The sequence below is a fragment of the Tripterygium wilfordii genome, chromosome 21 (genome assembly GCF_013401445.1).
Source record: "Tripterygium wilfordii isolate XIE 37 chromosome 21, ASM1340144v1, whole genome shotgun sequence".
Taxonomy (NCBI): domain Eukaryota; kingdom Viridiplantae; phylum Streptophyta; class Magnoliopsida; order Celastrales; family Celastraceae; genus Tripterygium; species Tripterygium wilfordii.
In genome coordinates, this window is record NC_052252.1 from 2,889,336 (window position 1) to 2,959,053 (window position 69,718).

At 36.6% G+C, this 69,718-nt stretch overlaps 7 protein-coding genes and 1 long non-coding RNA gene across 29 annotated transcripts in view; 5 read left to right on the forward strand and 3 right to left on the reverse strand.

Annotated features, from left to right (window-relative positions):
• The first annotated feature begins 1,865 nt into the window (after positions 1-1,865).
• LOC119987701 (lysine-specific demethylase JMJ25-like) lies at positions 1,866-12,820 on the forward strand. The gene is given in 16 exon segments (XM_038832621.1): positions 1,866-2,348; positions 2,435-2,550; positions 3,265-3,312; positions 3,314-3,365; positions 3,461-3,602; positions 3,930-3,993; positions 4,111-4,817; positions 4,820-4,863; positions 5,892-6,221; positions 6,430-6,568; positions 6,633-6,728; positions 10,818-10,924; positions 11,242-11,314; positions 11,405-11,490; positions 11,759-11,878; positions 12,701-12,820. Coding segments are annotated over 16 exon segments (2,481 nt in total). The 5' UTR covers positions 1,866-2,087; the 3' UTR covers positions 12,797-12,820.
• A 2,500-nt stretch (positions 12,821-15,320) lies between these two features.
• Positions 15,321-20,990, forward strand: LOC119989998 (E3 ubiquitin-protein ligase DA2-like). Its single transcript, XM_038835799.1, has 10 exons — positions 15,321-15,507; positions 15,668-15,701; positions 15,863-16,289; positions 16,644-16,695; positions 16,780-16,825; positions 16,947-17,028; positions 17,133-17,280; positions 17,403-17,505; positions 18,118-18,184; positions 19,981-20,990. The coding sequence occupies exons 3-10, from the start codon at positions 16,098-16,100 to the stop codon at positions 20,563-20,565; spliced, it is 1,275 nt and encodes a 424-aa protein (XP_038691727.1). The 5' UTR covers positions 15,321-15,507; positions 15,668-15,701; positions 15,863-16,097; the 3' UTR covers positions 20,566-20,990.
• A 1,970-nt stretch (positions 20,991-22,960) lies between these two features.
• Positions 22,961-43,958, forward strand: LOC119989885 (putative callose synthase 8). 8 transcript variants are annotated; one of them, XM_038835624.1, is made up of 41 exons: positions 22,961-23,380; positions 24,160-24,260; positions 24,682-24,803; positions 25,029-25,116; positions 25,234-25,344; positions 25,504-25,623; positions 26,783-26,875; positions 26,963-27,054; positions 27,288-27,414; positions 29,368-29,472; positions 29,577-29,653; positions 29,768-29,930; positions 30,630-30,755; positions 30,836-30,953; positions 31,483-31,808; positions 32,006-32,058; positions 32,142-32,202; positions 32,501-32,582; positions 32,670-32,719; positions 32,982-33,068; positions 33,163-33,300; positions 33,430-33,524; positions 33,609-33,693; positions 33,779-33,939; positions 34,107-34,230; positions 34,329-34,423; positions 34,499-34,646; positions 34,951-35,102; positions 35,872-35,978; positions 36,060-36,182; positions 36,307-36,375; positions 36,550-36,715; positions 36,810-36,921; positions 37,564-37,683; positions 37,760-37,875; positions 39,508-39,591; positions 39,767-39,879; positions 40,013-40,242; positions 40,820-41,668; positions 43,059-43,244; positions 43,560-43,787. In XM_038835624.1, the coding sequence occupies exons 1-41, from the start codon at positions 23,161-23,163 to the stop codon at positions 43,785-43,787; spliced, it is 5,823 nt and encodes a 1,940-aa protein (XP_038691552.1). In that variant the 5' UTR covers positions 22,961-23,160. The 8 variants fall into 8 exon arrangements, 6 of the variants coding, with proteins under 6 accessions (XP_038691552.1, XP_038691551.1, XP_038691553.1 ...); XM_038835623.1 differs by having other exon boundaries at positions 23,004-23,380; positions 29,368-29,505; positions 43,560-43,958; XR_005465902.1 differs by lacking the exons at positions 43,059-43,244; positions 43,560-43,787 and adding an exon at positions 40,623-40,726 and having other exon boundaries at positions 22,998-23,380; positions 29,368-29,505; positions 40,820-40,961.
• An 850-nt stretch (positions 43,959-44,808) lies between these two features.
• LOC119989888 (C2 domain-containing protein At1g53590-like) lies at positions 44,809-53,240 on the forward strand. Its single transcript, XM_038835645.1, has 12 exons — positions 44,809-45,107; positions 45,200-45,274; positions 45,554-45,697; positions 46,144-46,236; positions 46,357-46,488; positions 47,984-48,136; positions 48,300-48,341; positions 48,551-48,602; positions 50,993-51,085; positions 51,194-51,377; positions 51,675-51,822; positions 51,936-53,240. The coding sequence occupies exons 1-12, from the start codon at positions 44,982-44,984 to the stop codon at positions 52,956-52,958; spliced, it is 2,265 nt and encodes a 754-aa protein (XP_038691573.1). The 5' UTR covers positions 44,809-44,981; the 3' UTR covers positions 52,959-53,240.
• Positions 53,241-54,294: 1,054 nt separating this feature from the next.
• Positions 54,295-59,322, reverse strand: LOC119987702. The gene is made up of 3 exons (XM_038832623.1): positions 59,180-59,322; positions 58,784-58,799; positions 54,295-55,806 (listed from the first exon to the last, which is right to left on the reverse strand). Exons 1-3 carry the CDS (start codon positions 59,320-59,322, stop codon positions 54,295-54,297), a joined length of 1,671 nt encoding a protein of 556 aa, XP_038688551.1.
• Positions 58,945-67,544, reverse strand: LOC119989886 (putative disease resistance protein RGA1). 15 transcript variants are annotated; one of them, XM_038835638.1, is made up of 6 exons: positions 67,301-67,544; positions 66,737-66,933; positions 66,163-66,204; positions 65,874-66,009; positions 63,707-65,747; positions 58,945-61,941 (listed from the first exon to the last, which is right to left on the reverse strand). In XM_038835638.1, exons 5-6 carry the CDS (start codon positions 63,840-63,842, stop codon positions 59,456-59,458), a joined length of 2,622 nt encoding a protein of 873 aa, XP_038691566.1. In that variant the 5' UTR covers positions 63,843-65,747; positions 65,874-66,009; positions 66,163-66,204; positions 66,737-66,933; positions 67,301-67,544; the 3' UTR covers positions 58,945-59,455. The 15 variants fall into 15 exon arrangements, with proteins under 15 accessions (XP_038691566.1, XP_038691564.1, XP_038691563.1 ...); XM_038835636.1 differs by having other exon boundaries at positions 65,874-66,040; XM_038835635.1 differs by having other exon boundaries at positions 66,163-66,353.
• Positions 62,060-63,608, reverse strand: LOC119989892. The gene is made up of 4 exons (XR_005465904.1): positions 63,351-63,608; positions 63,164-63,234; positions 63,019-63,061; positions 62,060-62,383 (listed from the first exon to the last, which is right to left on the reverse strand). It is a non-coding gene; the product is annotated as an uncharacterized LOC119989892 (long non-coding RNA).
• Positions 67,545-67,682: 138 nt separating the features above from the next.
• Positions 67,683-69,718, forward strand: part of LOC119989889 (mitogen-activated protein kinase 19-like) — a 6,143-nt gene continuing 4,107 nt past the window's right edge. Inside the window, exons 1-4 of the mRNA XM_038835646.1 lie at positions 67,683-68,107; positions 68,743-69,151; positions 69,359-69,486; positions 69,571-69,630. Of these exons, the coding sequence (XP_038691574.1) occupies positions 68,063-68,107; positions 68,743-69,151; positions 69,359-69,486; positions 69,571-69,630 (642 nt within the window). The 5' untranslated portion in view covers positions 67,683-68,062. The remainder of the gene's footprint in view (positions 68,108-68,742; positions 69,152-69,358; positions 69,487-69,570; positions 69,631-69,718) is intronic.

Below are 69,718 nucleotides of genomic sequence, written 5' to 3' on the forward strand. Positions count from 1 at the left end.
TTGAACAAAACAGTCATGCATAAAGGTTGCAATGGACTATGTCTCACCTGAAAATGTCAGTGAGTGCATCCGTCTGACAGAAGAATTCCGTTTACTTCCCGAGGGCCATCGAGCTAACGAGGACAAGTTGGAGGTATGCTGTCACCTACAATGCATTTGTGTTGTTACTTCTTAATTAGTGTTTCTTCAGGGATAAGCTTTAGATAAGCTTTGGCATGGTATGACATTCACTTGTAGAGTTTCCATGCCATTAGTAAAGAGCATTACCTTCTGTGTTAAACTAGACCTTACTGCTTTCTTGTTTGTTGAAATGTATTTTGCTCTGCATTTGCTTCTTCTGGATGGTAGGAAGCTTTGGTTTATCATCAATTTTCTGATTTCCAAATCCTTCTACTTCAGTTTTGTTCCAAGGAATATACTCTCCTCTTCTGTAATGGATAATGATGTAGATACTTCTAAGAGCTAATAAAGCTATTGTGCTTACTAGCTGCTGCCCTCTAATGTCATGTGAATTGTAGTTTCTGTTGAACTACCCATAACATTACAATACATAAATGAAAATTTTCCTGCTGTTTTTGACATGGAAATCTGTTATACCCCTGTGGATGCTTATACAGTTCATTCGCTATTGCATACAAGCTTCTTGCATTTGTTTTACTTTTCTGAAATTTCACTGTAGTAGTGTACTAGCTTGACTTAAAGCTGCTTGTTTTTGCTAATGGCTTAGGACTGGTCCGTGTGGAAATGTTTAATGGACTTTCTTTGGATTTAATTATGTTATGAGATTCTAATTGTGAGGCGTGCATATTCTGATCTTAATGTGGAAGTTTTTTCATCTCTACTTGACAGATAAAGAAAATGACTCTTTATGCAATGAAGTGGGCATTGAGGAAGTTGGAGCCAAATGCAGGGTGAGTTTTTTTTCTCTTCGTCTTAACATTTTTTGGTCGAGGTTTGAAGTATTTGATTGCATGTACCTGTTGCATATGCTCCAGTTTTCCCGGTTAATCATCAATAATCGACAACATTAAACTTATTGATATTCAGGTCAATGACATCTGATGAGGAAGAAGTACTGAAGAAGAAAGATCGAAAAGGCAAAGGTAAGAAGAAAGGTAGAAGAAGTAAAGCTAAAAAGGCATAGACTGGTTTCAATATATGATTGTCCTAGTCATTTTTGGTTGGACTGCTCATGAGGCATTTCTGTATTTTGGCATCTACTAATTTTACCGTCAAGTGTCTTTTACTCAGCAGCAGCTGATATTAATTTGTATTTTGTTCAAGTTTTGTTATTTTGAACGAACTGACTATTAGAACAGGGAGATTTGTTAGCAGCTGTGGTGGAAGTATTTATTTATTCCACATTTTGCCCCAATTTAATCAATTTTTGATTTTTTGGTATTTTGTAAAATATAATTTTAATATAAGCAGTCTACCTCTTGTTTACTATAGTAATGCAAGGCTCATGCATTGAGCACATAGCACTAAAGAGTATAAAGAATTTAAAAATACAAATAAACATTTTATATTCGTACACAATCCTCACTGGTTAGTGGTTTGGGGCCTTGACTAGTGATTGTACAATCAATTCATTCATCTTTCCTTGAAAAGTAAAAGACATTTTACTCAAAAAACAAAAAAGACAGTTAATTTGATCCTTATTGTCTCACACTTAAGTTTGCCGGGTATTTCTCATAATTGTTTATGACAAGTTATTTTACTAATTAAGAGCAACGATGATACTCGTTTTTGAGTTTTTTAATTTATATTTCGATATTTAGGAATCATACCAAAAAGAAATTAGTATTGTTTCAAAAATATGGTGTCAAACTAAATCAATTGTTTGATGGGTCATTGTGAAATACATGAGTCTGAAAAATTGAAAAAATCAATGGAATCGTAAATAATCGATTGATTAAATTTATTAAAAAACCGATCGACATCTAGGAAAATCTTCAAATCATGGCGCCACTTTTGAAATCCACTACTTTCGAGAACCCTCAACTCCCTCAATAGAAAACCCCTCTAACCTCTCTTTCTTCTACGAAATATTTTAAGTACGACTACATTTTTCTAATTGTGTTGCGATGGATCGGCCAAGGGAGCAAGATGATAGTGTATCAAAGGAAAATGAAGAGGTTTCGGTGGCGAAGGCAAGTCGACGCGGTCGAAAGAAGGATGCCCAGGTCATTAAAGCTCGAAACCCTAGTGATGTTGGAGGTGATGGAGTAGCTCTAACTGCGTCAAATGAGAAAGACAAGATTTTGGAGGATGATATTCAGAAGAAAAGGAAATCTTCAGGTTACAATGTTTCTGAGGAAGTTAAAATCAGTAAGAGGGATCCCAAAGTGAGTACATTCTCTACTTTTCTTGTAATATTTATTTTTGTTTAATATGGATTTAGTTAATTAATTGTTTTTTTTCTTACCACCAGTGGGTAGCCGAGGAATCTTTAATGTGCCACCAGTGCCAGAGAAATGACAAAGGCCGGGTTGTTCGATGTCGGAAATGCACCACCAAACGATACTGTATCCCTTGCTTGACCAATTGGTAAATATTTTCACAATAAAGATCAATTTTTTTTGTTCTTTGTTATTAATTACATTTTTGCTATTTTTGATGTTCTCATCGTTGTTTTGTTGAGTCTGATGTTTTTCATATTGCTTCAAATCAATCATTAATGACGCAATTTTGTTTTGAATTTTGTGACTCTTGTTTGGGGTTGATTTTATTGATTTAGCATGTCTTGTTAACTTCTTGCTGAAGCTAACTGATGCTACGCCCTATATGGCATTGCATTCACTTAAGGATCAATAGATATTGCCTACATGTTTCCTGTTTGTGTTGGTTTTAGTTACTGAAATTTGGAAACAATTATTTCTTAAATGTTTTCCCATCTATTTAAGAGTTAAATTTACTGAGAATGTTAATTGAATTTTGTTCTATTTTTCTCTTTCCATTTTATTTGTTTTAAAGTTGGATACATGAGAAGTGAATGACTTCCTGATTAGAATGTTGTGCGCATGTGGTGCTGATAGATTATGTAGCTACTATATGCTGAATTTTGTACTTCTAATATTGCACAGGCTTGTTTAGCGTTATGGGGTTGGAGTCTCTTTGTCGTTAGATACATTTCATGTCATATTAGATTATTAATAATCCATGAATTACATTTCCCTTACATACTCATGTTTCCTTAATTGTGGTTTGATTCCACTTTTGCCTTTTCAAATAGTGTTAGTGATTACCTCAATCATGATGTAGGTATCCTCAGATGATAGAGGATGAAGTTGCTGTAGCTTGCCCATTTTCGTGGGATTTGCAACTGTAAATCGTGCTTACGTCTGGAATATGTCCCAGTAGAAGTCAGTTTACTATACTAGCTCTCTGACTCTGGGTTGCATGCTCAGTGTTTTCGTTGGTGGCCTTTAATGCATATGAAACATTTTTTTGACTGTAGATTCTAAAGAATTCAAATTGGAAAATTAGTAAAGACGAAGAAGTTCAGCATTACAAGTATATAGTACAATCGCTTCTTCCACATTTGAAGCAGTTAAATGAAGAACAATTGATGGAGACACATATCGAGGCTAAAAGACAAGGTATTTTCCTTAGATTTTTTTTAGTTGAATCTTTATTTTGACTTAAAGGAACTCATGACTAGACCTTTTTATTTCCAAGTTAGTTGGTATCTCTTAGTCGATAAAGCTTTACTAAATGTTACAATGCTAAACAGGTAAGTTTTTTAGTACTTTTCTTTCACTCATTTTAGATGGTTAAGTTCTGATCTTTCCTTTCACAAATTAAACTTGAGTCTCAGTTAAAATCAAGTCAGGCAATTGGTTGTTCTTAGGGTTACAGAGTCACCTTTTCTTTTACTTGGGCTTGTCCATGAGTTTGAGCATGTATGTGTGTGCACTATTGGGCAGGGATATCAATGTCAGAGTTAAAGATAACAATAGCTGATTTTGACATGGATGAGCGTGTGTACTGGTAAGTCCCTTTAGTATACTAGTTACTTATTTTTCCTCTGTTTATTTATACTGAGAGAATTCTATTTTCTTCTTCTTTTTTTTTCCTTTTTTTTTTTCTTTTTTGTTTTGTGTCCAGTGATATATGCAGAACTTCGATATTTGATTTCCACAGAAGCTGTTCAAACTGCTCCTGTGACATCTGTCATATTTGTTGTCAGGAAATCCGTGTTGGAAACTTGTGCTGCGGCAATCAGGAAAAGGTGATATTGAAGTATGCTAAGGTGGGGATTCAATATTATCATGGGGAGGACATTCATGTTGAAAATGAGGCTGAGGTTGAATTGGCTGATGAGGGAAAAGCTCAATTGGCTGCTGAAACTTGCTCTAGGGATGATGTAAGGTCAGCGTCTAATTGGAAAGCCAATAAAGATGGAAGCATACTGTGTCATTGTGGTCATGGGATTCTAGAATTGAAGAGTATGTTCCCTGAAAATTGGGTTTCAGAGTTGGTAAGGAAAGCAGATGATGTTGCAAAAGCTTACAAACTTGTGGACACTGTTAGACTTCCTGGGGCGCCATGCTTGTGCTTTGAAGCAAATGGTGATGCTAACTTGAGCAATAATAAGTTACTAAAAGCTGCCACTCGAGAAGATTCTGATGACAACTATTTGTATTGCCCAGCGTCCAAAGATATCCAACATGAAGATTTGAAGCATTTTCAGTACCACTGGATGAGAGCTGAGCCTGTAATTGTCAGAAACGTGCTAGAAGCCGCATCTGGTTTGAGTTGGGAGCCAATGGTCATGTGGCGCGCCTTTCGCCAAATGAAACATGTCAAATATGACGGCTTTTGAATGTGAAGACCATTGATTGTCTGGATTGGAGTGAGGTGTGTATAATCATTTTATTTGTTGGTTGATGTTGACTATAAATCTATCATACCAATGGTGCTGACATCTAATAGAAAATCTAGTATTGTAGCTTTGTTGGCTATTAGTTCGAGTATTTTCTTGTGTTTTCGAGGAATGTTTATTAACATTCTTCAAAGAAAAGGAATTGTCATTTTTGCGTATTGATGTTGTGATGATAACCTGGAATTATTGTTCTTGATACTGCTTCATCAATTCCTCTGTATCTACCATTACTGGAGAACATTCTTAAATGGCTTGGAAGTTACGCCATTTTAGCTTTGTGGCATCTAATTTTTGTTGGAAAGTTCAAACAACTCAAGTTGCATGTTCCTAATCTTGTGAGATAATCGAGTAGTAGTTTTGTTTCTATCACAAATGGCTTGGTTTGTGGATGCTTTATTAATAGTCATGAACATTGGTTATTTGAGAAACTACTGTGAGAGTAAATGAAATTTGTTAATAAACCGTATATGAACTTGTTTACCACAGGAAAATTGTGCGAATCTTGTGAGTGACTACTATATGGTCATTTTCCCTTTAAATTTTTGTTGCATATTTTCTACAGTAGACCTTCCTTCCTTTTTTCCCCCTTAAAACCACAAAATTTCTTCAAATTCATAATTGTGTTATGCAGCAGGCGATAAGGAGGAGTTTATATCTAGTATCTTATTTTTCCACCTTGTTTCTAGTGTTAAACAACTATAGCTAAGGTTATTTTTGTAATAATCTTGTATAGGTTTTTTTTCTTCCTAACGTTAAATTTGGAGTTCTTTAATAATTAGCAATTTAACTTGTTTTCCCGTGTGGTGTGCCTACGAAAGTATTTACGTCTTAGGATTTGAAATGTCTGTTCTATTTTCTATTCAAATAAGAGGTCTTTTAGTTCACTTGCAGCACCAAGGTTTAGTGCAAAGAGGTATAATTCAAACAACATTTGTATTTGGTCTATTTGTTTAGAAAATTTTAACTGCTGGTAAAGATCTAAACTGAAAATTGTTATGTGCAGTACGAGATTAATGTCCACCAATTCTTCACTGGATATTCAGAAGGTCGATTTCACAAAAACGATTGGCCTCAAATACTGAAATTGAAAGATTGGCCTTCTTCAAACCTATTTGAGGAAGTCCTGCCTCGTCATGCTGCAGAGTTTAAATGCTGCATACCTTTCAAGGAGTATACACATCCTACAAAAGGTGTTTTAAACATTGCTATTGCATTGCCTGATATATGTTTGAAGCCTGAAATGGGGCCAAAGACATATATTGCTTATGGAGTTGCTCAAGAGTTTGGGCGTGGAGATTCTGTAACCAAGCTTCACTGCAATACGTCTGATGCGGTATGCGTAGCCTTTATTTTTCATTCTCAAGTTCAACCATGGGTCCCCCTTGGTTTTGTAGATTGTGTAATGTTCTTCTGTCTGAAATGTGATGGTATCGTTTTCGCCATGAAACAATGAATTAATTTCTTGTATTCAATGCATGCATGCTTAAGCCTCCCATGCACCCCCTTTTTACATGATCTCAGCACTTCTGTGCCCATTTCAGGTAAATGTTTTGACACATACTGCTGAAGTGACCTTTTCTCCTGGACAACTTGCTAAAATAGAGAATTTGAAGAAGCAGCACTTTGAGCATGACCAAAGAGAAATTTTCGGAAAAACAGAGGCTTTGGATGTTAAAGTTTGTTGGTGTGGCAACAGTTCTGAAAATGGTAAGGAATTTAATCTGAAGTTTACGACTAAAATAAGATTGTATTCGGAATGAAATTGACTTTTCAATGATTCTAGATATGGATAGCAGTAATGATGGTGGAAAGTTGGTCGGGGTGGAATATGACGAAGGAGGTGCTGTAATGCCACGTGCCAGTGCCAGACCCGGGCCCCACTGCACACGCCGACATTACAGGCTCCATGGGCCACTACCCCCAACCCCTCCCTCTCGGTCGGACTTTACCACGCACCCCGAGAGTAGGTTGTTGCTAGGATTCGAACCCTTCACCTAGCCTTTAACATAGTGCCCATGGCAACCTATGCTACCAACTAAGCCATGGCCTAGTTGGTAGCATAGGTTGCCATGGGCACTATGTTAAAGGCTAGGTGAAGGGTTCGAATCCTAGCAACAACCTACTCTCGGGGTGCGTGGTAAAGTCCGACCGAGAGGGAGGGGTTGGGGGTAGTGGCCCATGGAGCCTGTAATGTCGGCGTGTGCAGTGGGGCCCGGGTCTGGCACTGGCACGTGGCATTACATAAAAACTGCCTTTTTATAAATTTCCCCTGCCAGACACGGGCCTCAGGGTACTCTCCAGGATCCATGGTCCAGACAGCCCAACCCATCACCACACTAGAGCGGACGCACCGACTCAACCTAGTACCTGGTAGGTTGTTGAAGGTAGGAGTCGAACTCCTCACCTCCCTTTAACATAGGTCCTATTACAAGGCACCATATGCTACCAATCGGGTGACTGTGAAGAATAAGTACCCATTGCCGAGAATCAATGATTTGTTTGATCAATTACGGGGTGCAAGACACTTTTCTAAAATTGACTTGAGATCCGGTTATCATCAGTTGAGGATTAGGGAGTCAGATGTGCAGAAGACGGCTTTCCGAACACGGTATGGGCATTATGAGTTCCTTGTTATGCCTTTTGGACTCACTAATGCACCTGCGGTGTTTATGGATTTAATGCAGCGTGTACTCCGACCATTCTTGGACCGTTTTGTGGTGGTATTCATTGATGATATATTTGTTGTATTCACCCACGGTCCAGGAGCATGAGTTACATTTACGGGCAGTGTTACAAACGTTACGGGAGCATGAGTTGTATGCAAAAGTGAGCAAGTGTGAATTCTGGGCGAGGGAGGTGAAGTTTCTTGGACATGTTATCACACAAGAAGGCATTGCGGTGGATACGTCCAAATTGGAGTCAGTGCTGAAGTGGGAAAGGCCGAAAAATATTACCGAAATTCGGAGTTTTCTTGGCTTGGCAGGATACTATCGACGTTTCATTTGTGACTTTTCCGCGTATTGCTGCACCAATGACGCAGCTTACACGGAAAGAAACACCGTTTGTATGGTCTGAGGAGTGCGAGAAGGCATTTGAAGAGTTGAAGCGGAGACTTACATCTCCACCAATATTAGTTGTTCCGAAAGGAATGTGGGATACCAAGTCTATTGTGATGCTTCTAAAATAGGCTTGGGATGTGTCTTAATGCAACAGGAGAGGGTAGTGGAGTATGGTTCAGCGGTTATTGAAGCAGCATGAACGGAATTATCCGGTTCATGACTTGGAATTGGGCGGCGGTGGTGTTTGCACTTAAACAGTGGAGATATTACTTGTATGGAGAGAGGGTTGAGGTGTTCTCTGATCACAAGAGCCTCAAATATCTCTTCACACAAAAAGAGTTGAATCAGAGACAGCGAAGGTGGATGGAATATCTAGAGGATTATGATTTTGCATTAAATTATCACCCGGGGAAGGCGAATGTGGTGGCCGACGCTTTGAGTAGAAAGAATACCATTGCGGCAATTTCTATGCGGGAGTGGGAAGTTTGTGGAGTTGATAAATTCGTTTGGGTTGGAATTGCAAGAGCGAGAGGAGAAGTTGTATTTGGAATGTGTTTCTGTTCGGCCGGCATTGATTCAAAAGGTGCTAGATGCACAAATTGAGGATGCAACATTTGATGTGATTGAGGAGGAGTCCGGATGGATTAGAGGTGGAGAGGGTGGTGTGAGATTTGAGGGTAGGTTGGTGGTGCCAAATGATGAAGAGTTACGGGAGGAAATTCTGCGGGAGGCACAACCATTCCCGGTTTGCCATGCATCCCGGGGGTAACAAGATGTATCAGGATTTGAAGCGTCAGTTTTGGTGGCGTGGAATGAAAGTTGATGTGGGTAAATATGTGGCTAGGTGCCTCACTTGTCAACAGGTGAAGGCGGAACACCAAAGACCTGCGGGGGTTGTTACAAACCGCGTTCCGGTTGCTCAATGGAAATGGGAGAATATCACCATGGATTTTGTGACAGCACTACCATTGACACCGAAGAGGAAGGACACCATTTGGGTGATTGTGGATCGGTTGACGAAGTCGACACACTTTCTTCCAATTAACAAGACAGATTCACTTGAATCATTGAGTAGATTGTATGTGCCGGGAAAATTGTGAGGCTGCATGGAGTTCCGTTGAGCATTGTATCGGATAGAGATCCGCGTTCACGGGACGTTTTTGGGAGAGTTTACAAGAAGCGTTGGGTACCAAATTGACTATGTCTACTTCGTTTCATCCGGAGGACCGATGGACAAAGTGAGAGAACGATCCAAATAATTGAAGATATGTTGCGGGCGTGTGTTATGGATTTTGGTAGGAGTTGGGAAGATTACTTACATTTGGCCGAGTTTGTTATAACAACTCGTACCAAAGTAGTATCGGAATGGCACCTTTTGAGGCTTTGTATGGGAGGGCCCGTGTCGATCACCTTTGTGTTGGGCGGAAGTTGGAGAGAAAGTGGTTGTCCGGGCCTGAATTTGTGAAGGAGGCCAAACTCAAGGTACAGGAGATTAAGAAGAGGTTGCTTATAGCCCAAAGCCGACAAAATCCTATGCGGATAGAAGAAGGAGACCATTGGAGTTCTCGGAAGGTGACAAAGTGTTTGTGAAAGTAAGCCCTAGGAGAGGAGTGCAACGTTTTAGCAAGCAAGGTAAGTTAGCACCAAGATATGTTTGGGCCTTTTGAGATCTGGAGAGAGTTGGGGAAGTGGCATACCGTTTGGCATTGCCGCCAAAGTTGTCGAATATGCATAATGTATTTCACGTGTCAACACTCCGAAAATATGAGCCGGACCTTCACATGTATTGGATTGGGAGACATTGACGGTAGAGGATGATGGAACCTATTTTTGTGCAACCAATGAGAATTCTGGATAGGCAAGATAAGGTTACGAGGTCAAGCACAATACCATTGGTGAAAGTGTTATGGATGCATCATGGAACCGAGGAAGCAACTTGGGAATTGGAATCCGAAATGAAGAAAAAGTATCCACATCTATTCGACTTCTCAGGTATGACTTAAATTTCGAGGACGAAATTTAATTAAGGGGGAAAGGATGTGAAAACCCAAAAAAAAAAAAAAAAAAAGTGAAGTGTCCGGACACCCAAACAAGGGTCCGGACACCTCGAGCAGTTTTTGAGCAGATATGCAATCTGTCTCATTTTCTTCACAAAGTGTCCGGACACTTTATGAGCCGTCCGGACACTCGACGATAAATTTCAGTTTAAAACACATTGGGACAGTTTAGTTTTAATTCTTTCACTGGTTTTGACAGAGAACGCCGAGAGAGAGAGAGAACTAGAGAGAACAAGGATTTTGGTGTGAATCAAGGAGAAAGAAGCTTGACTTGAAGATTTTGGACTTTCTAAAGCTTGGTTTTCAAGATTTCTTCAAGATTGAGGTAAGATTTCCATGGATTTCAAGCTAGGGTTTATGGGTTTTGTGGGATTTCGTGAAATTAGAAGTTTTGGGGTAAAAGATTGTTGAGTAATCAAAGTTTATGTATATTAATGCTAGATTTGAGCTTGGATTGAAGTGGGGAGATAGGAGGAGAGGTGGTTGTCCTAAGGTTTGAAGATTTGGGCAAGGTAAGTAGTTACCTTCAAATTTTGAGATAAATGTGAGTAGTTGGTTTGGAAAATAATAATTTTGGGATGTCAATTGAATTGCAAATGCGTGTATGGTGTAGGTTATTGAACTTGGAAGATTGGTGGCATAGTGTGCCTGAGGGGCCTATGTCAAAGGGATTTGAGGTCAGGGGGTCGAGGCCTGCCTGACGCATTTCCAACAACCTACTCTCGGGGTGCGTGGTAAAGTCCGACCGAGAGGGAGGGGTTGGGGGTAGCGGCCCATGGGCCCGGCCGGATCCTTCGGGATGGGTCGTTACAGGTGCTCTCTGGGATATTTTCCGGAGACAGGATGTTCCTAAACTACTGAACTATCTTAACAAGCACTTCAGAGAATTTCGGCATACTTATTGTCTTCCAGTGCAAAAGGTAGTCATGCGCTGTAAATTAAATATTACACTACTAGGTTGTATGGTATTAAAGGATTTCTATTTGATTCATATTTTGTAATAATACAACTCTATTTTCTTTGTCTGAGAGACAATGGAAGTATACTCAATGACATGTTGGCATGGCCCGGCCGCATGGGTTATCACTTATCAGCCATTTTTGGAAATACTGTTGTCAATTAAATGAGTATTGCTGGTTGGCTGCAGGAATTTTGATCAAGGCACATATTTGCAAATTTCCTTGTATTGTCAAAACTGTTTGTGCTGCTTTAATTTACTCATATCTTTGGTTTGTAGGTTTATCACCCCATACATGACCAGACATTTTATTTGACTCTAGAGCATAAGAGAAAGCTGAAGGAAGAATATGGTCTGAGTCATTTACATACTTCTGGCATTGATGTCATATTGTATGTGTTTTGTCTAAGAGCAGATATATATGCTATGTGCTATGATGCAGGCATTGAACCATGGACATTTGTCCAAAAACTTGGGGATGCTGTCTTAATTCCTGCTGGCTGTCCTCATCAAGTCCGAAATTTGAAGGTGGAGTGCAATTCCTTCTGTTTCATCTTTCTAGTAGAATGGTGAAATGCGAATATTACCTAAACAGTGGTCCAGTTTAATATTGACTGTTACCCTTTTGTTTCTAAAGTTCTCTATGACATTGTATTTGCCATTTAGCCTTTTATTTTTATTAATTTATATTGTCTTTTAATTTTATTCTACTACATATCAAAGGAATTTATGACTAACTGTGGCTGTTTGCCTTATCAATTGGTTTGAAAATAACTTAAATAACTGTTTTATACAGTCATGCATAAAGGTTGCAATGGACTATGTCTCACCTGAAAATGTCAGTGAGTGCATTCGTTTGACAGAAGAATTCCGTTTACTTCCTGATGGCCATCGAGCTAACGAGGACATGTTGGAGGTATGCTGTGACCTACATTGCATGTGTGCTTATGTTACTTCTTAATTAATGTTACTTCAGAGCATAAGCTTTCGCATGGTTTGACATTCACCTGTAGAGTTTCCATGCCATTAGTAAGAACACTAGCTTCTGTGTTACACTAGACCTCACTGCTTTCTTGTTTGTTGAAATTTATTTTGCTTTGCATTTGCTTCTTCTGGATGATAGGATGCTTTGGTTTTGTCATCATTTTCTTCCTATCCTTCGACTTCAGTTTTGTTCCGGAGAATATACTCTCCTCCTGTAATGAATAATGATATGGGTGCTTCTAAGTGCTAATAATAAAGCTATTGAGCTTACTAGCCGCTAATGTCATGTTAATTGTAGTTTCTGTTGAACAACCCTTAATATTCCAATGCATAAAATGAAGTTTTTCCTGCTCTCTATGACATACAAATCCATTATCCACAACCGCTAATGTCATGTGAATTGTAGTTTTTGTTGAACAACCCTTAACATTACAATACATAAATGAAGTCCTTCTTGCTGTTTGTGACATAGAAATCCGTTATACCCCTGTAGATGCTTATGCAGCTAATTCACTAATGCATACAAGCATCTTGCATTTGCTTTACTTTTTCTGGAATTTCACTGTAGTGTTGCACATTTGCACTAGCTTGACTTAAAGCTGCTTGTTTTTGCTAATGGCTATGGACTGGTCTGACTTCTGGGCAGAAATGCTTAATGGACTTCGTTTGGGTTCAATTATGTTATGATATTCTAATTGTGAGGCATGCGATTTCTGATCTTAATGCGGAAGTTTTTTTCATCTCTACTTGACAGGTAAAGAAAATGACTCTTTATGCAATGGATCGGGCATTGAAGGGTTTGGAGCCAAATGCAGGGCAAGTTGTTTTTTTTTTTTTGGTTGAGATTTGAAGTACTGGATTGCATGTGCCTTTTGTTCCAGTTTTCCCCGGTTAATCATAAATAATCGACAGCATTAAACTTATTGATTTTCAGGTCAATGATACCTGAAGAGGAAGTAGTACTGAAGAAGAAAGTTCTAAAAGGCAAGGGTAAGAAGGCTGGAAGAAGGAAAGCGAAAACGCAGACTGGTTTCCAATTATATGATTGTTCTAGTCATTTTTGGTTGGACTGCTCACTGATATTAATTTGTAGTTTGTTCAAGTTTGTTATTTTAAATGAAGCCCGAGTAGTTTAGTTGGCGAGCGAGATCATATGTAATCTTGAACCCCGAATTTAGGCCCCATCCCTGCTCATTTATTCTCTTACTTAGTATTAACTTGAACATCAATGTATCCCGGACTGGGAGAAGTTGCCTCATCTTCTTTTGTAGGCCTTGAAGGGTCAAGCTCCAATAGGATTCTTGATTGGCAGATGTTGATTAATTAATTGTGTGAAAAAATTTCGACAAATATACAATCTATTAAGATCGTATATATTATTGTAAATCCACATTTCCATACACACTAAGAATATTGTTGTTCAGTTTTGTTTCTTCTTAGACCTAAACAAGAAAATTAAGCTCAATTCGTTTAAACCTAGAAAATGCATTGTTGATGGTTAAGGAGTGAGCTTGTTAATAAGACATTACTTCCTACATCTTTCGATTTGGGACAACGTATACATTTTTTAATTTTTTCATCACAACCACAAATACCATACTAGCATGAGTGATTACTTCCCATAATGATTGGTTCACCCTCCAAAACCAAATCGGTTGAACCATACCAACCTCTTACATGTACGATGTGTATTTTTTAAAGATACTCCTCACTTGGTTTAAAATATAATAATGTGCATTTGTACGTTTGAACTTGTCTTCTTCTTTTTTTTTTAGATAATAAGTTGTATTGAAAAGAGTAATAAAATATTATGATGCAATTCTTCTTATATTTGGTGTTAGACCAAAGACAAGGGTCACATATTCTAGATTTTCGGTCAACCAAATTAAACAACTCTTTTCCATGGCCCATTCAAAAAGATTACCACACTACCCACTCCAACCCCTGAAACCCTTGAATCTTGATGCTATACACAAATACGTATATATACACAGATAGATACATAAAATTTTTGGTATAGAATCAGGGCAGATCCAAAAATTTCAGCCATTTGGGGCACACATTATGACTTTTTATATAGTTATTTTTCTTTCGACTTGTGCATTTTTTCCTAGATTTTGGAACGTTGTTTAGTAGAGACATGATGGTGGCCTAGTGAGATTTGAGTTTAGCTATGTAATTATTGGATATAATTATTAGACGCTAGGTGATTATCGAGGCTATTGGGAGTCTTGAAATAAAATACTAGAAGGCTGGTATATTTTTCTGAAGTTATTGTCCAATACCATTTCATTTGTTCATGATTTAGCTACATATGTGTAAAATTTGATTAGAAGATAGTTAGACACGTTGCAAGGGGTGGAAACACCTTTTGAGTAAGGGGATAAGTATGTGATTGAGAGATTGATTCGTCTAGTATTAACTCTTCCTATTTTTATGGCGACTACAAAAAGAATATTTTCGGCTATGATTTTTTTAAAATAGTCATAAAAAAATTGTGAAATTTTTTGCAAGTCTATAAGAAATTGGAATAAATACTAAAATTTGGGTTTCAATGAGCATAAAATGCTATGAAATTGTAACAAAGTTATGTGACATGATATATGTAATCGGATCAGATAAGTATTCTCTAATAAATTATTAATCTTAATTTATTGAAACATTAATCATGAAAAACTCGATAATTAGGAGGGCAACAAAAAGTTATAGTCCACAATTAAAGTAAAATGTATAAAAAGTAATGATTAGACTAAAAACGACGAAAAGGACAAATGTGAAAACGACATCATTTTGTTCTCCTATCATCCCTCAAAATTCTTAAAAAAAGTCAACCCAAGAAGGACCAATTCTGCGAGTAAGGAAAAAAAAGTCGGACTCGCGCGGATAAGAGTCGCTTGCCTCAAACTTTACATATTAAGAATGATGATGATGTATAAAAAGGTAATAGTGAGACTAATAATAATTAAAGGAATTTAAGTGAAACATGTGTAGGCAAGAGAAAGGATAGAATAGAAATAATTAGCGATTAATCCAAATCAAACAAAACAAACATTTTAATCATCACTAAATTTAAATATGGATTAATATTTTTTTTAAATCCAGAAAATGAATAGAGCGCTTGACCAACACGCGACTAAACACCGCGTGGGAAACTCTAAACACTAATATTTGATATTTAACATTTGTAAAAAAAAAAAAAAAAAGATTTGATAATGATGATTCTTTCCTCGCCTGCTACTCCACCGTTTCGTGCCTTGCTGACTCTGCTCTCTCTAAATTCCAAAACACCGAAAGAAATTAAGGAAAATAAAAAAAAATAATTTAAATGAAAACAAAATTTAGTTAATTCGAGACAAAAACAACAAGAGGATGCGAAAACGTATGTACACGCCTAAAATAGAAAGAAAGCGCTCTCTCTCTCGCTCTATCTCTGGGAATCATTGTTGAAGTGGTGAGCATACCTTTCGATCTTTAGTTTCTCTCGTTCGGGGGGAATCCTCTGTCGCTTCTCGAAGAATTCCAGTCTTTCACTCGCTTCACTGCCTCGGCCGGCCTTTCAAGGTTCGTTCTTGATTTGAAACTATGACTTCTAGTTTATTTTTATTGCGCTTTGATTTACTTTCGGGCAGTGGTAGGTTTCTTTCAGAATTGTGTGTCAGCGTGTCATTTTCGATTCTTTGCATCTTCTTTTGGCTCAATCTTGGATGAATGTCTTTTGCAGGGCTGTGGGAGAATCTCTCTTCAGCGGAATTGTGGTGAGTTCAGCTGAAAATTTTGATTTCTTGAATTCGTAGGTTCATTCTCCAAGAATTAGGGTTTAATTGACGTGAATTGGTTTGTAGAAGCAGTTTTTTGGTGAATATGGACGGTAAATTAATTTCGATTGTTTGTTTTGATCTTTTCTTTTTTCTTCTAGGTTGCTTGCAGGATGTGTAATCTTACGCAGTTATGCTGCAGCGGATTGTTTCAGATTGAGCTGGATGCAATTCTGGTTTGCTGATGGCTGTTGAAGCACTGGAATTAGGGTTTAGATACCGTTCATATGGTTTTAAAAATTTGTTACCAATTTGAATTGGGAGCCTCTAAATGACGTCAGCAAAAGTTTTTAATTAAAGAGGACTACGGTTTGATATTATTTTTCTTGTCATTGGATGGGTAATAAGCTGGGAAGGAGGAGGCAGGTTGTGGACGACAGGTTTACTAGACCACAAGGATTATATGTTCACAAAGATGTAGATCATAAGAAGCTTAGAAAGCTAATACTTGAATCTAAGCTGGCTCCATGTTATCCCGGGGATGAAGAGTGCTGTTGTGATCTTGAAGAATGCCCAATTTGCTTTTTGGTATATGTTTCTGCTGCCGCCGTTTCTCATCAATTTCTTTTCATTTTCAATTTGTTCTTGGATTCCTTTTTCCTTTCCCCACTATTTGCTACTTAGAAACTAGAAAGTTGAAACAGAACAAGAGGACTTGTTGAATTTGAAAGGTTTGAAATATTTTATGGGCTGCCTTTCTAGTTTTATTTATATCTTTATAAACTGAGGAAGAAGATTATATTTCAATTTTTCATCTTACCTTTCTCTCTGGTTTTTCCACAAACAATAATAACAGAGGCAGAAAAAGCAAAGTTGAAATTACATATTTTGATCGACATGCTAAAGCGTAGTGCAATTCGTTGATGTTTTCTCTTATTGCAGTATTATCCAAGTCTCAACCGATCAAGGTGTTGCTTGAAGGGCATATGCACAGGTTATTGTTGTTTTACAAATCTTGTTGTTCATTTATGAGGTTGTAAATAATTGAATGCAACTTGCTTTGTTTTCCTTGCACCAGAGTGCTTTTTGCAGATGAAGAATCCTAATTCTACCCGTCCTACGCAGTATCCTTTGTTATTGCATCAATGCTGTCCCCGGATGTTGGAGTGGACTTTTCTTTTTGACTGCTAATTCTTTTCTTCTTTGTTCTATCTTTGCTATGGTTGTCATACTTAACTTCAGAAGATGTCCTTTTTGCAAAACCTCCAACTACGCCGTGGAGTATCGAGGTTTGAAAACAAAGGAGGAGAAAGGCTTGGAGCAGATAGTAAGAATTAACAGTCATATTTCACTTTGTCATTTGTTGTTATTGCTGTTTTGCATACATGATCTGCTAAGGAAAGATAATGTTGTGTTACTCAAATTTTGAAGGAAGAGCAACGTGTCATAGAAGCAAAGATTAGGATGCGACAGCAGGAAATTCAGGATGAAGAAGAGAGAATGCAGAAAAGACTACAATTTAGTTCATCTGGTGGTGCAAGTATTGCCTTGGGTGAGATTGAGCAGAGCTCAGTAGCAGGTATATTTATGGAAACTCTAGTTTCTAGTTTCATTTTACTTTTTGTTTGTCCTTTTAGTAGTGAACTTCAAGTTGATGTTTAATTTTCCCCCTCTCTTTCTTCTTCCCTCCCCTCGTGACAGCTCCATCTTACGGGCCTCCTATGGAAGATGTTGAAATTACTTCTTCCCAAGATTCAAGTGCTGGCCCCATGTGCAGTCAGCCTTCACAACCTAGGGCCAACCGGTATTGTCTAATTCTAATTCCCTTTCCTACTCTCTCCTTCATTTTGACTGTTCTGCCATCAGATAATGTGTTCAGTTTGAGGAGTTGTGTGCAGTGTGGTCATAGGATAGACATTCTGCACTTTTACATGCCATAATGTATATCTTAGATGTTAACATAAAGTCTTTAAGGGTTGATGCGGTAAGATGAAAGGAGACAGGAAAAAGATGCTGTCAGCTAACAGATGTATTCAGTTTTGCCACATTAAAAGCACGTCTCGTAAGTCATGCTGTGTTGGATTTTTTTTTGCCCCGTCATACTAAATGAGTAGAGAACAGAACCTTGAAGGAAGCAATTTCTTTTTTCTTTTCCAACCCATATTCTCCATCTCTTCCACTAACACGTAAAGGCATTGTGCATGGGAGATGTTTACCTTTTTCTACCGTTTGTGAGGATCAAGGATATATTTCTCTTGACAACTGCTTTATGGATATGTTGTGCGTCAAATATGATGTTTTGTTGAAATCACACTGTATGTTTTGTTATGTTATTCAGGGACGACTTCTAGTTTCATATCTAATTTTTTTTGAGCTAGTTATGTCTTAATTGGTGTATATTAAATACTTATTGTAGGGATGATGAATTTGACCTGGATCTTGAAGACATTATGTTCATGGAAGCAATCTGGCTCTCCGTCCAGGTAAATTTCTGAACTTATTCAGTCAAACTATATGATGGCAATATAATGTTTCCTCATCAGTATGCAGTTGTTTTGGATGTTGATATCATCTACCTAACATAAAATTGAATGTCATAGTCGGAAGCTAGAATTACAGGTACATAAAGACAATGTGATTTATTATGGATTGGCTGTTTGTTTTTCTCTTTGGTGTCTGTGCAAGTCCTCTTTTAAGATAGGAATTGCAACAGTGGATGACCGGCTCTTTATTTGGTTGAATGACCATAAGCAGATTAATGATTGTTATATGTGGTTAAAGCTATGAACATTTTGGGTCGGAGTTGTTTGGTCATTGTTGGGAACTTATGGTTGGACACAACTTTTTGCATCAGTCTCTTTGAGTGTGAAAAGGTTTTATAAGCTATTATATACTTGGGGCATGTTTGGAAGTGCTTCTGTTTTATGTTTCTGAAAATGGTTGAATGTGTTTACTCATGACTCTCATCAAATGGGTACTCATCTATACAAATGGATCACAACTTCCACACCGATTACAATCAATTAGGATTTGAAATCATATTTTGAATTTTTAATACTTAATAGCTTAATAGGTTAGTAAACTTAATGTTAAGAAAACTGTCAAGCAAATGTCATGATGCCAGAATAACCATTCCTCTTGGATTGACCATAAATATGTCTGTAGGGTGAAAGTGTGAAACTATGTTTAGAGGGTTTGGATGGGGGTTATGATAATCTTTAGAGCAAGTTAAGAATAGTGAATTCTGCTTGATGGTTGAAAGAACCTCTGAGTTATTGTGTTGCACGACGGCGTCGGCTTTTAACTTGCATGCCTCTGATTGAATACCCTTTTCAAGTGCAAAATTGACCTTGATTTGAGGCTCAACTGAGCGATTTGAGATTCATTTATTTGTATGTCATATAAAACTAGCTTTATGTATAGAATGATGTTGACATAGGAACATGGTTGTTAGTTGCATTCAACCTGTAATATGTTTAGCATGTGAGGATGGCGCGCCAAATAAATGTTATGAACTCTCTGTTCAGTTATCATTGTTATATTGGGTGTAAGATAATTATTCTGCAATTTATATGTGAATGTTCGCGGATCTTTCTGACAGCTCTGAGCCAATATGGAGCTTGTTTTAGCAGGTTGGTAATTGGAATTTAGGTGGTGGATACAAATGATAAACCTATAGGTTTTGTTTGCGTTAGTTATGATTCTATTTATACCCTTTGTCCTAGGTTTTGGCATGTCAAACACTGCTCTGCATTACAAAGCACGTCATGTTTTTATTGGACAGCTACTTGAACGAGTTCTTGCTTTCGAGCTGTGTTGAACTTGAAATATTTTTGGGGAATTATCGTGTATGTAATGCTTTCTAGTTGTCCATGTGACGACTTCCTATATTTCTTAGATATGTAAATATGGGATTTGCTTTTTCCAGACATTCACAGAGGCTTGATGTATATTCATACTTGTTTCTTTGAATGAGTTAGGAATCTAAAATAGAATAAAAAAAGCACATGAAAGGATAAACTAGTTCAATGAAACTCTCTCGTAAGTATTGACTGTTGGTTGTCGTAAATGTAATTGATGTTTCACACCTTGCAATTCTTATTTTATTACTTAACTTTTAATTTAGTTAATTGGGTTATTTCTTTATTGGGTCTCTTCAGATTAGGCACTGGAATTGATATTACATATAAATTGACTTGGAAGCTTCAAATTCTGTTTACTACTGATTTTTGCTCCTGGTAAAAGTGATTTGAAGTTTTCTGGAAACTGTCACCTACAGGATAATGGCAGGCTGGGAATTCCAGCATATGGTGATGCTGCTCCTGATGAACAGCATATTACAGAAGATCGCTTTGTCTCACCGACCTTGTTGCCAGTGGCTGTATCATCATCTTCCCCTTCTGGGGGACTGGCTTGTGCAATAGCTGCCCTTGCGGAGCGTCAGCAGATTGGTGGAGATTCATCTACCAACCACAATGGAAGCATTTCAGCACTCAACATGCTTCCAGGCAGTAGTAGTGCATTTTACAACAGAGTGGGAGCAGATGGGCAGACCTATCCTCCAGTGGATAGCTATGTTGATTTGTCACATCACAGGGGAATGGCAGTGACGAGGAATGACGATGAGTGGGGTGTAGATCATGGATCGGAGGTGGCTGAAGCAGGGACTAGCTACGCAAGCTCTGATGGGACAGAGGAAGCTGGTGGAGCATTACCGTCAAATGCTGGAATTGTGAACAGTTTCCAGAATGCCCCAGGAGCAATAATTCCCGAGAGTTATGAGGAACAGATGATGCTAGCCATGGCTGTTTCTCTGGCTGAAGCTCGTGCTGTGACAAGTGGATCTGGAGTGAGTTGGCAATAGTTCTAGGTCAAGCTTGGTGAATGGTCTTTCTCAAAGGGATGGTATCGGCCATGGTTGATTAACTAGCTGAGCCTCGAGCGAGGGCAGATTGAGAACGTAGTACACGCAGCTTAGTTCAATAGGTTCATTGTAGTGATAGTTCTCTCCTTTCCTTGGAGCCTCTAAATATATGTTAGAAGGAGAGGGAAAAAAAACTGGCTGTGCAATTCTTAACCATCTGTCTGTATCCGCTAGCTTTCATTTGTTTGCGCGCACAATTACATGGTGGGGTAATGAGAAGTAAAATGTTGGATCTCAAACTATTAAGTGATAGGATTTATGGTCTGAGGAATGGTGAGGTGGTAAATTCCTGGTTTCTAAATGGGGCCTTTGTGTATCAAACATTGTCCAATAAATTTGTGGAAACTGTGCAATGCTGCACTCGACTTTCTACCATCTTCAGTGCATAAAAAAAAGAAACGATCCTTGGTCAAATTCTCTTGAAAGACTCAAAAGCTACACACCATGTCCATGGCTGCCACTTTGGACATGTTGAAGCTCTCTTCTCTTGAGCCTCTCTTTCAAACGCAAACCTAAATCTCTGGTCCAAAAGTGTGTGATATGTGGGACTCACTTGTGATTCATGTTGGTGATAGCTTTGAGATTCGCAGCTATAATTCTACAGTGTGTGGATGTCAACTGCTCCAATCCATCGATGGCATCGGTTGTGGCCCCTATGCCGTTGTTCATGCATCATGTATTTACAAATTCGTTTCTAAAATAGATTTTCACACGTGTTTTCTAAAGTAGATTCTGAGAAACTAGGAGCGCTAACCTAGGTTAAGAGAGGGGAAACTATGGTTGAGTTGTGAGAGATGAGAGTTGAAGTGGGACCCACTTCTTTTTCCATTTCAACATGCCACATCGGCACTTGGGATATACTTACAAATGGGATCCCTAGCAATTATTGTTCTCTCCCTTGTTTATTCTTAACGAGGAAGAAATTTAATTGTTCATGCAAATAGAGGCATGCAAAAGTAGGTATCTTTTTGCACTGCTTTCTTTAGCTTTGTTAAACACTGTCATTGTTTTGGCATGTTAAATTAACATTGCCAGTGTATATCCAATAGTAGAAGGCATGCATGAACGTTGTATTTTTAGGTATAAGCTGTCAAAAAAGGGTCCCTCCCATTGCTTTTTTGAAGCTTTTGACTTCCTAATCAAAGGTTTGGCTTTACCTTTGCTTAGTTTCTTTTGCATTTACTTAACACTCATGTCCCCTCTGTATTGTTGGATGAATAAAAAATAAGATAGTGGAATTGACAGAAAAACATGAGATAGAAATAGAAAGAGCAACCATAAAATTGTTTGAGTGTATGTATATATGCTTATCAAAAAAAGATTTGAGAGTATGTGGATTTGCTGTAACAAATCCCACATCGGGTGTGTGTGTGTCTCGTTCAATATATAAGCTTCTACTTCCACATGCCTTTTTGCCTGTGATGAAATACTCACGGGTGGTATGTGTGAAGTGTTGTTTACATATTGTTTGAGTGTATGTATATATGTTTATCAAAAAAAGATTTGAGAGTATGTGGATTTGCTGTAACAAATCCCACATCGGGTGTGTGTGTGTCTCGTTCAATATATAAGCTTCTACTTCCACATGCCTTTTTGCCTGTGATGAAATACTCACGGGTGGTATGTGTGAAGTGTTGTTTACATATTGTTTGAGTGTATGTATATATGCTTATCAAAAAAAGATTTGAGAGTATGTTTACATATTGTTTGAGTGTATGTATATATGCTTATCAAAAAAAGATTTGAGAGTATGTGGATTTGCTGTAACAAATCCCACATCGGGTGTGTGTGTGTCTCGTTCAATATATAAGCTTCTACTTCCACATGCCTTTTTGCCTGTGATGAAATACTCACGGGTGGTATGTGTGAAGTGTTGTTTACATATTGTTTGAGTGTATGTATATATGCTTATCAAAAAAAAAAATAGAGTAAAATAAATCAGATAATAATCTAATTTGAGATAGCATATGAACAATTAAATTGAATAAAATTTATGTGTTTAGAATCGGACTCGATTTAAAATTGGATAAAAAATTTATATTTGAATCTAAATTTTGAACATATTTATGTCCAATTAGTTCAGTTTGGATAAATTTTGTCATCCGAATCGGACAAAGTTTTGCCACGTGAATGTTAAATGTTGAACTTGCGTATTCCCTGGAACCGGAATCATTCTCAGAGTTGCGAGTAATTAGTTGTATATTTATTGTATGGTGTGATTATATAAAAATAACAGTTGGGTAAAGTTGGTTTTGACTCTTTTTTAATATTCTTTTTTAAGTATTATTAGCACTACTTTTACCGTGTTTAATTTAGTTCAAAGACCCTACTTTTCTTTTTCAAAAGAAACCCTGCAACTTTTGCCTTTCTCCCTCCCCAGACTCTCAGAGTTGGAGAAGCAAAAGCAAAAGCAAAAAAGCAACCTCTCCCACGACTCCACCACCACCACCACTACCACCATTGCCACACTCGTTAAGAAACAATGCATCAAATACGCTTCTCTACTTGTTATTCTTCTTCTACAATCCCACAAAAATGTCAGAAATTGTTCTTGCTGACCCTATTATCGATCCCAGTCCCACCTCTGAGGCAACAACGTCAACAAGGCCTCTCACTTTTGGTCATGATTATCGCGATCATGGCGCTGAACCATTTGACAGTGAGAGGTTGCCTCCGACCTTGGCTTCTGAAATTCAGAGGTTCCTTCGGGTTGCCAATCTCGTTGAGGCCGACGAGCCTCGTATTGCTTACCTTTGTAAGTGTTTATCGTCAAATCATTTTAATTTTGTCTCCTTGATTCTTTTTTTTTTTTTGCCTATAAACAAATATTGTTTAGATTGCTTGCGATTTCTTTGTCAGATGGGTTTGTTTTAAATCAATATTTCTTCGAAGTGTTATCACTCTGTTTGTTGTGATATTTGGAAGACCTGAAGTTAAAATCGTTAGTAGCTTATGATTGCTATAATTGCTGATATCAAATTCATCCATGTTTTTATTCACTTATGATTTTTGAATATAGAATTTGCACCAGTGTTCCAATTTTTTTTCCCCTTGTTGTTTTACAGGAATTAGACAATTGTTCAGAAAATAGTTTACTTCATGCTAAAATAACCCTTCATTCCTTCAACTAGTTGCTTAAAAATCGAGGCAAATAACATGAACATAAATTTAGAATTTATGGTTTCTTTTGTGTATATTGTTTATAAAGATATTATAAGCTGACTTTTAATTATTCAAAAATAGTTGTAGAACTACTATGGCAAAACTGACTGATTGTTTTGTCTTTTTTAAAAAATATACAGGACCATCTGTTTACGAGAAAGTAGGAATAGATTTTTTTGGGCCTAACTTACTATTACAATTTTAAGAACTTGAATTTATTTCTCTTTCCCATTCCATGCAAAAGAAGAATTACCTTGGTGTCGAGACTCGAAAACACAAATTTTGAATTGCCAATTGCTTTGGGTGGAATTAAAGTTTGATACAAGATTATGCAGAGTGAATTCTATATTGATTATGTGGTTAATGTGGCAGGCCGCTTTCATGCGTTTGAAATAGCCCACAACAGGGACCACAATTCAAGTGGCCGGGGTGTTCGGCAATTCAAAACTTCGCTTCTCCAGAGACTTGAACATGTAAGTCACCTTTTTCTCAAACATACAAACACAAACTTGTGGCCTAGTGGTAAGCTTAAATTTTTCTCGAACCTAGCGTCCATTTAATATGGAATGACCTACGGGCCCTAAACTTAAATTTGCTTTATGTTTGTGAAGAAAAGTAAGAATAACATCTATTACATAATAATGGTATTTTCTTTAAATTGTCTTTGAAATATTAAGAGCATAGAAAACATCATAGTTGTTTGTTATGCCATGTTTTCCAATAATAACTAATATCATGTATTTCTGCAATTCTTTTTTTAATATGCACACCAAATACATCTTTGTATGTCTTCTAGAATTTTTTGCCACGAAGGCATGCATTTCCTTTGGTTTAAGATATCTGGTGCTTTTATTCATCTTAAAAGTTGCTCCTTTTTCTGTTACAATGACATAGGATGACGAACCTACCTTTCGGAAACGAAAGGAAAAGAGTGATATTCGGGAACTCAGACGCGTTTATCATGCGTACAAGGACTATATTATAAGAAATGGCGGAGCATTTGATTTAGAAAATAGGTAATTGCCTTATCTTATGTCATTCAACTGCGTTTTTTTTGGGGTGGGTAAGCGGGACTGTGGGACTGGGGGTTTGAACTTGGGCACCACCCAATTCGAATGTATGCCTTAACCACCTCGGTTGAGGGGTTGTTGGCCAACTGCGCTTTCTTTCAGATGAACATTATTAGATAGCAATATTTGTTTTTCAATCTTGAATTAATTTTTGGTTTTAACTTGCATCAGTGACGAAGAAAAATTGATAAATGCGCGCAGAATTGCGTCTGTACTGTATGACGTACTAAAGACAGTTATAAACGCTACTGGTCCTCAGGTTCTATTTGACATATTACTTATGCCCCTCTTTTGTGATAACCGTACTTAGATGCAGAGTGTTAGATTCATTTTTAATCTTATTAATCACTCATTATTATGTTCATCTTGTTGACAGGCCCCTGCTGAAACGGGCAGTATCTGTGCGAAATCTGAGTTATATGTGCCATATAACATCCTTCCTCTTGATAATGGAGGTATTCAGCAAGCAATTATGCATCTTCCTGAGGTCTGATACATAGTGGATATTCTAAGCAATTTCTTTTTCCCTCAAAGTTAACTCTGATTCTGTTTTGTCAGTTTCTGTAGAATTAAATTAAGTGGCGAGTGATCTCAAAATGCAGCATGCTTTTTAATTGGTTGGTTGATATAGTACTTGATTATGCAGATTAAAGCTTCAGTTGCAGCGGTTCAAAATCTTCGTGGTTTACCATCAGGGCAGGACTTTCAGAGAAGTGCTCCATTTGTGGATTTATTTGAATTTCTTCAGTGTTGCTTTGGGTTTCAGGTAAATTTTATTAAAGGTACTTAATGTAGTAATTTTTCTACCACTGTAATAAAATATTGGGTGATTTTTTATTTTTTATTGGGGGGTGGGGGGTAGCTTTTCATTTTTTGGCATGACACATGGTGTTTTCTACTTCATTATGGGGTTTTTGGAGTAATGAAGTTGGATACTTCTAGGGCTGCATAATTTTGAAAATGATTGTGTGATTTGTTATAGAGATTCAGTCAATGCAGACATGTTGTAATCTTGAAAAATAGAATATAACCAGGCAGCTGAGCGACTCCTATTGTTAGAAGACCTCAAGGGCATGGGTCTGGAAAGTCGACTAAAGGTGAAATCAATTCATAAAGCATGGGAGTTTTGTTGTAGAAGAAAATGACAAGTGGTCTTATGGAAAATATTTTGTGTGGCATGTAAGTATGCATCCTTGAGTGATTCTTTCTCTGAAATCTTTCATATAAGAAAAATCAAGAATGCCTTGGTGAGTGATCATATGGAGGGAGCTCATGATCAGGAGTTAGAGCTTTTGGTAACTTTTGTGGACCAACTACATTTGGTGACCCCGGAACAAGCCAAGCAAACTCCAGCCAGTGAAGGCTTCTAACATTTGACTTAATAGAATGGAAGATAGTTATTGTTGACTGGATTTGTATGTGCTGGAAGATTTGGAAAAGCATTAACATTTGCAAATGTCAACCTTTTAACGAGTCATGGTCCTGTATATTATGTTTTAGTTCCATTATACAGTTTTGGAAAGGGAATTATGTTAAAGAGCAGACACACAAGGACCAACATACAGTTCTTTTTAGGTTCATGTTGATCATCTGGTATGAGAGGGACCTTTTTTTTTTTACCTTTCATGAAATGATTCTTGGCACACTTTTCTATCGAAAGATGTTTTAGCTTGCTTAATGATATTTGATTATTTAGGCCCTGATTTATATTTCTTTTTGTATTTTTTTTGGGGTCTTCACTTTTCTTGAATAAGGCTTACTTGCTTTTTGCTGAAATTCCGTGCTTTACTGAAAATATCAGTTGAAATTGAGGTTTGTTTAACATAATATTCGATTTGCTATGCTTTGGAAGTTACCACTGGCACTGGATACTCTGTTTTCTTAACTTAAGATAAAGTATTTAAAATATATACTGTTCTTGTTAGGAAGGAAATGTTGCCAACCAAAGGGAGCATCTAATTCTGCTACTTGCAAACATCCACGTTCGGAAGTATCATAAGGAGACATCTATCTTGAAGGTGCTTTAGCTACTTGATTCTTAATGTTTACTTGAACTTATATTTTATCCTTGGACTAGTAATAATGTGTTGTTCTTTTGATGTCAGTTAGGGGATGGAGCTGTAGATGAACTGATGAACAAGTTTTTTAAAAATTATACTAATTGGTGCAAATTTTTAAGAAGAAAAAGCAACATTAGGTAAGAGAAATAATCAAATTTGCTCATTGAATTGCATGAATAAATATAGATGTTTTGACAAGTGATTGGGTTATAAGTAAATCTGACCGTCTCTGCATATAATGCCTAACAACTTTTTCTCTCTCTCTCTTAATCTATCTAATTGTTTTGCACATCTCCTTGCTGTTAATTTTTTTTTACATTGTTCATTTTAACATCTGTATTTACAACAAATTTTTTTTACAACTTTGCAGATTGCCTTTTGTGAAACAGGAAGCGCAACAGTATAAAATTTTGTATATAGGGCTTTATCTACTCATATGGGGTGAGGCTGCCAACTTGCGCTTTATTCCAGAATGTCTTTGTTATATTTTTCACCATGTAAGTGACAAATACCTTAACAATAGTTACTTTGTTGTCAATGAATTCAACTTGGTTTTTGGATTGCATGTCTGCTGAGTGCAACTTATTTTTTACTTCTTGTCATAACCAATTATTTTAATGTGGTAAGTGTGATCATTATCTTATTGTTCAACTTTTACAGCCCAAACTATGCTAGCGAACAAATTAGAAGAGTAGAAAAGCCTATTTGTGTAACTATTGGAAAGTGATGTTTGTGACTGTCTAATGGTTGAGAAATCATCACAGACTTTTCTACACACATGTATATATGATCTTTCGCTCCATTTGATTGGAATTGGAGGGTGAGGTTGAGATAGACGTGAAATCATTTAAGACAAATTTATAGTGTACTGCCGAGTCCTTGTTCTAGTGAAGGGCTGTTAAGGCAAAGGAGCCGATATGCTACTGATTTGAAACCAATTCTTTTTGTACAACACAAATTTCCAAACACGAGTTCATTATTTAGATCAATATCTGTTGTTTCACTTGTTTGTTATTGACTAATATATATATGAGACTGAGGAGAAGTCATAAAGCAATTAACTTTGTACTGGTGTCAAAAGTCAAAGATTCTGCTTAAAATATGGAGAACAAAAACCCTTTGACTTGGCAACTTGTAACAGCCCGCCCTTCCACACTTGTAACACTTTGTCCGTTTTGGGTTAGCTCTTACTGGCTTGCACGACTTTGTCTTTCTAGGGCCAACACCAACCCATACTAGTTTTTGCCCAAGAAAAGCTCTTGTTACCAATTTGGAATTTTGGCGTATTATATTCTGCACTTTACTTCTTCCCTTAGGCGATGTGAGATTTAGAGCATTGAGCCCCTTCACCACTCGATAGCTCACCCAGTACCACCAAGCTTGACAGTGCAAAACTTGTGGCCCTGCCCACTCGAGCCAAGTACTACACCCCTACCGTAGCGATAGACTACTTGTCTCACCATAACCTTCTCTCGAATTCTCAAGACTTCTGTCTCTCCATCACTGCAGGAACAGAGAACCCCTGGTTGTTTGTTCAGAAAATCCTAAAACATCTTTCTCTATACATTTGTTTCTGTATCTAACCCATTTGTAACTTGTAAGCAGTTTTCAGGAACTTAGGGTAATTTCTGCTTAGCCAAGATACAGGGAGAATTTGCCTATAACCAATTGGTAATTGATGGATTAACGATAATGGGTTGGTTCATCTAGTATTCATCACTGGAAGAGTGGAGAATGTTTATGGCCAAGTTCTCCTGGCATCAAAAGCATTTCCTCTTTCACTACGCATGTTAATATTTGAGCTATTAGATGCTGGCATCAAAAATTTTTTCTGGACACTTCTCTTTATGACTTGTAGAAATAATTAGGATGACCAAAATATTGTAGGTTCTCAAATTTTATAGAATCTTTATGCATTCCATCTCCATAATTGATAAGCCATGCTCATGCATTCTTCTGACCTATGATCAAATTCTAGGGGTACTCTTGAACTGCCTTGAGTCCGACGACTGTATTATCCAGTGCCATAACTGGAATCTAATAGCCTGAACTTCTTTATGTACTATAAGTTTTTTTCTCTATTGGAATGCTCATAAGCTGCGAATATTCATGTCAAAGCAGTAGGAAAATTAAAAAATTATTCCCCATCTGTCAGCTAAAGCCTTAGGCAAGTTCTACTTCCTGGGTTCAAAACTTGTCTCCACCCAATTAAAATTAAATGAATGGTTATTGGGTTTCTCAACAATAAAAGATTCATCTTCGTATCAGCTTAATCAATAAAGTATATTCTCTTGAATTAGTAGAATGTAACATTTACATGAGCAGGAATTCAAATCCTCATCCCCATTGAACAATCTGAAAAGGGATATTAATGTATTAGACTATTATCATCATCAAATTTTTTTTTTTTAAATAAAAGTTGACAATACTTTTCTATTGTTTGTGTTCAGATGGCGTATGAATTGCATGGTATGTTAACCGGTGCTGTCAGCTTGACTGATTGGGAGAAGGTCATGCCAGCATATGGAGGGGGGTCAGAGTCATTCCTTAACAAGGTCGTGACTCCGATATACAGGGTTATATTTGAGGTATTTTCTCCTTTTTATACCTTAATAAATCCTTATATTGCAGAACCAATTTTTCTGTTTAAAAATTGCAGGAAGCTGCAAAAAGCAAAGGCCGGACTGCTGATCATTCTACATGGAGAAACTACGATGATTTGAATGAATATTTTTGGTTCGACTTGGCCTCTGCATAATTTATCTATTGTTATTCCATGTCTGCAAAATTTCAATTTCAAGAAGTTAGGTCTTTGGGACATGTTTTTTAATACAAGCCATTGTCGTGCAGGTCTCCTGATTGTTTCCAGATTGGTTGGCCCATGCGAGAGGACCATAATTTTTTTTGTGTTAATTCTTCTAATAGATGCAAGACTGAGAAAATTCTTGTATCACTTAATACGAAGGCAGAAAGAGGCAAGGGAAAAAGAAATGAAGATAAAGACGAGGAGGAGGTATTTTAATGAATTGCTTCTTTATCCATTTTTTTCATTTATCTTGAAATCATGAATTTCCATGACATGGAGTCAAAACGCTTGTCACTCGGAACTTTATTGGTCTATGCTGCCACCTTTTATTTCTAGCTTCATGAAGAATCTTGAAGTTATAGACATCTATGGTCTTATATTTGATGAGTATCAACCAGCTACATCAACAATTGTGTATAGCTGGCCTCTTTTTATTTATGATGAATAATGGTTTGTTCATGATAAGATGGTAGCTGCCTATGTTGACTCCTCTTTTACTGAAGCATATCTTTCATCCAAGCGAATTGTTGTGCACCTCCATGTTTGTGACAAAAAATATTCTTTTATCTTTTCGATTGAGAAATAACTTTATTGAGAATACTCCTTAAACTAATGACTTGTATATTCAAGATTTTCTTCTACGACTTTGTTTCTCATGTGTCATTTTCACTGCAGTTGCCTTCTGTTAGATGACTTTATTTTGTTGAATTTGTTTGGCATGAGCAACAATTTTCTGTTCCCTTGCATTGGCCTATGCTGCCTACCCCTTTGCTTTTTGTTGCAATAGAAGTATAATTTGGTAATTTTGATTCAATTCTCAAGACCAAGACTCATCATCTACTTCATATTGAAAAACTCTCTAAATCCATACGGCCATATCCTTGAATTGTGTTTGTTTTCTCACAGGCAGGAATGGAAGGAAATCGTCAACCCAAATGGTTAGGGAAGACAAATTTTGTAGAGATACGTTCGTTGTGGCAAATTTATAGGAGCTTTGATCGCATGTGGAGCTTTTTTGTGCTGTCCCTTCAGGTTCATCAGAAACCCTGTAGGGTACATTCACTGAATATCGCTTCATTGTGTTGGTTAAATACTTTTGTTTGCTTTTTCAGGCAATGATAGTAATTGCTTCCCATGATTTACAATCTCCACTTCAAGTGTTTGACTCAGAAATTTTTGAGGACATTTTGAGCATCTTCATTACATCTGCAATTCTTAAACTCATACGAGGTATATTCTATTTTGAATTGCCAATGCGTTTTAAATTTTAAATACAAGAACTTTCAGTTAGAGAAGGGATCATACAAGACTATATTTCGAATTTACTATGAACTTTTAGTATCCTTTTGTGAATTTAAAATACGACATTTTAATCTCACACCGAGATCACCATATAATCAGCTACTTTGACATATGGAGAGTAAAAGGTTTATGAAACAAATTATCTATGGAGTCAAGGAGGGTATAGATGAACCAATATGCTTGTTGGGCAGATGATGCATGACTTTGGTAAGCTAATTGGATAAGTTTGAACAAAAGTTTTAGCTGGTTTAATAAATGAGCGAAATCTAAAATAGATGGATTCAGCTTGTTTAGCCTTGTAATTAGTCCCTTTGTTCTTCAAGATTGTGCCAATTATTTTCATGAACTGACTTGTTCGGAACTTTTTTCTTACTATGCTTTTTTGTACTCCGACTGCACAAATATATTTATACATGTATGAATAATACAAATTTAAACTGAGTATTTGGCGTGGCAGCAATTCTTGACATTGCATTCGCATGGAAAGCTAGATGCACCATGGAATTATCCCAAAGAAGGAAATATGTGTTGAGGCTGGTTTTTGCAGTAATATGGGTGGTTGTTCTCCCCTCGTGTTATGCCAAATCAAGAAGGAAGTATTGTTTTTCGACTCAATATGTGAGCTGGCTTCAAGAATGGTGTATATCTTCCTATATGGTTGCGGTTGCAATTTATTTGTCTAATAATGCAGTTGAGGTGGTACTATTCTTTGTTCCTATTGTTTGGAAATTCATCGAGGTCTCAAATTGCCGGATATGCACATTTTTTTCTTTCTGGGCACAGGTAATCTGTCGTGCATTTATAATACATTGATATATGGTGATTTTCTTCAATACTTTTGACATTGTTATATTAATTTTTCCTGAATTGTTAATTGTAGTAGCTCGCTCACCTTTCACTAGTAGTCAGTTGTCACTCCTTGGACTCCAGTTTAGGGTTTAAATATTAATTCTCTCTCACTCCCTCTATCTCATTCTCAGCCAAGATTGTTTGTTGGACGGGGGATGCAAGAAACCCAAGTATCTATTTTGAAGTATGCCTTTTTTTCCTGGAAGAATAAATTTCTGCTTCTTTTGTCAATTTTTTCCTTACTGATATATATTTTCCTGCACGTAGGTATACATTGTTTTGGGTTCTGGTGTTGTGCAGCAAATTTTTATTCAGCTACAATTTTGAGGTGAGCAGGCATGAAATCTGTTTCTGTTTCACTTAACAGTTGTGTAACAAAAAACATTCCGAGTCTTGTTCATTTTTGTTCGTGTACTTTTCGTTTTTACCACTTAAACTCTTCATAAGTTTTTGTAGCTTGTACTCTAACATTATTTTATCATAAGTTTGGTTTAGTAAATCTATGAATTATTTCATATTATTCTTCCTTATCAAAAAATGGTATTGTTCTTTTCCGTGATTACACAAAATGCATGTGTGAACCAACTATTATACTCACTGAATATTAATGCCTGTCGTAAATGCAGATTAAACCACTTATAGAACCAACAAAACTCATCATGAGAATCGGTGTTGAGAATTATGATTGGCATGAGCTTTTCCCAAAAGGTTTTTTTCCCCTTTCTTTTGAATTTTTTCTACCTGAATTAAATTGAAACTTAAAAGGGGGTAACAAGTTTGTGATATGTGCTGCAGTCAAGAGTAATGCTGGTGCAATCGTGGCTGTGTGGGCTCCTATTGTAGTTGTGAGTTTTATTTGAGATATCTGAAATTCGCTTCCGTCTTCTGATACTTGGATTGTTAGCTGTCAAATTTTATTCACTTTCAAATATTTGTTGGTAGATCATCCATCCAATCTCACCTGGGAAAATGTTAATTAAAGTTGGAATAAGAAACATGATTCGTTGAAGCAATAAATGGTGTTGTGTACATAAACTGGATTAAAATTCTCTCTCCAATACAATTGTTTGATTTCTGACATTCATTTACTTTTTGCTCTTATCCCAGGTGTATTTTATGGACACACAGATTTGGTATTCAGTTTTCTGCACAATCTTTGGGGGTGTTTATGGAGTTTTGCATCATCTGGGTGAGGTAAGCTTCATATTTTTATTTCCCAGAAAATATTTGGTGAGCATACGGCATTAGTGCCCATCAGATTTCTTTTCATCTTCAACTTCTTCTGTAGATTCGTACATTAGGTATGCTGAGAAGTAGATTTCACACATTGCCTGCGGCATGTAATGCTTGCTTGATACCACCACCATCATCGAAACTTGAGCGGAAGAGACAAAGAACAAGCTTATTTGGCAGGAGAATTAGAGAGGTATGAGTTCCTCTAAATAAATACATACATATATGTAGTCATACATTTTGAGCACATGAAACCTCTCCGTGTTAAGGTCACATTGAATATTTTTATAGCTGATTTGTAGTTGAAATGATACATCTTCAGGTATCTGAAAATAAAAAAAGAGGCATTGCAAATTTTGTTCTATTATGGAACCAAATCATTACTACTTTTCGGTCAGAGGACTTAATAAGCAATAGGTTCACTTTCTTCTCCTATTTTTCCATTGTTCTTTGTTTGCTATCATCATGAAAGTAACTTTGAAAGTGTATTTGTATCCAAAGGGAGATGGATTTAATGACAATGCCCATGTCAACTGAGTTATTTGATGGTGTGGTTCGTTGGCCAATTTTTCTCCTAGCAAATAAGGTGTGTTTTCCAACCCCAGAATTTTATACTTTTATTCTTTTGTTGATATTGTCCATCTATTTAGGTTGCTCCCTCTTCTTACTAGTTTTCAACAGCACTGAGCATTGCAAGAGATTTTGTTGGAAAGGACAAGCTTCTTCTCAAGAAGATTAAGAAAGACAAGTACATGTATTGTGCCGTAAAGGAATGCTATGATTCACTCAAGTACATCCTTGATATTCTTGTTGTGGGTGATCTGGAGAAAAGGTAGAGAACTTCTTTTGATATATTCTATCGTCAATGCCCATTTTTAAAATGGAGATTTTGTGGGTGCGGTAAATTGGTATGGGGCAGTAGCTTTTTTTTGTTTAAATTTTCTTGGTAGGCTAATGTAATGGAGAATGATGAGTCTTAATATAGACATTGTTATTTAGGGTTGTATCAAGCATATTCAATGAAATTGAAGAAAGCATTGGAAGGTCAAGTCTTCTTGAGGACTTCAAAATGAGTGAGCTCCCTGCCTTGCAAGCGAAATGCATTGAATTAGTTGAACTTCTGGTAAGTATTACCCTGCAGAGTTAAAATTCTTAAATTGGCTCTGGAATTGTTTTGTCGGTAGTTGAGCTGTACTGATTTGTTGTGTTGTATATTTTGAGGTTGAGGCAAATGAAAGCCATTATGTTGATGTTGTCAAAGTCCTCCAAGACATCTTTGAGCTCCTAACCAGTGATATCATGATAAACGGATCGAGGTTTGGAGTCCGTGGACTCTTTTAAAATCTTTTTGAATGTTTCACTTTACTGAACTTTATTTGCAATGCACACAGAATACTGGATTTGCTCCAGTCTTTCCAAACGATGGAATGTGATTCGACATATTTTACAAGGAAAATTGACCCACAGTTGTTTGAGTCTGCTAGTGAAAAGAATTCTATACATTTTCCACTGCCCAATTGTGGCTCTCTAAATGAACAGGTGATGCTTCCTTCTTCTTTCATTATGTTGCTCTTATTCCAATTGGCCCCTTCTTACTTCCTTCATACACACTAAATCTAAGGAATATGAGGAAAACCATGTCGGCTATCTATAACCATGCACATATTGTATATATGGCATATCTATAGGAAAAAGTACTCTTGTGAACTTTGGATGGAAGATTAAGTGTCTTTTTTTGCTTCTGACTAGTAAAGACGAGGCAATGTGGACTTTTGATGACAGATTAAGTGTCTTGTTTTGCTTTAACTATTAAAGATGAGGCAATGTGGACTTTTGATGGCAGATTAAGCGTCTTCTTTTGCTTCTAACTGTTAAAGATAAGGCAATGGACATTCCTGCAAATATAGAAGCTCGGAGGCGAGTTTCGTTCTTTGCTACCTCGCTTTTCATGGATATGCCTAGCGCTCCTAAAATACGCAATATGCTGTCATTCAGGTCAGACTTTCTTGTCTTCGCGAGCATGTTTCATGGAAAAATGCATTTTTTTCTACAATTTTGACGAAGTGTTGAAACTTGGAAGTCTTGGGTTTCTCGATGTATATAGGCAATAACTAATAAGATTTTCTTGGGATTTTTTAAGTGCCTTTTCTTGCTATTTAAAATTTAGAAGTGAGGTTGGCTTGCAGGAGAAGTGGTGTTCTAATCCATCTTTATCATATCCAGAGTAAATTGTCTTATTCAGAGGTCTTACATGGTTGATCACATCTAATTCAGTCATTCAATCTCAATGAAGATTCTGATAAACTATTACCAGTTTGATATATAAAATTGACTACTCAGACATGTTTGGCTTCATCTTTAACAGCCAAGTTCGTCAATTTTCAACCATTATTTGGCTATGCCTTAGTGTTACCTTGTAAAAACTGTGTGTCAAGGGTGAAGCTTTTTTTGTGCACAAGGAGCAATTGATTTGGCTCACTGTCTTAGGTTGTTCATCATATAAGTGATTCATAATTAATTGTTGAAGCATCACAGTACTGATCTTTGGAGTGATGATTGACATGCATGGACCTAGGGGCCCAGCATGAATCTTGTTTGCTACCAAGTTAATATCTTCAAGGTATGAGAATGAACGTAAACAGGATGCGTAGAATAAGTTCCGATGCTAATTCTTGTTGGGAGCAATATCCTTTTTACGTCCTCTATTTGCAAAATGATTTCAAGCGCATAATTTGTCCTAATCCTTTGTATTATCTTTGTGCAGTGTTATGACTCCACACTTCATGGAAGACATTAATTATTCGATGAAAGAGCTTCAGTCAAGCACAGAAGGGGTTTCCATCTTATTTTATATGCAGAGGATATATCCAGGTATAAAAAAGAAAAGAACTTCAATAATAAAAACTCAAATGCTTTGACAACTCATGTCCCATCACTATTTCGTCATTCTAGACGAGTGGGAAAATTTTTTGGAACGCATGGGCTGTGGAAGTCTTGTTGAGTTGAAAGGAAACAGCAAGGAAGAAGAACTCAGAAATTGGGCATCTTTCCGCGGGCAAACACTAAACAGAACAGGTGAATTGGAATTTTAAATAGTATTCTAATAATAGATTTATTTCAGGAATAGCAGATAATGTGATTCACTTGAATTTATCGCTAGTTTTTCATCCTTTCCTTTCCTTTCCTTTTCTTTTGGCAGTTAGAGGAATGATGTACTACAGAGAAGCGTTAAAAGTTCAGGCGTTTCTTGACATAGCTGAAAATGAAGGTCTGTAATTTTGGCTGCATCGTGTGATACAAGACATCTGTTTATAAAGCTATATTTAATGCAATACGTCGGCACTGCAGTTTGTTGTGATGGTTCTATGTTAGTACTCAAGAATATCTTGAGAGTTGTTTTACTAAAAAATTCTAAGCCATGTCACTGATTTTGTTCTTCCAGATATTCTTGAAGGTTATGATGCTGCTGAAAGCAATAATCGTACATTATCTCAACTGGATGCACTAGCTGATTTGAAATTCACTTATGTTATTTCCTGCCAAATGTTTGGGTCCCAAAAGGCATCTGGAGATCCCCATGCACAAGACATACTTGATTTGATGAAAAGGTAACCCGTTAGAGGAATTGGAAAATATTTTGGGAGCCATTTACATTGGCAAATAAATTTCGGAACTTTTCTAAATGTAGCTTCTTTCTTGAAGTTATCCTTCTCTGCGTGTGGCTTACGTTGAGGAAAAGGAAGAGATTGTGTATGACAAGCGTCACAAGGTTTATTCTTCTGTATTGGTTAAAGCTGATAATGGTTATGATCAGGTTTGCAATATTCTTGCTCTTTTTAACACATCTGGAATTAGGGGACACATGTACTGGCATTTGGTTGAAACTTTAGGTATATTTTAAATCTTGTGGGCTCATGTGCATGAATGTGCCAGTAGATCTTATACTCTATATATTTTCTAGACTCATCCACAACCATATAAGTTAGGATAGGGCTCCATGAAAAATTGTAATGCAAGTTTATCGTAATGAGACTTCTTAAAACTCATCAACTACTACTACTAAGTTTTCCTTTGTTTGTCATTACGCTTTGGGGAAGTTAATACCACGAGTTTTCGGACCCTTCAAGCTAATTATGGACAACCTGGAGTCTGGACAAATTCTTAACATGTGAGACTTTTATTGTAATCTAAAGCCATATATTCCTGGAAAAGTCGATATGCTGAAACTTGAAAGAACTATGCAATTTATTTTCATGAGTGTGAAAATAAGTAAGCATAAAGATGGCTGTATTTAGATATTGGTAAGCATTTTAAGCATCTGTAGAATCATATAATTTCCAAAGTCAGCTTGTGATTAGAGAAAAAAAAAGATTAACAACTCATATAATGGTAATTAATTTAATAGTTTGTGACAATATAAACCACAAGGGTTGAGGATATTATTTTTCTTTTTCAGGAAATATATCGTATAAAGCTTCCTGGTCCACCAAATATTGGAGAAGGGAAGCCTGAAAATCAAAATCATGCTATTATTTTCACACGTGGGGAAGCTCTCCAAACTATTGATATGAACCAAGTATGATTTTTCTCCAGTAGTTATAACTCAAAACATACTTCTATGATTTTTATTCTTACATTCGATAGTTTTACAGGATAATTATTTAGAGGAAGCTTTTAAAATGAGAAATCTGCTACAAGAACTTCTACGTCACCATGGGCGGCGGCCGCCAACAATACTTGGTTTAAGGGAACACATATTCACCGGAAGGTTAGTATGTCTGATAATGTCCTCGCCGTGGATAAGCACCATGGCATATGCTTTGCTACTTAGGGACATAAATGATGAAACTTGGTGGGTGGACGGAAGCCAGAATTGTGTCCTCCATTTCCACCTTGCATATAGAATCTGTTTACCATCCTTAACCTGCCCTATTAGGGGACAAGATTCCTTGAGCAGCCAATTCGCATATCAACAAAACCGTACTTATTTCTTTCATAATGATGATGCAGTTACGGTTTACTTATTTATGCACCGTAGTTCATGTGGTGAACTCCCATGAATCTGACCATGAGGTAAGAGGTTCAAGTCCCATCATTGTTGTTCCCAATCTCTAAAATTACCAATATAAAAAAAAGAAAGGTGTTTCAAATAGTTTTCGAAATCACAAAAGTCAAACATAGGATAATTTTAGCATACACACAGCATGTAGGTATATATATAGACCGAGGTGGGGTCAGGAACATGACTTCTTATTCCCATCTTCGTTCCTGGTCTCATTCTTGTGCCAAACCTTTGTTTAGATGGGACCATCTGTGTTAGCCACAAGTCTGACATCGGGTATGGGGTGGCAGTTCTATATTATATATGGGGCATGTGGACTTATTGTTGCAAAGCACCTTTAAGGTTGCATTTATGAGGTCCTTGTTGACCAACACATCCAATATCACACAAGGTTGGAAAGGGTACCAGCCAAGATTTGGGTTTAATCATCATCAAAGCCTAGTTAAACATTTTGGGGTTGACTTCATAAACTCATAATGAAACTTATTTGAGTTCAACTGCCATTTAATCCAAAATTAAGCCATGCTCTTCGCTAGGCTTTAGAGTTCACATCTTTCTTTATTTCTATCACCATGTCTTTTTTCAGCCTCCGACTTATTTTTGGCATCCTACTTGAATTTTCTCAATGAAATGCTAGCATCTATATGCTGCACCTGATCAAAGTAATCTTTGATGATTTCTATCATCTTATCTTTGATTAGAGGTGCCTTTACCTTGAAAGGAGTCATCTCTATTTATTTTCCACGCAAAATTCTCATTTCTAATCCGTTCATATTCTCAGCATGTTAAAGCAAAAAAATTCTGCATCATACATCAGCGTGATGCATATAGTAGGTAGAAACATCAAAGTTATGTTTTAAATTCAACTGGATTGTGCAATCCCACGAAGAGGGCTGTAAGCTTGTAACTCTTATTCGTCACCTTTCCTTTTGTTATTATAGCTTTTCATATTTTTCTTTACCCCATCCTTGCATCTTGCACAACTCAGTAAAAGATGGATATGGTTAAGAATTGGGGCACTGCAAAAACTTATTCATGCTAACATTTGCATGACCAAAACTTCAAGCTACAATTAGTAGCCATGCAATAGAATGGCTATAGCAGTTATTGGTGCAAATCTCATTTTATTTTTGTGCTTTTTAAGCTGGGGTTGGTAAAGAAAACCTAATCCTTATTCAGAATAACTTGCAAACTGTTCTGCTATTTTTTGGGTTTCTGTATTCTTTTAAGTTTACTGGAGATTGGAATGCCACTAAATTATGAAAATTTAATCATTCCCATTTTTTTTTTGTTCAACATCTGAAAGCTTTGAGTCTTAACTTGTCTTCCAAACTCCAGTGTCTCTTCTCTAGCATGGTTCATGTCATATCAAGAGACGAGCTTTGTCACCATTGGTCAAAGGCTTCTTGCTAATCCTCTCAGGTAATTGATAACTGTTGCTGCAAGTATAAACTAAAGATATAAGGAATTATGATGTCTTTTACCATGTCAACCATCTAGCTGTCTTCCTATCTGTCCTCTCATCATGATCTATAAAATTTTCATTCTGTCAAGGTTTTTTTTTTTTGTTTTTGTTTTTTTTTTCCCTTGTATACAGAGTACGATTCCACTATGGACATCCAGATGTATTTGACAGGCTATTTCACATTACAAGAGGGGGCATAAGCAAAGCATCAAAAACAATAAACCTAAGCGAGGATGTTTTTGCTGGTAAGAATTAATGACTTAAATGCCGTAGCATGACCCATAGCGGGTAGGTTTGCGAGTACCCAAATAGCTATAGATACAATTTCCATCCCGAATCACAATTCGTTCACTAGCATTTACATGTAATCTATTGTAGGATTTAATTCTACCTTACGAAGAGGATGTATCACCTACCATGAGTACCTGCAAGTTGGCAAAGGTCGAGACGTAGGCCTTAATCAAATTTCAAAGTTTGAAGCTAAAATAGCTAATGGGAACAGTGAACAAACTCTGAGCCGTGATATATACCGCCTGGGACGTCGTTTTGATTTCTTCCGGATGTTATCTTGTTATTTCACAACCGTTGGTTTTTACTTTAGCAGCCTGGTAACGTGCTTGAACTCTGAAAATATCATTCTGGTCTTGATATTAGTGTAAGTTTATATATTATTATCAATTCAGAGTTCATGATGAGGTCTCTCCTTTTGGGTTTCAATATAGAGATATAGGTTGTGGATAGGACCATAAGAATCAATATATGCACTGAAATAATACTTTGACAGTGCTTTTTGTGCTTTTGTGGAAGTAGAATGATAGAATTTTATGAAATTAACGTCATGTTCCCATGGAAGTTTACCTACAATTCTCTTGAGCGCTATAACTAGATGTCCTGCGAAGCATCATTAGAATGATACTTTTTAAGTACTGGTTTCTTGGTTTTAGTAGGATGAATATCAAGTCAGCTCATTTATAAGCAGTTTGTGCAGATGTTTATTCCTGAGTCAGGGTGCACTTGCTAAAAGAAATTATAAAACGAGTGTGGATAGTTGAGTGCTTATTTCTTGCAGTTGAAGAGGTGTACTTGCATTTGGTGTGTTACATTAATCTAAGACCTGTAAACGTAAATTGCATCTTTTATTGAAAATCCATCGCTAATTTAAAATTATTCTTCAAAATTTTGCAGATTTCAGTAATTGGAATTTATGTGTTCCTTTACGGACAGCTATACCTTGTTCTCAGTGGATTGGAGAAAGCACTCGTTATCGAGGCAAAACTGCAGAATATACCATCACTGGAAACAGCTCTTGCATCGCAGTCATTTATCCAACTGGGGCTTCTCACAGGCTTACCAATGGTTATGGAGATTGGACTTGAGAAAGGATTTCTCACAGCAGTCAAAGATTTTGTTCTCATGCAATTGCAGCTAGCTGCTGTTTTCTTCACCTTCTCTCTTGGAACAAAAATTCACTATTATGGTCGAACAATCATGCATGGGGGGGCTCAATACAGACCCACTGGGCGTAAAGTTGTGGTTTTTCATGCGAGCTTTACTGAGAATTACAGATTATATTCTCGAAGCCACTTTGTTAAAGGATTTGAGCTAATGTTGTTGTTGATTGTTTACTATTTGTTTAGGCGATCCTACCAGGGTAGTGTAGCATATGTATTGATCACTTATTCCATTTGGTTCATGTCCATCACTTGGTTGTTTGCACCCTTTTTATTTAATCCTTCTGGATTCAGTTGGGACAAAATAGTAGATGACTGGAAAGACTGGAATAAGTGGATCAAGCAGCAGGGAGGCATCGGAATTCAACAAGATAAAAGCTGGCAATCCTGGTGGATTGATGAGCAAGACCATCTTCGACGTTCAGGGCTGGGTGCTAGATTGTTTGAGATACTTCTGTCTCTCCGCTTTTTCATGTACCAGTATGGTCTGGTTTATCACCTTGATATCTCTCAGCAGAGCAAAAATTTTCTGGTTTATGTGCTCTCCTGGATTGTGATTCTTGCAATTTTCCTACTGGTCAAGGTAAATTCCTCATTTTTTCTTGATTTCTTTTTCCCATTTAGGCCTCAAGAAAGCATTAATCTGGTTATATGCATAATGAAGTTGCTTGTAGGCGAATTGAGATTTAGATGTTAAGTTGGTTGGCACTTTAGACAATCATTTTTGTTGTAGTCAGGCAGTGCAGAAGAAAAAGTACAAGACAGAAGCTCGTCAGGAACTAATATTTAGTTTTCAGCTTTGCTTTTCGATTCAAAAGATACACTAGGCATATAGGATAGATGGAAATTCTCCTCTCAGTACTCCCTGTTTTGTTTTAATGAAAATATGAAGTGTTCTTTAGTGCTCAGGCTTCTCTTAGAAGAACTTTCATTGATGGCAAATGAGCTGTCTTTTATATTTGTTAAGATTAGTTACTTTGCCATTCAACCCGATAAGTTAACTTGTCGGGTTGGGACATTTCACATCATTTATACATATTCTAACAATCCCCTCACGTGTGGGGCCTGTGGGCTGGACAAACTGACAGCCAACTTGTGCACAACAAACGAGGCCTAACAATAGGGCTACTCTCACAAAAGGGGCCCTCACTTGAGGCAACAACAAACACACACAAAGGCCTATACTTGGGGCAACAACAGATGGGGATTTAAATTGCGAAAGTTAATGTTTGAACCCAAGACCTTTCGCTCTGATACCTTGTTAACACACAACGGCCCATAATTGGGGTAACAACAAATGGAGGTTTAAATCGTGGAACCTAATGTTTGAACCCAAGATCTCCTACTTCGTCGGTATCATGTTAAGATTAGTTACTTTGCTATTCAACCCAATAAGTTAACTTGTTGGGTTGTGACATTTCACATCAATTATACATATTCTAACAATATTATATGAACAACAGTAGAAGCATGGAAATGATCCTTTTATCCTCTCTGTTTTACTGTATTGAATGGTCAACTTCAGACTTAATATAGACTAGTAAATGAATTTCTACCCAGTTGCCTACTGTTTAGCCTCTCTTTCTATACTTGTCTGGTTCAGAATTTAAAATAGATGAAGACCCAATTATTTTACTAGCAATTTGTCAATGCTTTTCAATTGTTCTTTCTTTCTATTCAGTATAGAAATTAAAAAGGATTAGGCTACAGATTTATCAGATTGTTGGTAGAAGAACAAGTTCCAACTTACAAAATGTGGTGATTTGCCAAATGTTTATATATGAGAATATCCTCATCTTTGTTTGACTATTTCCCTGCAAAATCACAATTGAATGTTATTCATCTCAGTTTTATATATTCATCAGTCACATATGCTGCATATTGTTTCTAGTGGACATGTTTGCTTGTAAGTTTTGGTACAACATTCAGCATTTTCTTGTGCAACTGATGATCTTGACATGAGATATATGCAGGCTGTGAACATGGGAAGACTGTTGTTCATTGCAAAATATCACCTTGTGTTCAGGCTCTTTAAAGCAATCCTGTTCTTGAGTTGTCTTGCTGTCATAGTCATTCTCTCCCGCATTTGTCACCTTTCTTTGAAGGACTTGATTGTCTGCTGTCTAGCTTTTTTGCCTACAGGATGGGGCTTGATATTGGTAAGCTTAATCCATGTAATTTCTTTTCTTTTATTCTTACCCTCAGATTGGCATGAGGGTTGGGGTGGTGGGGAGGAGGACTAGGAGAGGTAAGGGTTGGGGAGGTGAGCATTTGGGTATTTTATCATTCCAGACATGCATGCTCAGCCACTACGACCCCCACACTCTGGGAGTTCGAAAATTGGAGGTGCCGGAAAACCTCCCGCATGTTATTAACCAATCAAGCTCTTGATGTCCAGCAATCTTGTATACTAATTTTCTTGTGCTCTTAATTCTCAGACAATCTTCATATGATATTAACTTTGCTTCTTTCAGATTGCACAAGTTGCGAGGCCGAAGATCGAAGATACTGGATTGTGGGACTTTACACTGGTACTTGCTAAAGCATATGATTATGGAATGGGTGTTGTTCTTTTCACACCCATTGCTGTCTTGGCATGGCTCCCTATTATATCAGCCTTCCAGACTCGGTTTCTATTCAATGAGGCTTTCAACAGGAGACTACAAATTCAACCAATTCTTGCTGGGAAGAAAAAAGAGTAGCTTTTTTGAAATCCCAATGTGTTAATAATAGTCTATACAGTGAGGTCAATCGGGTTTGTAAAGAGAGTTCTTGTTAGTTGTTACCCATCTATTTTTTTATCGCACTAAAATAGAAACTCAGAAAAGAGTTGGGTTGGACAAAAATACTTTTATCACAGGGATGATTTTTGCCTTTACCCTTTCATAAAACTAGTGTTATGTTATAAATTATAATATAAATAAAGATCATAATTTTAAAAAACAGATTTATTAGCAAAATTTCTATCAAATTAAATCAACACGTACACTTTCCTTGTCTCCACATAGGAATTTCGGATGGCAGAGCCCACACTATGTGTGTAAGCCGTGTCGGTTGAGACAGGTGGGATTAGTATTGCTATTTATAGTATCTCATGCCAAGTACTTACATAAAAATAGCTAAGATGATATTTACGTGTGTGATATTTTATAGAGATTTTAAGTTGATGAACATTATTTACATTCCATTTTTTATTAAGTACACCCTATTAATTTTTTAAAAACACACTAGAGTGGGGTGTACTTAATAAAAAATAGGGTGTAAATAATGTTCATCTTTTAAGTTTGAAATGTTAGCGTCGTACAAAAATTATTGATATAATTGAATCGATTGATAACTAAATTGATATCAATCATTTATTTTCAAAATTTTTTACATATTTGTTTAAGAACTGATCGAACAATCGCTCTATATTCTAATAACCTAAATAACCAACATAACCGATTAATCGGTTGAATTCATGTAAAAAAAACCAACCCAACTGACCATTTTCATCTCATGTTACTTGCCGACGCCGAATAAGGAGCCTTTATTATGGTGACTAGATACAGGAATTTGTAGGGCCCATGTGGACAAACGGATGGAAGAGAAAAGATTTTGATTGGTACACGTTTCATGCGTTTCTCGACACCTGGCATCCAACAATCAGTCAAAATGCAGCAATTTTTTGTTAGAGCGTCTGTCAGTTTTTTCATTATTTAATTAAAATTAAGTGAATATATATTCTCAGTGATTGCACAGGCAACCGCTGTTTTGGATCCATTGGCTTTATTGTCGAAAGATCGTTTGATTTTTGGTAATAATTTCTGTATTAATTTATCAGGGATCATACATACATAGAAAGATTACAGAAAGACCAAGCAGAAGCAGAAGCAGAAGCAGAAGCGGAAGGAGAGATGGACATAACGGAGGTGTCGATACTACATCACGCGGGCATTGTGCTTCTTGCGCTTTGGTTGCTTTCGCTCTTCAATCGATGCCACCCGATCGCTTATTTCTTCTCTTTCATCTACTTGTACCTGGTAATTGTTTACATGCTAGTTTTTGTAGTTTCTTGCGAAGAAAATAAATCACATCACATGATCTCTTATTTCTTTTTTTAATCTTCTGATAGGTTCATGAGCGGTACGTGATGCGATTGAGGAGGAAATTGCAGTATGAAGAAAGAAAACAAGCAAATCGGAGAAGGGTATCGTTTTAACTTTGAATTTTCGGTTTTCAGTTTAATGGGTATCTTCTCTCTTTATTGCTTGATTTCATTGGGTCAAGGTGTTTGAAGACTTTTAGATTCTCTTTTTTAGAAATTACAAAAAGATTAAATCATGTATGTCTTTCGCCCATTTCTTGGTGGGGGTATATTCTTTTCAAAATGCAGCGAAAACTGACTTGGGTTTCTTTATTTTTTTGCTTTTGATTTTTTTTTTCATGTGCCTTTCACTTTTATATTTCCTACTTTCTTTTACTTCAGGTACTCACTGATTCTGAGACAGTTAGGTGGCTCAACCATGTAGTGGAAAAGATGTGGCCCATATGTATGGAACAGATTGCTTCGCAGAAGATTCTGCTCCCAATTATTCCTTGGTTCTTGGAAAAATACAAACCATGGACTGCTGTATGAATGAATCTGACTTTTCCACTACTCTTTTGTTTTTTTCATGGAAGTAATTTTTCTTGAGCATCTCATATTGATTGATAGTACTCTGGTGGGACCCCGGTAGATCTTAGTTTCTGCTACTCTGGTTTTTTTATGCAATCTATCATCTTCAAGCATATTCTTTATAATACACCTATGCAGACCCTATAACTCTTTCCAAATTCTGTTTTATTGAGGCAATTTATTTTTATCTTTTCATTTCATTTATTTGATCTCTCTTACTTAATGTAGTACTATTCTACTTCAGTGCTGGTGAAAATTCAGTCTTAGTTTGAGTTAAGGATAAGAAAGGATAAGTATTCAGGCGCTGCATTACTTCTATACCAATCTACGATGATGTTCTGTTTGGTGGTTTTGCTCTGTTACGCTTTGGAGTCATTAATCATGCTGTGCTAAATGTGCAGAAAAAAGCTGTAGTTCAGCACCTTTATCTAGGTAGAAATCCACCTGTGTTTACAGAAATGAGAGTTCTCCGATCAACTGGTGATGACCACTTGGTATGTGTCAATAACTCAAGCATGTCGGACATGTCCCTTAAACTGCAAACTTTGTGGCTTCTATTTGGTTTGTTACTTTGTTAATAGCTCAAAGGAGATTTCACAGTATTGCAAATGCAGGTATTGGAGTTGGGAATGAATTTCCTTACCGCAGATGACATGAGTACGATCCTTGCTGTGCAATTAAGGAAAAGACTAGGATTTGGAATTTGGGCAAAGTTGCATTTGACAGGCATGCATGTTGAAGGGAAGGTACAAAAATAGATATGACTCTATGTTGTGCATGGGTAATTTATCTCAATTGCTGATTACTATTGCAATTTCACTTCATCGTCAAAGTAACAATTTGTTGTATTTATGACCGGGTATCAATTCTAAGCAATTGAGATTGATGGTAACTTAATTTGAATCGTTAATAAATGGGGATACCTGGTTCATGTCCCTATCCTTCATATTATCTACCAACTATTTCACAACATGGAATGAATATGTAAAAAAAGCAATTAGGACTACTGAGTTATATAACAAGTTAGATACAAGAAATGGCTACAAATATTTATAGGCTAGCTAAAACGCGAGAAATAAAAATTAAGAACCTAAATCATGTAAAATGCATCAAAGATATAAGTGATAAAGTTTTTGTGAAGGACGTAGCAATTAACGAGAAGTTGAGAAGTTACTTCAATGAGCTACTTAATGGCGGCCACGAAGGGAACATGGAAGATCTTCATATCTCTCCCGAGAATAAGGATTCTTATATGTAAGACGTATTAGGGTGACAGAAGTGAAAAGTTTTAAGGAGAATGAAAGAGGGTAAATCCATGAGACTTGATGAATCCAATTGAAGTGTGAAAATGTGTAAGAGATGTATGTATAGTATTGGCTAACTAAGTTATTTAATCAAATTATTAAGACCTATAGGATGCATGATGAATGGAGAAGTATTATAGTACCTATATACAAGAATAAAGGTGATATCCAAAGTTGCAACAGTTATAGGGGCATCAAGCTTATAAGCCACACATACTTGATGAATGGAGAAGTACCTATATATGAAAATAAATGTGATATCCAAAGTTGTACCAGTTATAGGGCATCCGTGTTATGAGTCACACATTGAAACTTTGTGAAAATTGTGGAACGAAGATTGAGATCAGTATCTCAATATCCGAAAACCAATTTAGTTTTATATCGGGACGATCTACAATGGAAGCAATATTTTTATTAAGGGGACTTGTAGAAAAATATAGACAAAAATAAAAAATAAAAAAAAACTTTTAAAGAAGTAGCACCAATTGAAAATAAGTTCCAAGAAAACCATTTTAGTCTTTTAGATGGTATGTGCATGTACAACATAGAGATAGCGGTGCGGTAGTGTGGAGAATCGAGAGAATTTGTATAGGATAGAGTATGAAGTGAAGAGGAAGATATAAAAAGACATGACTTGAATTAGTAAGAAAAGATATGGATTCAATAGGAGTTGATGGAAGTATGATTCTAGATTGAAATGAATGATGGAAACAAATACATGTTATGGATTCTGTTGATTGTCTCACAGACTCATATAGCCAATCCCAAACATTTGGGATAAAGGCTCATGTGATTACTTGATATTGTAGATAAGCTTTCTTTCTCTTGCTTTGCACAGTGCTGGTGCACTTTATCTTGATTGTTGTATCTTAAAATACTCGGATGCAGTATCAATGTTTTTGTTTCTTTTTTATTCTGCCTTTGTTCCTTCTTGAAGGTCTTGGTTGGGGTAAAGTTTCTACGGGAGTGGCCTTTCCTTGGCCGCTTGCGCATATGCTTTTCGGAGCCACCGTATTTTCAGATGACTGTGAAGCCTATCTTCACTCATGGGCTTGATGTTACTGAACTTCCTGGGATTGCTGGATGGCTGGTAAGTTTGGTTCTATGATTTTTATGTTGCCCTTTTTAGAATTTTAGGCCTCTCAATCTTATTTTTACTTCCTTGCATATAGTTGTAATTTTCTCCCTCTCTCTTAAGCCATATCTTTCTTCTTTTCCTTTGTCAACCTTATGTGTATCTGTTGCTTTGTCAGGATAAACTTTTGTCGATTGCATTTGAGCAGACTCTTGTTGAGGTGAGATTCATTTAATTTTTAGACTATCTTCTCTGATTTCCCTTTTGCCATAAAATTTTTGTTGTTGTGCTTTGCATATGGAAGGTCATGATTAGTTTGTTCTTTTGAAAATTGAACATAAGCTTTTATGTTGGACTTCTAGGTTTGTAGATTTCTGCAAAATTTCTTTGTTGATGGAGATTTTATCTAAATTCTTGCTCTTTTTACAGCCCAATATGATGGTTGTTGATTTGGAGAAATTTATTTCACCACAGGCACATGGTATGTCTACGCATCCTTTTATTGGTTTTTGCTCATCGATGAATCCAAGAATGAATATGTTTCTGTTACATTTATGATTGCCACAGTCCAGAAAGGCAACATTTTTTGTTCTTTTGTCAATTTAATCTTTCTTGCTGTACAAATTCATTATGTAAGAAGTCTGAATTTTGTTTGTTGGGTGGCAAGAAAAGAAAGGGTATTTTCATAAGGAGGTTACTATATTTGTGACTGTTGTCCCTTGGAAACTTGAGATATGACGGGAGAGAGACGTAGATAGCAAACTGTTGAATTTAATTCTGCTGATGACCAATTGTTGAAAAGAAAGTTCCCTTTACAGTGTAGTTTTCGCTCAGTAACTTGAGGATTTCTTTTAAGCTATGTAAGATATCCTTAAGGATTTCTTTTAAGTTAGCCTATTAACAGCTTCTTACTTTTGTTTCACAAAATAAATAATGCCGTTTGTTTGGTTATCAAGTAAATCTTTTCCTGCCCAAGTCTTTGTGGTGTTCTCGTGTGTTTATAATAAACACGGTGCAATGATTTTTATCCTACTGGGCTGGGCCTGTAATCTTATTTTAAGATCACTGATAAGATGGTGTGGCAAATAAAAAATCATTTGATTGGTTCCAAATAATTTATGAATTTGTATTTATTTAGTTTATTAAGTATTATGAGTGTAAGTTTGTTGCTATTGCTTTTTGTTAATGATGGATTATATAAATTCGTAGTTATGGTAATTGTAGAATTCATCTCACTCTCTGTTTCTTTCAACTTTATATATCTTCTTTGTTAATTTAGTCCACATTGAAACCATTGTGGATTATATTTTATTGAAGATGGTTTTTGGAGGGGATCCTACTTTTCAGGGAATTGCCTCTGACTATAATCGCTATATTATATACCTTTCAGCTGATTTGTTAAAAGTAACTATGCTGCCTAGAAAAAACGACTATGAAGTGTTTGGACCATCTAGTATTATGTTTACCATTCACTTTCATGATTTTTCATAACTGGAAGTCTGGAATTGATTCTATTGTCATTTATTTATTTTTTTCCCAAAAAATTCCAATGTTGAACTATTCTCTTTAAATTGCAATAATAATGGTTAACTGAACAGAGGATATTGCTATTGGCATGCAGCATCATTTCAAGTAAAATAGCTATCCTTTTCAGAAGAAATTTTTTTCTGTAGATTTTTTTATTTTCTCCACCAATGGGAAATATTCTTATATGATGTATCTTGAATGTTAGGATTATCTGAGATTCAGCATGTAACCAGTTCCTGAAGAACTGCTTCCAGTCTGGTGAGAAAGACAGGGAATCCTTTAAGTGAAAGTGAGAGAAAAAGGCTCTTTTGAATAAATAGATAGATTTGGCAATAACAATGAAGAGCTTTTTTTTAGGCTTATGATTCATCAACTGGGATCCATAACTTCTGTTCCTCAGTGGGGCAATGGTAAAAAAACCTTAGGAAATTATGTCTGTTTGTGAAACCTGCAGATTGATGGATATCAATTCCTTGACCCCCGTTAATATGAGGTGTCCTGATGCAGTAGGTCTTGCTCTACGGATTTGCTTCTATATTGATGGGTTGTTTTCTACTGTCATGATTTGCTTTGATTCATGGAATTATAACCTAGAGAATAAAAGTAGAAAATGAAAGGAGTTTAGAGTTCTGTTTTCTCTTAAATTATGGGTGCGCTTAATTTTTTTCCTTGAGTTTCCTGGCTAGCCTTAGAACCCCGTAAAGTTGCGTCTGATTTGAGGCTTTGAAAATGTGTTTCCTTTTGCATCGAGGAAAAACTGTATGAGCTGCCAAAAAGCTTTTTCAAAACATATTTCAGCTGTAGTTACCTGTACATGGATTGCCATGGTAGATGGGATAGGAAAGGTTCCTTGGTGCAACACATACCCTGGAAGATGGAAGGATAATTTACAATCAGAAGCTTTGAAGTACTGACCAGGAACTAGCTGAAATTTCCATGTTTGAGCCTCTTTGAATAACTTGTCAAGCTGAAACGTTAGATTTGCCAAAATCAGCAATGTCTGAATGGCTCACTGTTAGGCCTCCGGTCCCGTGTGGGAACAACACTTGGGCTCATGAAATTTGCATAATTGTTTACTTGGGTCCACAAAATTTGCTTCTCATCTGATTGTCATTGACGTATACTTGTTCATAAAAAGTCATCCAGAGGTTGGGGTGTTGATTAGTTATTTGTAAAGTAGATAACTATTGCTATCTTCTTGTTTCATATTTACTTAGAAAAGTCTACTTTTTGTAATCTAGAATGTACTTGTGCTATTAACAAACTGTGTATTCATCTGCAATGCTTCTTGGAGTTCTTACATGCACTAAAATTGGTTCTTTCTATTATTATATGAGTTATCAGATAGTTGGTTCTCTGTGGATGAGAAGGAGCCTGTTGCATATGCCATAGTTGAAGTTATCGAAGCTTCTGATATGAAGCCATCAGATTTAAATGGTTAGGGGGAATTATGTATTTTTTGTTTTTGTTTTTTTTTTTATTATCTTTTTCTCTTTGCTTTTATAACGTTATGCATCAATGTGAAGCAAGTGGATTATATTTCAGGATTGGCCGATCCATATGTGAAAGGGCAAGTTGGCCCTTACAGATTCAAGACAAAGGTACAAAAGAAAACTTTGGCCCCAAAATGGCTTGAAGAATTCAAGATCCCTATCTGTACGTGGGAGTCAACTAATGTGCTAGCCATTGAAGTTTGTGATAAAGACCATTTTGTTGATGATACCCTCGGGTTTGTCTCAAAACCTCCCTGTAGTAATATGTTATGAATTACGGAATGTTTGCAGTATTTAGTATATATATTCTATGGTTTCTGGTCATATTATTTGGGACTTTGGTTTACTTGGTCCAGGGTCGAGTTAGATTTTATGGGCTACTTTTGTTGAGGAAAATATATGTTGTTTAAATGTGTCTGAAGAGTAATAAGCAGTCGCCTCCATAACTTATGTTTTCTATATAATCTGCTTCCTCTGATTCAGTCAATCAGTCCTATAAATGTCTGAGTTTTTGACTCTCACACTATCCGCAGGGACTGTTCGGTCAACATCAGTGACCTGAGGGATGGCCAAAGACATGACATGTGGTTGTCTCTTCAAAGCATTAAAATGGGGAGATTGCATCTTGCGATAACCGTGCTTGAAGACAGTGCAAATACTACACTCGAAAACAATGCAAAGGTAAGTTTTGCGAGTTTGAAATAAACCTGCATTCAAAGGGGCTAAGCAGTGTTGAATGTTTCATGAGCTATCTGACAGTAATTTGAAGTGAATTTGGTACATAATTTTTTCAGGGGGGGATTTCTGATCCATATGATAAGGAAATGTTAAACAAGGAAGATGCAAAGAACTCTTTTTCGAGCGAGACTGCTCATACAGCTTCCTTCTCATCTATATCTTCAGATAAGGCTCCAAGAGTTCCAGACAATTTTGAACCTATCAACATTGAAGGACAAAATGAGACAGGAATATGGGTTCATCAACCGGGCAGTGAGGTGGCACAAACTTGGGAGCCCAGAAAAGGGAAGAGCAGGCTTGGTGAGGCTATTGGCGGATCTAATCCATTTGCAAGTGGATCCATTAACAATGATTCCAGTAGTGGAGATGAAAATAGGGAGGGTAAAAATCTAGCAAGATCTTTAAAGCGAAGATTTCGAAAGATGAGCGCTGTATTTAACAGAAGCCCCAGAAAGGAGGATTGCTCGGGCAGCCTTGGAGAGCCTGTAGATTCTTCTCGTACAAATCTCAAAGCAGTCAATGAGAAGGAGATTGGTGTGAAGTTCATAGTAGAAGAGACTCTTCTAGGGCCTGCTTCTGGCAAGACTTTAAAAGAAGGAAGCACTAGTGGTGATGGAAGTGGTCCAGAAAGCCCAAGTAGGGGACACATGAAAGATATGGCGAAGAGCATTCTAAAACATGCAGGAAAAGGAGCTCGCAACATACGGCATGTGCTTTCGCGGAAAGGGTCAACAAAATTTCGAGATGATACCTCCAACGTTACAGTAGAAGACATCTACGCCGAATCTGACTCCTCAGATGACGAATCTCTTTCATCCCCTCGAGTTGAGAGTATACCTGTTGTCTCCAATCCCATATCATCCTCCTGCTGTGGTAGTAACGGTTCTTGTGATCACAAGGAGCATACTGTTGAGAGAGATGCGGGTGAGCCTGTAACTAAGGCAGATGACATCCATCATGAAAATCTAGAAAGCCAGGATCGTGAAAAGTTGAGCGACACTGACAGAAATGGTAATGGACTGGTTGAGTCTTCGAGTCCGAAGCTTCCTGAAGGGAATGTAGAAGTAGAGAAGGGGTAGAAAGTCTTGAAATCATAGCAGAAACGATATGATGGTGGAAGTGAATTTAGTTCCAGTAGTATAAACATAAAAAAGTTTGATAGTAGCTGTGGACAAACACAATGCAGCTTGCTTTGCTGGGTCATGTTTATTGATTTTGTATGTAATGTTGTTTGTACTTACACGTACTGACTGTACAATGTCTTTCTTCAAATATATTGTATGCTGTATGCATGCCATTCTTATGCTATGTACTGGCATGTTTCAGCCTTGTGCATGTTGATAAAAAAATCTTTTCTGCTATCTTTGTGTATTAGAATTCAACCTGCAGCATTCGAATTATATCACCTTGATCAGTTTGTTCCGCCACTCTCGTGCGAATATATGAAAGGTTGTTATATATGGATGTATTTTTGCAATTTATAACAAAGCAAATGTCATTAAGTATTCATTTGACAAATGTTTAATACATAGGTCCACTTAAAGCTCTTATTTTCCACGTAAATACCTGTTTTTTTACATAAGTACATATTTTCAACATTTAATAATTATATAATCCCGAATTTGTCCTTTCTCAAAATAAGTTTAGATCTGACATCCTTTTTTTCCTCCTCTCCTTTTTCTTCTAATTTCTTTTATTCTACTTCGTCTTCAATCTTATTTTTTCCTTGATTCCCTAAGATCTAGTAGAAAAAAAAATGATCATTGATATGCTTAATTCCAACTAAAACAATTACTATTTTTAATCATTTTACTCTTATAAGTTTTTCTATGGAAATTTAAAGATAAAAAAATGATTAAATTTTTGTAGCTAGAGGTTTTTTTAGAATATAGACAATACATAAAGTGACAAGTGGCTAAGGTTTGTTTTTTAAAGGAGGTGTTTTTTGTCATTTGAACTATTATCTCCTATCATAAGTGCTCCGCATAAAATTAAAATGTGTTGAAATCGTTTTAATATTATACGACACGTATCGTATAAGAGTCTCATTTTATATAAAGTTATATTATCCTAAGATACCTAATAATTTCATTAAAAGATAATTTTATAGTGTACGGAGTTTTATCATCTGTTCCAAACGGACCCTCATAGTCCACAAAGTGTAAGGAAACACAATTTTATTATCATTTATCAATAACCTTAGAAAGGCTACGACATTATTATTGTATGTACATGAAAAATAAAAGAAAAAGAAAAAGAAAAGCTCATTGACGTAGAGAATCGCGATTGCATTTAGCGTATGCAACAAGCCTTTTAAACCCCTAGATTACCTCTAGTGGACGAGTGAAGTCTCGTGAGGGTTTTCAGAGATACTACCCACAAAATCCTTTTCTTTTTTTTTTTCTTTTTTTGAGATTATTTGATAAACGTCATACATGATTGTTTTTCAGCTTCGCTCTTGTAGTTGAAGTGGTAGCAATTGATGCCTGTGTATAAGCCATCATCCTTGTCGTAGGTGATTTTTCTCCCATCGAAAAGAGTGTCTCTCTGAGTATAGGAGAAAGGCACGTCGCATGTACCCTGTGTTGCCATTAGACTTACCCTCACCGTATTCTCTTTGGGTACAGTAGCCGTATACATAGTCTCGACTTCATTTGTTGATGTCACTGATCCTCCCCACTCATGTGTGTAAGAGCCTTCCAAAGAAACTTCAACCTTTCCCTCAAAAATGAACGGAATGCCTGTCACAATTGTGGTCTTAACTCCTGCATTCACTCCAACACTGTTATTCCAGGTGCTGCTCTTTGTCTCTGTGTAGGAGAGTTTAAGGTTTACAGTGTTAGAGTCTTGTGTCATATTAACGGCCTCTCCACTGGCCATTGAGACCTTATTCTCGTTGTAGATCCTAGCTTCATCGAGTCGAAAACTTATGTTGTAGATTCTTCTTGAAAGAACCGCCTCTTCCACCTCGAACCTCGCCAACTTGTTAATGTTGGAGGCAGAAGAAAGGAGAACACTATCAAAGTCACTGTCCGTGACCAGTCTGTTGCAGAAGTCGTTGGTAATCAAGTTGCGGAGAGCGATGACATTGTTACCAACTCTGATGGGCATAAAATATGTGGCCTTGTCGGTGACGGTGCCTTCCGCGTCAGCATATACACCCTTATTTTTGCAGTCGAGCTCCCAATATTTGCCGAAGTAATCAGACTTGATACTAATAGATCCATCACCGTTGGTGAAGACTGTGTGCTTCACAGCTGCATCTCCAATGTCACAAGAGTCGAACCGCAGACAATTGTCTCCATGAATCAAACGGGAGCTGAGGTACATACCATTATCACCTTTCAACGTGATGTGTTTGGGAAGTATCAACAGCGATTCCCAATCGATAACGGTGAATTCGTTTCGTTTGTCGCTAATGTCAACTCCTAAGGCTTTCGCGTTCAACCAGGAACCATAACCACACGATTCGCATGCATCGTGGTCGAGCTGGATGTGTCGAAGTCGGATTATATCAGCATCAGGATTTACGTAGATGACCTTGAACAGTGTACATGACCATTTTGATTTGTCTTCCTCTGGTTTGTCAGCCGTAGCAGAAACCCATTCGGTGCTCTCCGACGCCCTAGCCCAGAACTTATTGTTGTAGCAGCACCTTATGTTCACCAGTCCCTTCTCACACTTGGCCATCTCCACTTGGTGCTTTGCATACGGGCTTATAACATCCTCTTCAGTAAATCCTAAATATCCATGATCCACCCCATCTCGATCTAGGTAGCGTAAGTATTTTTTGTTGTAAGTAGCTTTCAGCACTATAAACCTTGGCAAAGCCATTGATTTTCCTTCCCTCCTCTCACTCTTTCTTTCTAATAAATTTTGGTAATCTTTTTTTTCTTGTGCTTTCCTCGCTAACACAAAAGTGTTGTGCTATTTATAAGGAAACAAATGCGTTGGGTAGGTTTCATTAGGCATACCTTTGATTAAAAGAGAATATTTCTTAACCTTGTGTGAAGTGATTCGGGTGTCAAGAGAGTGTGTAAAAGAAAAATGATTAAACAGAAGGTTAGAAAAACCAAGATAATAGAATATTTCTTAACCTTGTCTGAAGTGATTCGGGTGTAAAGAGAAGAGAGAAAGAATATTGATTAACTAATGAGTTTTTTAAAAACAAGAGAGAATTTTTCTTGACCTTGTGTGAAGTGATTCGGGTGTAAAAAAAACAGAGAATAAGAGAAAATTATTAAACAAAAAAGGTAAGAAAAAAGAAAAGGATGATAGAATATTTCTTAACCTTGTGTGAAGTTATTTGGGTTTAAAGAGAAAAGAGAGAGGTAGAGAACATTGATTAAGTAAGAAAAAAGGAATTGATTAAATAATAAAAAATAAAAATAAAAATGAGATATTTTTTCTTAACCTTGTGTGAAGTGATTCGGGTGTAAAGAGAAAAGAGAGATAATTTTTCTTCACCATGTGTGTAACGATTTATCTCAACCGAAGGTCTACGGAGTTATTAAACTAACCTCGACTAGTCAAAATCATGCAAAAGTTTAGCAAATGAATATTCCAAAGAAAATAAATGTGAAAGCAAATCAAATCCTACTCTTGTTAGTAGTATGCCCTCACTAGTGGTTAGATTGTCTTTTATAGTTCATTATTAGAAATAATGTATTTATTATTAGTTATTGATAACTACAAGACATTTTATTTATCAATTCACTTTTTTACTATATATATACATGTGCTTATATATGTGTTTTGATAAATGTCCATTGATCATAAGCTAAGTGAGACTTGATCTCAATGATTGATATTGAATAACCAAGATTCATTTAACACTATGATCATTAATGTTCCTAACCGCAGAATTATTAGTTGGACAATGATGATTCGGATAGGCTAGTACATGTTATACTTATTTGTTATTATTAGATAACAAGATGATGACTTTTCAACCAACACCAAAGCAAACATATAGGTTCTTGTTGGAGAACGAGTAAACTGAACTTAACCATCGTACGAAATTTACATATAGAGTATTTACCACAAGTCAAGTAAAGTTCTCAACGATTATAGTTGTGCATCTATTCCTTAGACCTAAGGCATCATGGTTGTTTTGTGCATGATATATTATTTCAAGCGATATGCACAATTTTAGAGATTGTGGAATTTTTATTTTTAAAAAAAATCAAAACACATAATTTTTATCCAACATTGCCAAGGACTAATTTATCGTATTAGATCAAGATAAATAATACGAAATTCATGTTAGATTGTTATAATTATGTTTTTTAGTACCATAAATCTTTTTTTAATGAATATGTGTATCTTACGATTCATGATTCAAAAGTTTAATCAATCGATTCATACGATTCGATATGACAACCTCCATGAATTGATTTAAATGTGCTGTGCTAGAAAGTTCAACAAAATACTAATACAAGGGGGAGGAAAAAAAAAACATAGTAAGTGATGATGAAGGATATGGATGCAGAACAATTAGACGAGGGAGGTCACTAATAAGATGGTGTGGCAAATAAAAAATTCATGTGAATGGGTCCAGATAATTTATGAATTTGTATTTATTTAGCTTACTTAAGTATTTTAGGTTTAGGTTTGTTGCTATTACTTCTTTTTTTTTCCCCTTTTTTTGATGATGGATTATAAAATGGTAAGCTTAGAATTAGTCCAGCGTTCTGTTTCTTTCAACTTTATATATCTTCTTTGTTAAATTCCAATGGATTATAAAATGGTAAGCTTAGAATTAGTCCAGCGTTCTGTTTCTTTAAATTGCAATAATAATTAGTTAACTAAAAACACTATCCTTTTCAGAAGAATTTTTTTTTTTGTTCTGTAGAATTTTTATTTTCTCCACCAATTAGGAATATTTCCTCAAATTAAAACGGTCAATGAGAAGGAGATTAGTGTGAAGTTGATAGTAGAGGAGACTGAGCAACTCCAACTTAATACCTCACGGGGACATCATCTCATCCATTTTAATAAAAAAGCTATTTTAGAAGATATATATTTTAACTCCACTCCAACTACATCAATTTCTAACATCACAACAAATATTTTATTATTTTTCAACGTAATTACTTTTAACTATATTCAAGTTTAACTTATTATTAACAAATGCAAATAATATTGTTTTAATATTAATAATATGGTTATCTAACATTAATTTTAAAATAATATTAAAAATATATATCCTAAATGAATGCTTTTTAATATTATTTTTTTAAAAAGTATTTTTGAAAATAAATATTTCTTCTCCCACTCCTTATTTCAACTATCACCCAAACATTATCTACACTACTCGAACATGTCCTATTAAGATTTATATTATGATAATTTATCATAAATAAAGATGTTTATATTATTATGCCCTATTAAGATGTCTTTTTATTTTTTTTTGTTTTAATAAATAAATTTGAAAAATAAATACGAGATAAAAAAAAATTTGAGGGATGTTGGATGCCTCTCTGGGTTCAAGGAGAGAGAGCTTAATACTATTTTGAGGGTTGTAGTAGGGGACTGGTTGGGGCATGTGGCTTCAAAAAATGTTCCCTCAAAATAGCTTTTTCTCCATTTTGAGGGACCGGTTGGAGCTGCTCTAGAACCTACTTCTGACAAGACTTTAAAAGAAGGAAGCGCTAGCGTTGATGGAGGTAGTCCATAAAGCCCAAGTAAGGGACACGTGAAAGACATCTCGATATTTCAAGATAGCCCAACAAAATTTTCTGAGGTATCTGGATCTTGTCGAGGCATGGTCAATGAATTTCCTTGTATCTCGGGTTTGACCGAGTAGCCTTGCGGTCAATATGTCAAGGTACGTTTTTCAGTGTTTCAACTATATTTCATTTTCATATTTATTATTTATATACATATATATATATATGCATACCTCAGTCTTAGGAATACTACATCACATTACAATTACATTTTATCAACCAAATAACTACAATTACATTTTATCAACCAAATAACTTGATAAAATTACATAGTAATACAATTCTCACAATTTGATTATTTATGATGAGAATTCTATTTACCATCACAATACAATGAACCAAAGGAGCCATACAGTTTTATTCCTATATTGTTTCAGAAGCCCAACATTTCATGAATGCAGACTCGTTCTTTTGTAATTACAGGGAGAACTTGGAAAGGATAGACGGGAAGCAACAAACAAACAGATACATACAACCTCACCCTCAAAACACGAAACCAAAAAAAATAGACAAACACACACAACCTATAGCTGGTTGGAGACATACATGTCTCTTATTTTCTCAGAAACCAAACAAAGAAACAAATTGCTTGCTCTGCTGCAAAAAGATGACCCCATGACGATGCCACCGCCTCAACCTCAGCCTGTAAACACCATTCGCAAGCGCGATCTCTTTCCCAAGCATGGCCAGTACTCTGTCGAATAAGCAACATGTTTGATATGCGATACAGAATATAATTCAGAATGAAATTTGAAGAAGCATAATAACTTTTTTGATTGGAGAAGAAACATTATAATTTAGCAATACTGAGAAAATAGTCAAATTTAGGGGCAAACATTTGTTACCTAAGCAGTTGATAATGCCTCATCTTCATCTTCATCATCGTCTTCGTCATGGTCATCGTCTTCGTTGTCGTCGTCAATGTCAATCTTGGAGACATGAGCTATCTTATGCCAATCCTCACCTACAAGCATCTTGCATCTTTTACTCAGCATTGGACATCCATAGATCTTCAATTCCTTCAAGGCAGTGAGATGATGCATCCCCTCCGGTAGTGACAACAACTTTGGACAGTCTTGGATCAAAATCTTTTTAAGAGAAGGGAAGTCTTGGAACCACTCTGGAAATGTGGAGAAGTTTTCGCAACCATCAATTATGAGGTTTTGTAGAGTGTTGAAAGATTTTTTAAGCCATTGGGGTAAGGTCACGAGCAGCGGCAATGATTCAAGCCCCAAAGATTGAAGGCTCACCTTGATGTCTTGGTTCTCATCTTCTTCCACCAAATTAAGCTGATCGCAATTTTTGATAACTAAAACCTCCAATCCAGTTAGGTATTTCAAATTCCGAGGCAAGGAAGTTAAATTTTTGCGCTTCCAAATTTGCATGAAACGCAAGGATGTTAGACGTTGCATTCCTTCAAACAAAATTTCAAGATTGGTGCAAGTTGCAATAGACAAAACCTGAAGAGACGTTAAGCACCCTATTTCATCTTCTGGTAAATACTTCTGTTTTACTGTTACTCTTAAAACTCTCAACTTAATCAGGTTTCTTATGCCTCTTGGCAACTCATCAAGTTCTGAACACCCAACAAGTAACAAAGTTTCCAAATTGTGCAGCTTCCAAAAAGAATCAGGCAATCTCCTAGCTCTACTATTAGCATCTACGTCGAGATATCTCAAATGCTTCAAATCACCAATGGAAGTTGGCAATACCTCAAAAAATGAACCTCTCAATTCCATCGTCCTCAAATACGAACATGTAGAGATACATGTATTGACAAAAGATTCACAAACAGGGCCTTGCAATTTAGAGGGGAAAATTATAGTTCGCAGCTTGTTTTTCTTTCTTAGAAAACCCGGAATTTCTTGTTCTAATAATGCCTTGCCGGACAATCTCAGATGCCGAACCTCGTCAGATATATTCTTGTTAGGAGTATTTACAACAGAGTACTCGTTTTGTGCCACTGACAAAGCAAGATCATGCACTAAGTCGTGCATTTTAAATGTAAAATATAAACCATAATCTTCAAAGTCTTGCAAGAATGATCTCCAATACAACTCCTTCATATACTGAAATGCAACATCTTCAATGCTTTGATGTTCATTTGAGGATTGAAGAAGCCCATTTGCCATCCAATATTGAACCAAATCGACACTTCTGAAATCATAACCCTTAGGAAAGAGTGAGAAAATGCCGAAACATGATTTCAAATGAGATGGCATTTGATCATAACTTAACTTTAAAGCAGGTAAAATGTAATTCTCCTCCTGCGGTAACTTCCATATCTCATTATCTCTTATGAATTTCCAATAACGTTCGTCACTTTTCGCATATAAAAGGGTCCCCAGTGTCTTCACAGCTAAAGGAAGCCCTCCACATTTCCTCACAATGTCACCTCCCATCTTCTCGAGATGTGGATGCAAATCCTCTTCTCCTTCTCTAAATGCCAATTTCTTAAACAAAGACAAACATTGTTCATGAGAAAGACCCGCCAAGTCATATGAGGGGACATTGCCAACAGTTGTTGCAACTGAGGCATTGCGAGTAGTGACTATGACTTTACTTCCAGCAGCACCTCCCTCCAATAAATCCCTGAATTCAATCCATTTCCCGCGATCATCACTCCACACATCATCCAAAACAAGTAAGAATTTCTTTGAATTCAGCTTTTCCTGAATCAGCTTTTGCAATTGGTCAGGATCCAAGTCTCCACGATTTTGATGAGTTAAGGACTTGAGCACGCTTACCATGATTTGTTTCTTCTCAAAACTTTCAGATACGCAAACCCAAATCTTGAGATCAAAATGATTATCTACTCTCTGATCATTGTATAGTAGTTTAGCAACTGTTGTCTTCCCCAGACCTCCTATTCCAACTATTGGAATCACAGAGATATGTCCACCCCCAATCGGATCTAAGAGAAAATTGTTGACTAGTATTTCCTTATCACTCTCTCTTCCAATAACATTTGAGGTATGCAACAGAGAGTCAGTCATCTCCCTCCTTATTCGACCAGCTAATCGGTAGTCAACTAGCTCTATGAGATGAAATTTTGACTGGCCAGCTGCAATCTCATCTAGTCTCTCCCTAAGTTCCTTCAATTTATGACCCATTTTGAATGAGAATACAAGCGGGTTCGAGCTTGAGAAAAAGCGTCTTACCTTGATTTTGGTGTTTCCATACTGTTTCAGTAGTTGTTTGCGCAAGCCTTCATACTCAAGCTCGTCCAGCACATCCTCAGCATCATAGCAGAAATTCTTAAGCTTCCCAAGCCAAACGCGCAACGCATGGTTCTGAGCCTGCTTCTCCTCTGCATCCAGTAACACAGCTTTTATTGTCACGCCCCGTCCCAGGAACGTGACTTATTGGCAACACGTGTGTGCACCCACGTGCTGCCACTTAAAACAGGACTCAAATCAACTTAATCCACAATTTTAAAAGCAATAAAATTTAAACAAAAATCCGACAACACCTCCCCGTATTTCGGAGAATGCTCCCTGCACAAAATATAACAATTTAAACCACACAATTCCCATACCACCAAAATAATCATCCAGGGCCTCAGGCCATATCATCCCAAATCATAAATCCTATACACATGTACATACCAAGGCCTCAGACCTAACCAACCAAAATAATCATTCATCCATAACATAAACACTACTTAAACATAATAAAAGCAAACCACCACACCAACACTAGTCCAGGCCATCCACGTCACGCGCCTCCCTGCTGATCCGTGGTCGGAGCACTAGCGCTAGTACCTATATCACCTGAGGAGGGGAAAAATAAAACGGTGAGCAGGAGGCTCAGTAGGGATATTGAGTAGGAGCATAAAACAAGGAATAAGGCCAGAATGTCATAAGAAATAAAGCTATGCAACAATATGCCATGTCATCAAACAAATGTAATTCTTACATCTAACCGAGCCATGTCGCTAGAGCCAATTAACAGGAACCACTAGCACAAGCTCTCACAAATATTCCATACCATGCCACTAGAGCCAATTAACCGGAACCACTAGTGCATGTCCATACAAGTACTATCAACCGTGTCACTAGAGCCAAATAACCGGAACCACTAGTACACGTTGATGTACGCACCAAATCCAATCCATCACCTCCACCATGCATCAAATGTAATATCACACATGAATGTTATGTAACTAAATTCAATTGCGCGCAATGTCATTCAAACATATGATAAAGAGCATTGACTACTCGATAGGTGATCGAGTGTCCAAGGGTAATGCCTCAAACACAATCATTTAACAACAAGGGTATCTCACGCACAATAGTATACATGCAAAGGTTTGTTTCCCCTTGAACAATAAGGCGGAAACGAATGAAATTAACCACAATTCGGGTAGCCAAAAGTGTTCGAAATTGAGGGTTAAGAAAATCCCTACCTCGTTTGGGTAAAACTCCACCACTCTTCCAAGCCCAATCAACCTAAACCATACACACAATTACAATTCAATTTACACCCCAAAATTATTATTTTCCAAACCAACTACTCACATTTATCTCAAAATTTCAAGGTAAACTACTCACCTTGCCCAAATCTTCAAACCCTAACACAGCCACCTCTCCTCCTATCTCCACACTTCAATCCAAGCTCAAATCTAGCATCAATATACAGAAACTTTGATTACTCAACAATCTTTTACTCCAAAACTTCTAATTTCACGAAATCCCACAAAACCCATAACCCTAGTTTCAAAACAAATGGAAATCTTACCTCAATCTTGAAGAAATCTTGAAAACCAAGCTTACACAAGTTCCAAACTCTTGATTCAAGCTTTCTTCTCCTTGATCTCCTTCAAAATCACCTTCTCTCCACACTCTGTCTCTCTCTCGGCTATTTCTGTAAAACCAGTGGAATATAATGAACCCAGAAATGTTAAACATGTTTTAAAACCCAATTTCCCGATAAGTGTCCGGACGGCTCTAAATGGTGTCCGGACACTTTGTGAAGAAAATGAGTCAGATTGCATATCTGCTCAAAAACTATTCGAGGTGTCCGGACACTTGTTTGGGTGTCCGAACACTTCACTTTTCTTTTTCTTTTTCTTTTTTAAACTTGGGTTTTCACATTTATTATTGTTAAGTTCTCCTCAAGCTTGTTCAAATCCCTCTTAAGACCCCATGCCAAAGAAACTTCTTGCAGTGCAAGAGAGGCGATCTTGCCCAGAATGTTTTCTGCAACACTGAATAGAAATGATTCAGCCATTTTTTTTTGGCAAGAGAAAGGGGTAAAGCTGAGAAGTTATGTTCTTGTTTGTCAAAATTTGCTTTCAGGGCTTTAAATTTTAATTCCAAGGCCAGCCGAAGATGTATTAGTTTGTGGAATAAAGGATGCCTTGTTGCTTTCGGTGCTTTAACTTTAAATTACAAGGGCAGCCGAATAAAGCTGTCCCCCATTCATATTTTTTCCTAGACAATCCAACGAAGAAGACAAATGATAGGATATTGATTAAATGAATCGGATTAGCAATATAATGATATACTTCTAATGTCCAATTAGGATCAACTAGGACAGAAATAAAGCATTGGGTGAAACTCTTATTTGATGTTAAGGTAATAGTTATGACTAGCCATCGACCCCCAAGGTAAGGGTAGAAGAATGGGACCTATTGTGGGGCATACAATACATTATAGACCTATAATCATCACGCTTCAACTGGGTTATTCTATTCCACCTCTTAGAAAGAAAAGAACTTAAATGCTTAAAAAAAAAAAAGCATGGCGATACATTTATACAAAACTTCTACACTGAGCACACGCAATGGATGCATAGGTAACAGAATTCCAGAAAGAATTTATGGATTCCTTTGACGGTGTAAAAGCAACAGGGTACAACCAACACCACATCTTCTCAAAATCTTATAGGGCCATATATACTCTTGGCATCTAACAAGTCTTCGTAATAGCTCAAAGTCCTGAAGCAACACTGTTTCAGTAGTGTCATGCAAAAGCACAATGATGAACATACACATTTTGTTGCACATACAAAAAGCACCCAAGCATCTATGTATAATAGTAATGATAAAATAAGGTGGTTCACCAGTGCCATACTATAAAAAAAATAAATGGGAGTCACTTTCATGCATACAAAAATGTGGCAAATGACTCAAGGAAAATGATGATGACCCTTAAAAAAACCATTTTCCAAAAAAAGAATTTAGAAAGAAAATCAGTAGAATCAGGTACCTAGAATCAGCACACCAAGTTAATCCAAGAAAATAGGGTATGAAGACGAGATATAATGCAATCACCACAACTTTACAGGAATCCTCGATACACTAAAGAAATGCAGTTTCATTTTTTTGATTGATTGGTCTATATTACTTGCTGGTCACAGATCTAATAGAAATCAATGAAGAAACCTACAAAGTTCTCAATTCATAGTTGGCCCTCGCATATTAAGTTCTGTCAAATCAATTAGCATGACAAAATTTCACAAGCATACTACAAACACATGAAAATTATAAATAAATAAAAAAAACAACAACAGGTGTAACACCACCAGAATCTTCTCAACTGTAGATTTCAGAACTTATCAAAGAGGAACAAACATTTAGTAGTACAAACTTCAAAAGGGAAAAGCTGGCAACTCATAATCCTATCATATTAAAAGATGCAATGGTGCCATGCATGTTGGAAGTAATTACAACGTGGTGAAATTGTTTGGCTCCGATTGTAATTAAGAGGAGAAAAACAACATCAAAGGACTAGTGCAGTCACTTTCATCTTGCGTTATAGAGGAGATATATGCACCACGTCAAAACTACCTATAATTCATATATTCAGAAAGTATCCCCCTGATAATTACAACATGGTCATAATGTACAGGAAAAAAAAAATTATAATACATCATTCAGACAAGTAATTACTGTTTAGCACAAAAATGTATGTGCCTCATCCAGGAAACAATAAATTCCCCCCCCCCCCCCCACCCTTTTTTTTTAAAGAAAAGGTAAACAACTTCTGTCACACAAGACTCCCGTATATAAAATAAAATAAATATATCACATATATCATACTCTGCCAAGGAACTAGGTGATTGTTTTGTGCAATTGAACTCCAAACTTTCGTTCCTTCCTCGACCAAACTCCTTGCCATTTTTATTTGATGCCTGAACTAGAAAATAAACATTGCTTAGAGAAAATGGAATCTTTGACTCACATTACAAAAATCATATTGACGAAAAAACATATCAGCAAGAGATTGCAGTGGGGCACGATGCTCAAATTATTAGTACCTTAGGCTATGTTTAGGAGGAGGGTACTTCACGGTTGTTTGGTAGTGGAGGTTTCATGAGGGTTTCAATAGAAATTTACATAATTTTCTATTGGAAACCCTCCCTAAACACCATGAACCCTCTTTCCAAGTATAGCCTTAAAGTAGACAAGAAGCCTGTTACTTTCTCTGGCAAAATTTAGAGAACTTAGGCACAACAGTAAAGCGAAGAAGGAAACATGGTTACAATGTTTTGTTTTCCTTGGTAAATTTAGCACAAGCGAGCTGCCATAAAAAAGAAAGCAACTGACCTTTAATTATGAGCATATGTAGCCGTCCTTCCCGTTCACAATCTAGGGTTTATAAAACATACATGTAAGAGTAAGAAAACATTAGTAAAATTATAACTTGAGACTTAAGTCACTTCAACGATTTCTGAATCAGATGGTGAGTTGTCTATGTCTGGTCTCTGATTTAGATTAGTGACTAAGTCATTCTCAGCCTGATGCAAAAAACATTAGCAGGAAAGACTCAACTAAAAATAATAAAAGTAAAAGTACCGGCCAACACTTGAAGTATTACTTTTTTTAGTTCAATTGAACGCTAAGGGGCACAAAGATAGTGCCAACCAAGAACAGAGTACAAGAAAATAAAGTACAAAAAGAATAGCAGACAACAAACGCTTAAGAAACATGGCTTATGTTACATCAATAATAAAGATTCTTAAGAAAAAAATCCGTTGCATCATCTTGATATCAAGCCAAATAAACCAGCAGGTGATATGAAGGACACATATTAGGACTTTCTCTTTACTTCTATTTTTGCATAGAGGGCTCCAAAAAAACAACTCTGAGTTTAAATTCTCATACGAGACCCTATTCATACCCGTCAAGTTCCATATCATGTGCCAAGCTTTCCTACTGAAGTCATAGCAGAGGAATATCCGATTGACAGATTCCATATGTCTTTTGCAGACAACGTTTGCTGGTAGTTCTTATACTCATTTAGCCATTCACTACTCTTGGGATCAATCGTACCCAATAACAGAACTTCCTTTAGGATCACATTCGATGGTTGCCGAGCTAGGACAATGAGAAAATGAGAAATCAAGGGAAATCTCAAAATCAAATTCTTAGTAGGAAAGAAAAACCGTAGTGAAGTCTAATTGTTGAAACAAAACAGCGAATGAGCTATTTGGATTAACGAAGCCTATTATTCAGGTGCCCACCATCACCACAATGGATAACAAGCAATATCTTTTTCCTAATGTTATCACCAACAAAGTCGCTCCTAGGGTCAACATCACCGAAGATATCCACGACGAAAGAATGACAAGCAATGATTCAAAGCATAATTCAATGTCCACAAAAAAACAGCAAGAGGGATTTCAAAGATGCAACTCCAACGACCCAATCGTCAATCCAAGCTCCTATAGGATTCGAATTTTACCTTATCAAAATGAAGAGCGCAATGTATTGTGGAGTTTCTAGTGAGGTTTTAGCCACGCAAATCTAGTGAGCCTTTAGCCACGAGTGATCACTGATCCCTTCTTGTGGTCGTCGGCATAGAACAAAAGATCGGATGAGTCCTGCGATCGGGTAACGATATGGTTGAAGAATGGATTCAAGGATTTCGGGAAATGATCGCCTTCTCCCTTTCTAGTGGTAAGATTTTTCAAACCAGGGAATTAAAATATAACAACAATAAAATAAAAGAAAAAATATATAAATAAAATAATAGGAACAAATATAAGAATGTCGGTCTGTTGTCTGTATATATGTATGTATATGCATAGTAGTTGGCATGTCCTTTTAGACTCTCTGACAAATCTTCTAGACTCTGTTGAGGGTTCCAAATCAACCAACGGCTCTTTTTGAAATCCCAGATTCCGATAAAAGTTTCTCTCTTTTCTGGGACTATTGTTTTCGTTGAATCACTCTTTGATTTGCGTAGTTGGGAGAATTGAATTGCGAGAGAAGTTCAGGGATCTGGATCTGGGTTTTTATGGGTTTGTAGGTTTTGGCTAGTTATAGTTGTGAGAAGGAGGGGTTGTTTGCGTCTGATTCAAAGCAGTTCGAGGTGGAACGAATTCCACAGATTTGAAAGAAAACGAGATTCTCCTTTTCCGAAGCAGGTCGGGGAAGCGAAGTTTCGTCGTCTTCTGTTTGTCTTTCTGTATTATTCATAGGAGCAGTTGACAAGGCTTCGGTGATGTGTAGTTTTTCTGGAAAGATGCACCAAGATCAGCCGAAGAAGGTCTATCTCTTTGTAACTCGATCTTGGGTTTCGAAGTTAATTTCATCCACGAATATTAGTTTCTATTCAATTTCTCATGTACTTCTTTTTAGGAATTTTAGGTTCTTTGAATATATTTAAAGGGAATTTAGTTTTTTGACACCATAGAAGCTTTATTTGTGTGATTCTTCTTTGTTTTATATGACCTCTCTGGCATAAGTATAGCCAAAATCATCATCAAGAAAAAGTATAGCTAAATTTACGATCTGTATTGTGAATTGTTTCTTTTCTGTTTGGTTGATCGGTTTCTTCTCCCCAAAACGCCCAACCTGCATCAAACACCTCTCCCCTGACCCCCAAATAAAAAAGAGGATGAAAGGTCTGATTCTGCCAACTATGGATGCTCGCATTTTAAGAATCATCAATCTTGATTTTCTTTCGTCTGTCTGTTTGTTTGTGTCTAACTGCCTATGAAATCAGAATTTGTGGTTTTCTTTTTGTTGATGTATCTCTCTCTATTTATAGAATCCTTGCAAGTAGTGCCTTGTGAATATATGTGATGTAATTATTTCTATGCCTTCGTTACAAAATGTTATTTCTTCTTTTACATATGGTTGCCTATTACATGAATTTGAAAGTATATTTTAATACTTCAGGATCTGAAGGAGATCAACTTTTTCACCGAGTATGGGGATGCCAACAGATACAAAATTCTTGAAGTCGTAGGAAAGGGAAGCTATGGAGTTGTATGTGCAGCTATTGACACACATACTGGTGAAAAAGTCGCTATAAAAAAAATACAGGATATTTTTGAGCACACGTCTGATGCTATTCGGATATTGCGTGAAATCAAATTGCTCAGACTTTTAAGGCATCCTGATATTGTTGAAATTAAGCGCATAATGTTGCCACCCTCGAAGAGGGAATTCAGGGATATATTTGTTGTTTTTGAGCTCATGGAATCTGATCTTCATCAAGTCATAAAAGCGAATGATGACTTGACCAGGGAACATCACCAGTTCTTTCTCTATCAGATGTTACGCGCATTGAAATATATGCATACAGGTCAATGTTATTTATTTTTTCCCTGATAATTGTTGTTATGGCTGGCCTTGTAATTGACTGGTTTCTATTGTTATCTACTTATCTCTAATGCCTTCCCATATCCCCACCCTGTCAAAAGGAGAAAAAGAAGTGTCTATATTGGTTATTTATGCAATTTATAATGATGTCTCTTGCTTACTGTTCTGAATTTAAGGTTTTTTATTGCAGCAAATGTGTACCATCGAGATCTTAAACCGAAAAATATATTAGCAAATGCAAATTGCAAGCTCAAAGTTTGTGACTTTGGACTAGCAAGAGTAGCATTTAGTGATACCCCAACAACTGTTTTTTGGACGGTAAGTGGCTTTTGGAAATCTTCTATGGAGTTGTGAGAATGCAGATCATGTATAGTTGCTCATTCTTTCTGATTTATGTTCCAGGATTATGTTGCCACAAGATGGTATAGGGCTCCAGAACTCTGTGGATCTTTCTTTTCTAAGGTATGACGTACCTACCATGTGTTTTCTGTTTTTGTTTCAGATTTAACAACACTATAATTAGATCCATGTCTGACTGGATTTGGACTGA

Bases quoted from the DNA above. Each gene is read 5' to 3' on its own strand.
- LOC119989998 (XM_038835799.1), top strand. From the start codon at position 16,098: ATGGGTAATAAGCTGGGAAGGAGGAGGCAGGTTGTGGACGACAGGTTT. The intron at 16,290-16,643 runs GTATATGTTTCT...CTCTTATTGCAG, and splicing joins AATGCCCAATTTGCTTTTTG to TATTATCCAAGTCTCAACCG. The intron at 17,029-17,132 runs GTAAGAATTAAC...CAAATTTTGAAG, and splicing joins AGAAAGGCTTGGAGCAGATA to GAAGAGCAACGTGTCATAGA.
- LOC119989885 (XM_038835623.1), top strand. From the start codon at position 23,161: ATGTCAGAAATTGTTCTTGCTGACCCTATTATCGATCCCAGTCCCACC. The intron at 33,694-33,778 runs GTGTGTTTTCCA...TCTTCTTACTAG, and splicing joins TTTTTCTCCTAGCAAATAAG to TTTTCAACAGCACTGAGCAT. The intron at 36,183-36,306 runs GTGAATTGGAAT...TTCTTTTGGCAG, and splicing joins GCAAACACTAAACAGAACAG to TTAGAGGAATGATGTACTAC.
- LOC119989888 (XM_038835645.1), top strand. From the start codon at position 44,982: ATGGACATAACGGAGGTGTCGATACTACATCACGCGGGCATTGTGCTT. The intron at 48,342-48,550 runs GTGAGATTCATT...CTCTTTTTACAG, and splicing joins TTGAGCAGACTCTTGTTGAG to CCCAATATGATGGTTGTTGA. The intron at 48,603-50,992 runs GTATGTCTACGC...ATGAGTTATCAG, and splicing joins TATTTCACCACAGGCACATG to ATAGTTGGTTCTCTGTGGAT.
- LOC119987702 (XM_038832623.1), bottom strand. From the start codon at position 59,322: ATGTTGCTTATTCGACAGAGTACTGGCCATGCTTGGGAAAGAGATCGC.
- LOC119989886 (XM_038835631.1), bottom strand. From the start codon at position 63,842: ATGGCTGAATCATTTCTATTCAGTGTTGCAGAAAACATTCTGGGCAAG. The intron at 61,942-63,706 runs ATGTGAAAACCC...GCGTGACAATAA, and splicing joins GGAGAACTTAACAATAATAA to AAGCTGTGTTACTGGATGCA.